A 72,089-nucleotide genomic window follows, 5' to 3' on the forward strand; every position below is an offset into this window, starting at 1 on the left:
GTACGGAAATCGATTTTGGCCATCATTAACGAAATCAAACATGCGTTTGTTCCGTCTGCAACGGACACCAATTATAGGAGGCCAATGACGTCATAGCTATATTCCACGATTCAATTAATTCAATTGGTTTGCGGATGTATTGAGCCACAAACATCTTAACAAAATCGGATATCAGTAGTGCAGCACTTGTTATATACACGTTTAAGTATTACGTTATTATATATCCAAATTTTATTATGAGGTCTCAATACATTTAAAAAAAAAAAACACCAAAAAATCAAAGATTCCATTGAAACTATCGGTTGATATGTTTTTATATTGTTAACGTAAACAAGCTAGTCTAAACATGTTACATTTCGATCCATAAAACAATGTAGTAAGTTAATTTTCTACTGGCATACTTTTTTGCTATCTATAAAATTTTCATTGTATTCTGATCTGCGGTACTAAAGGTGAGTCAAATACTGTCTCACATGGCATGAATGATGCTAACTGCTCGTAACACCCTTATGTTAACTGAAACGCATGTTCATTTGCTTGATTCATTGGAAGCTTAATTCACGGCAATAAATATCATATAGAATATTTCCAGTCAACGTCTTACTACTTGAGCCATTTTGTATTTAAAGTAGTTTCCTCCTCGTATTAATAACGAGCTGTATGTTATGAACATGTACCTACACAAATAAACAAATTAAAATGGCCGCCTGATTGTCGGTGTGCCTGAGTGTATGTAATGTATGGCTTATATATAGATGGACAGCTCCAGATTTTGACCCCCGTATTTAAAGGTATGTTAATACGTAAATTTATAGGTTATGGCCGAGGGGAGACAATGACAGATCAAATAGATCAGATATATGAATTCATGTTTCCACACTCAAAACCGCATATTTTATCAAGGAATGCCGTAGCTGTATGACCCAAATGCGACCCTGCAGGTAGGGCGTAAGAATTGTACCTGCTGTCCCCAATTGCATGATCGTAAGAGGCGACTAAATTTGGGACCTTATCTTTTCTCTCCTTTCTAAATAACTTTCTTCTTCCTAATGTATTCCTTGACAATGCCTCACTTTTGGCCATTTGGCTTTGGGTTCTGTCCCCTGGCCGAGACATACCAAAGTCTTTAAAAATGGTAGTTTCTACTCCTGCTTAACGCTCAGCAAATTAGGAGTGGGACGACTGGTTCGCCCGTTGTCAGTATAATGTGGCAACACGAACATATCGCAGCCTCCCAAAATACACACACATACACTACACGCATGCATCTTGCACACAGGGGAGGCCGTCCTTAAATGACCTTTGCTGTTAATTGGACGTTAAACAAAATCAAACAAACAAACAAAATGACCCAAATGCACAATTTAAAAACAAAAATCGATCTGACCTGCAATGGTTACTGCAGCTAGGTATTATTTTTTTACTTTATGTTTGGGGTCCATATGTACTAGATACCCCAGTTCGAAAAGTAATATGAGTAGCTATGTGTTCTAGTGGCATTTCCCTCTCTTTTGACGTTGTTTTAAAGGCAAAAGTTTTTAAGTTGACGTTTTCCTCATAAATCATCAAGGAAAGACCTGTATTAAAATATCTCAAGTTTATTTTTATCGTTTCAGTATATGAATTTATCGTCTCATCATCGGCTACTGCGAGAAGACCAAAGAGCGATCAAGGACAGACACGACCCGTTCTGAACAAACAGTACATGGAAGCCATTCCATCCAACATTCCGGAGAAAATAAACGCGTCATTCTGGAATCATCTGCGAGATTTAAGCAATGGCGATTGGACGCAAGGGCATATGAAAGTTGTACAAAAATTTGAACAACAGTTTATCAAGATTTCAAAAAGTGCAGGAAACAAGAAGTTTCCTCAATACTTGTTCCCGTCTATAGACAACACTCTAAGGTCAAAGAGAACAAGACAACCCGTGTTAGATAGAATGAGTATGCTATTTAACTTTCTGCTGCGCGAGCTCCACCGCTTCGGGTCCAGCAGGCACAACAGTGTTCCACGATCGAATGCCACCGATCGAACCTTTCTGAAGGATAAATGTGAACGGACCAAACGTGAATCGCCCTCTTACCCACGTAATAGCACTTCTTTAGAACACGCACAATTCGATACACAAGAGAATATATCCTATACTGATAAACAAAACAGTTCTGGGCAGAATGATGACAACGAACGAATAACAATTGCGCCATTGACTGAATCAATTCAAGCAAATGAAAGTACTTCAAAACCACCAAATGAAGTTACAACTAATCGCAAGAGGATAACAGTCCGGAGGTCACGTCGCCGTGCGTATAGGTCGAGAGTTATCGCTCCGAAAGTTAAAAAGAAGGTGGAATGTCTGACAGTTGTGGCATGCATCCATCCATACATATCGTATCTGGCGGGCACCATAATGTTTATCTTGGTAGTATACCTCATCATTGTGTTTGGTAAATGTGTGTGTGACGATTCCTTCTAGAGCTCATGTAAAGACTATGGATATGCAAAGACAACATTTACCTATGTACAAAGACGAATGTAGACGGGCAGTGAGTAAACTAGAGATACAAAACGTGTACCAACTATATATTCTTACAAAAAGTAAAGTAGTGCATTGTATATGTAGAGCAAGTTCTATAGAAGTCCAGATGCTTATTTGAAATACGTTCTTTACACTCTTGGGTATTGCAGATGCAATGTATCTATAAGTTATGCAAAAACAACTAAGGGTAACACCGACTGCGTGACATTATATATGATATTGAGATTAAAAGGGCCCATGTAAACAATAACGGGTCATGTATCTTCAGCTGACAAGTGCTTACTTGGCATGTCAAACACTATGGTAAGAAGTAGCGAAACCTCTAGGGTTAACCCAAACAGTCCAGTTTGCTACTGGCATGGTGTACTTGTCAATTTAGTTCACCTTGTACTGCGAATCACTTTGTTTTGGCGAGATATAGTTTCCTTGGTGTTTTTTTTTTTTTACCGAGAAGGCACATTCGCGATTTTAAATCTTCCGAGAATAACAATTCAATAAGAAAGTATTCGGTTATTAAACCTTAGGCATAGCTCGCATATAGTTAAAAAAATGAAAAATGAAATAATAACTCTTTGCACTGTTTTTTTTTAAAAAAAAATTAATTAATTAATTTATTCATTTATTTATTGATTTCTTAATGAACAAAAATATTTCTCATATTAACCGTTTTTACGTTGCTGATATTTGCAAGGATAAGGTTATTTTAAAGTGCTTAAACCAATAATGTTAATAGAGTGGCAACCCCGTTATTTTGTCATATTCGTTGAAAGACGAAAAGTTTATCGATCGTATTTTTTTAGGTAAATGCTCGATTTGCGTGTTATGGCACACAAATAAGTTAAACAGCAACATAAAATGTTCTTGTTTAAAAAATCCCGCTATTAGAAAAATACCAGCCATTGGAAAAAGATTGCTTTGGCATTTTCATTATAAATAAACTATTATTTGTTCATCTTCAGCAAGGCAAGGAAAGGTAAAAAGTTAGCGATTTATTTTTGCAGCGTTCTTAAAATTCGTCACAAGTCCTTTTTTCAGGGGCCAAAGTTTAATTTGGATTCAGACGCCCTTAGTAGATGGTACCAAATGCTGATTTGATTTAAATTATAATTCTTATTCTCAACCATCAAGCACACCTTCATCTACTGAAATTTTAAAAAAAAAACGATAAAAGAAAGACCATTTCACTGAATATCTCGGGTGAGTACGCGAAAGATTTAAATATTTAAACCTTGAATTATTATTCATTATTTATTTTTTAAAGCATTTGAATATTTCTCATACAACTAGGCGAAATTATCATATACGCAATTTTGTAGAAACAAACATCACTGTTCTTCAAACAATTTTTACAGACGTGTGTTTATTGTCGAAATCAATAATCATTTGTGAACTTCGGCGGATATATCTTACATGATATGATAACGATCTTTGAGCGAGAGTTGGAGGAGAACAGCTTAGGAAAAAAAAGCATTCTAACTTATTATTGTTTCTGCATATTCCGAACGTTTTATTTGTGAATATCGTAGATATTTTTGTACTTTGTCGCAAGGTCCTTAATCAGGAGACAACATACCCGGTAATGCATGTATACTGTTGCTGTCCTTGCTTAGCAAGACATCATAGGTTCCTTCTCTCCAAATGAACGTAAACCTGTAGCTTCATATGTTCGTGTAATTTATTTTGGTGATTGTGCTTCTCAATTTCTGTTAAGCCTGTGATATGTATGTTAAATGTAATTGTTTATGAATAGAACTCAGTCTTCAACTGATGGGTTGATTGGAAAATTTGATGTGTCACACAGATCACTGGTAAGACTGATAGAGTTGTTTACCAAGGTCAGTTGTTACCACGCTCTTCTCACCTAGCAGTCTGTGTTAAAACATCACCATGAATTAATTTCCTATCATTATTAGCAAAGTGCGTTCATATTGTTTTTGTTCGCCGGTGTTTGACAGTGTGGGCTAATTAGTCAGACTCGTATTGACTTTGATTGGGGGTAGGCCGGCATTTCTTAGCTGTAATTAGACGGGCAAAGACAATATATGCAATATAAGGTAAGTGAAATACGAACGATTTCTGTAAACGTGGCACAAGTTAGGTAATATGGTATGATGCACTTGTATATGTAATAGCATGCGGGTATGTGTGAATGGTTGGATATTGGATACTAGTGCATACCAATTGAAACTGTTTGCACTTGAAGAGCGTAACTGGGGTCGCTTTGGTTATGGGACCATAGTGGAATATGTCTATGGGTTAAGGGGGATAATTCCATGCAGTTAGGTTGTACAGTGTATACCACCTATGACAAAGTAGATAAAAGTGTGTTGTCAATAAATGTCTTTCATATAGTTCAAAATAGTTAACATATTATATGCAAATATTGCAACGATTGTGAATAGATACCATGGACGATTCTCTTTTTGTATGAACTGTAAAAATCTTATATAGATTATACAGTACATATCTGTATAGATTTGCTGTGCCCATTGATCAAAATCATCAAATTGTGATAATAAAATTTTGTAGAGTACTTTTCGTTTTCTTTTATATTTTGTTAACGCAAGTTTGTAAAAACATTGGATCATTACACATAAGTGTAACTAAAAGGTTTAGTGAATGTGGTTGGAAGTTTCAATGAGTTTGACCTTAATGACAATGAATATATTCTTTTATTTTCGTGTATGCAGGAATTCGCCTGAGTGAACTTTTGAATGTTTCTCACAATTTAAGCGAATGTGGTTCATTGTTCTTTTTACATTGATGGTGACCAACGTACTTTCCTTGAGTTGACAGGAGCCATCATTCCTTGAAAAAAATGCTATGCACGAGATGCATGAAGCTTCTCTGTTTAATTCCTATGTGGCTACTGTTCCGCGAATTTTTACGCCCAGTCAATTTTTCGCCTTCGCCAATGAAACAATTTTTTGGCAAATGTTAATTTCGCCTTTCACCTTTAATTACGATGCTAGTTATGCTGTTTACTTCTATTCGCTGTAATGATAGATTCGCCCTCATTACGAAGGGCGAAAAGGACGAAAATTGAATTGGAGCGAAAATTGCCCGGTATACAGGTTGCTTATACTTTTTTTTCTATTGTACTTCCCCATGGAGCATTCCTCATATTGTCTGACTACACTCTGAAAACCTCTCTAACTACAAGTCTAACAAACAAATATATACTCGTTATTGATATCAACGTATTGAAACAAAAGCATAGCTTAACACTTCTGACTCCAAAGTTGTAAGATGATGACAGTTAAGTGTGCTTTATGAAGATAAAATGTGTCTGCTTTCTGCCACAACCATAGGTACACCTAAAATATTACCATTGTATTCGACATTTCAAATCAATTAACTGGAGAGCACGTGGTATATAGATATACACAAGTCATCAAATACTGGTTTCATCATATACAGAAAATGATGACCCCGGCAACCATTCAAACTCAAAACGAGGTCGCTGAGTGGAACTCTTCTTTGCAATTATAACTCATGTAGAGGTACCCTTTAAGTAAGAAGCTTAATAAATTGTACCGTATTGACCTCAATGAAATAATAATCATGAAATCAATCTATATTTTATCAATAGCAAAGCCGGGGGATTTGTTTTTATCTTATACTAGTGACTACATTATTTGACATAAAAGGAACACACTTTAGAAAAATCATTAGCTCCCCGATACACTTTTATTATTGACATTGTATACGTAATGAATAAAAGAAATGACTGATACTAACAATACAGAATATCGATTTCTTTATAGAGAAAATAAATCCATAATGACTCATTTTGTTAAAAGCATGTATATATTTCATGCTGGCAATACTGGTCACAGGTCAGTGGTTTTTTCCTCGGGTACTCCCAAAACATGACACGTCTTTAAATGACCATAGCTGTCAAGTGGACGTAAAATACACACTAATCCAATCGTATTATATTTCAGGTTTTCAATTAAGTGTGTTGCATCACTAATCGATACTTATAAATCAATAAATTGTGTAAGTTTCATTTCTTTTCTTTAATTAATATGTTTACAAATATATATCACTATTAGGTCGAACATTGTATAAAATTTGATTACACTCTATTAAGTAATGAAGTCGCTAGATCGATGATGACAAAAAATCATCAACGAACCGAATACATTCGTACACAGAGGACGCTGTATCCCCCCGCACTATTGTAACGAGGGAACAATAGCAGAATAAACCTATATTTCTCCACGTGTTTATTTACTCATGTTACTACTACAAGTAATTAAAACGGGGGACTATATAACACACCCTAACGCATCACGGTATTAAACATACAATGAATAAAAAGGTGTGTTATACTTACCAATGACTCTGAAACAGTCGACAAAGAGACGTGGAAACTCTTCCGTCAGAATGCAGGTCGCATGCTGGTTGTAGGTCTATTGTGTGATGAAAGTAGATATGCTGCGATCCTTAGAGAATAGGATTCTATCGAAACAGTAAAAGTAACTACTATGAAATCATGTTTTTTTTGTGGAGCTTTTAATTTCGTTCACAAAGTAATAACAAGCTATTATCTGTAGAATTGGGTACTCGTAATACACGAATTTATATAAACCCAAGATATTTTGTATTTTCGAGAAACCCCGAAATCTGGGCCCCACGATTCCACAGTATTTCAAAGAACGTGCCACCTTTAATGTTCGGTGTGAATATTACAGATGAGTACACAGGAAACCATTTTTATATAACCCAGTGCTATAAACTTTAAACTGTAACCATGATCAGCCTGTTTCGACATATGTGATTTAGTATACCACAACAACATTTCATATATAAAATGTATATATTTATGATTACTTCAGCAAGATGTTACAAACTACTTTTAACGCAGATTTATTGCATTCCTGTATACATCAGCTATCTTTATATCTTTACGATCTGAAGTACGCTCCATTTCCCAAGGAGCATATCTTTGGTTGTATAAAAACGCTTCCTCCCGTACGGTTATCGGTCGATGTTACTTAATAACACAACAGCGCAAACGATTTGTATCACTGCCTCCCGCTATCACGGTTACCAGCCCATAATAAAAATTAAAAAAGTTATAACATATATATACAAAACAATACAGAGACAATATACAATATGATATACACACACATACACCCATACACACGCACACACACCGTGGAGAGTGAACACTAACCAGCAATCAGCTCAGATCTCCTTTTGTTTGCTTGTATTAAAAATTTGCCAAAATTTCGAATGTCGGATACATTCTCACAAGTAGTTGAATTAATTTATACATGCTTGTATGTCTTACATAATATTTCTTAAATAGTTTCAACCTTATATAAATATAGCAAGGATATTTTAAAATGAAATGGAACTCATCCTCGACATCATTCAGGTCACATACTGTAGACAATCTGTTTTGTCTTTCAGTTCTATTATATCTGCCACACTCAATATTTAACTTATGTGCAGACATTCGAATTTTACATATTTGTTTTAAATAATTTATATTTACAGGTTTTGATAAATAAAACTAATACTGGTGACCAAAATTACATGCATATTAATACAATGCTCCTTTAGGAGAAGATTTTTTTTTCCAAAACATTCTTGTCTGAATATGTCACAAAGACGTTCTTTTCTAATATGAAAAATGTTTTTTTTATTTAAACTGGAGGATTCCCACACATTTCCAAGACCATTTCTGTATAATTCTTGTTTTACACTCATTAACCAAATGTCATTATTACAAAGCATATCATCATAGCATGACCTTAGAATACAATTTCATACATTTCTCAGTTTTATCCAATATTTGAATATACGTAATTTTCCAACTATTTTCATGGGATATCTTCCAAGTTCATAATACACCATAACATTACTAGTTTTTTTATGTAATCCTTATTTTTGTTTGCAGAATCTCACATGCAATTTTTCGATATCTGGTGCGACATGGAAGCCCCATACTTCTGCTCCATAACTTAAAACACTATTCACATAAGTATCAAAAATAGACAATTGAGTTTCTATATCAAAATAATTTTCTTACAAACATTTAATTATGCAAACAATGCTTTTCTCCCCTCGTCAGCATCTTGCTTTTGAGTTTGTCTAAATTTTCCGTTAAAATTCAATAGTACACCAAGGTAATTGAATTGATCGACAACATCCAATTTATTCAAACCATATTTAATTTCCCCTTAATATCCCTCCATTTCTAAACACGACAATTTTTGTTTTCCCAGTATTTACGGTCAAATCTCATTTTTTGGTATAATTTGCAAGAAAGCGAGTCTAACATTGTTGGCAAACCCTCTGGTGTTTCAGATATAATCACCATATCATCTGCATACAAAAGTAAAAACATCCTGTCTTTCAATAGATGGACAATTATCTGATAAAAACCTCATTTCACAATCATTTACATATATAGCAAACAAAAAGAGTGATAATATTTCCCCTGAAATAATCCGTTTTCAATATCAAAAAGTTCAGAGAGTGTACCATTATATTTAACACAACATTTCATACTTTAGTATATATAGTAGTACTATAGTGATCTGGTCACTTTAAGAAGTTTACCTTCTACACCTTCTTTGATCATTTTATACCATAAATTCTGTCTGTTGATAAAATCAAACGCTTTTGTATAATCTATAAAACAACAACTGAGACATTTTTTCTAAACAAAACATAAAGCCGGACTGCATGATACAAGCATGCCATTGTTCATATAAAATGCATAACGCAATCACCACCAAACTAAATAAATTTGATTAGTTTATTTTTAACTCTTCCAATTTGTCGAGTTTTAGCTCAATTCAATTTGATGATGTCCCTGTACAATTATCCAAACTACCAACCTTGTCATTATGCAATGAGCTTGGGATTTTCCAAACTTGCTGTTTTTTAACAGCTCTGTAGAATAAAGTAGATCCTTTTATAAACCAGTATACTTGTAAATATCAACAATGAGTCTTCAATAAGCAATATATTTAGAGAACCTGATAATCGCATATGTACAAATACATATACTATATTTCCGTCAGTTTCAAAGTGTGTTGACAAATTCTTCTTCGAGTATGTTAGTCATTAAGACACATAATGCATTTTCATAACTAAACATTTGAATAGTTACTCTCGTACATCAGAAGCCCAACGTAAGATATATAACTTATCAAGTGAATTTTAGATTGTTTTTTCCGAGAAAATACAAATATTCTTACAATATTGTCTTTATTCAGACAAAAAGTGAAACGTACATCTATCATGTATCAATCTAAACAGATTGATTGGAAAAGTTATAAGTGTGTTTTACTGTCTTTTGCCAAATGCTAATTTCAAGCCAGATAAATATATATTACTTTAGGTTGCATATAAATACAATTATATCATCGTGTTTAGATCCCTAAGGAAAACAAGGTTGTAGTAGCACACAATTTGTTGTCGAATATTAGCATTTATTCAATGCCAAAGAATTATAATATAATTATGTTAGTAACTTCATAATTGTGATCATTGCCACAAACTTGAGCGGAAATTAAGAAAATTATCCGAACAAGTGCCCCAACCCTGGCCGGCAAATTGTAATGATCATCGTTTTCACATTGATATAATATATATCATAACTTGTACCAATATGTGACTAACAGAGTCTATCATATTTAGATATGGTAGATATGGATATTCTACCCGAGGGAGTAGAATTTGGGTCAGAACTGAGGCTTTGCCAATGTTCTGATATAAAAGTCTGTACCTTTGGGTACATTTCGCATTTGTGTTAATTTCGCCCCCCACAATAAATTACTATGTATATTATGCTTTCATCAAACTGGGCAAAAAAGGGATCGAAAAGGGCGAACAGAAAACAGCAACGACAATTTCTCGGTATATAATATACTCAGAGAATCAGAGAACGTAAAAACAGTTATTAAAACGACCTGACCACCAGAAAACGTGTTGTCAATACTATTTGTCAATGTCAGGTCACAAAATTACACATATCTCCATCTCAAGAATCGGAGTCGGTTTGTTCTTCATTGCTATTCTCCTCACCAACCTCTAACAAAGAGACGTCGAACTCATACGATGAACAACAGACAGCGGGCAATATATTAGTTGAAGTGAGAGGGTATGTCAAAGTGTCATTACTTTTGTATGGCTCTTTGATTTCACTTGCAGCAGCTGTTTCTGATACCCCAACAAAATGGCATCCTCGCTTTGCACTGGAACAATACAGAGGACATTGCTCATCGTGAATGAACAGTTCATTCATTATTTTGATGGTTTCTCCAAAGGGCATGTAACCACAAATAGAACCACCCATGCTAGCATGTACTGCGATGTTTAGATATTGTTGATAGCAGAGAGAACGACCGAAATAAAGAAGTCATGATCCACATTGCAATAGCATTGGTTAGTTTACAGACAATGGTCTATCGAATTTGTTCGTACAAACGTGGACAAACTCTATGAACAGTTCTAGTGACGCATAAAATCACAAATACAGCGATCAGAGTATGCGTTTGGTATGCAATTAGCAACTGATGTCCCCTGCACGATCACTGTCTATTTCAAACATGTAAGTATCAAACATCAAGGTCTATATATATAATACGTCATAGGCCTGCTGTATAGATGTGTATATATATAATACGTCATAGGCCTGCTGTATAAATGTGTATATCTTAAATACGTCATAGGCCTGCTGTATAGATGTGTATATCTAAAATACGTTATAAGCCTGCTGTATAGATGTGTATATAAACAACAACCAGCAAGGTCTATATCTATAATACGTCAAGGGCCTGCTGTATAGATGTGTATATCTATAATACGTCACAGGCCTGCTGTATAGATGTGTATATCTATAATACGTCATAGGTCTGCTGTATAGATGTGTATATCTAAAATACGTTATAGGCCTGCTGTATAGATGTGTATATAAACAACAAACAGCAATATCTATATCTATAATACGGTATAGGCCTGTTTAATAAATGTGTATATCTATAATACGTCATAGGCCTGCTGTATGGATGTGTATATCTATAATACGTCATAGGTCTGCTGTATAGATGTGTATATCTATAATACGTAATAGGCCTGCTGTATAGATGTGTATATAAACAACAAACAGCAATATCTATATCTATAATACGGTATAGGCCTGTTGAATAAATGTGTATATCTATAACACATTATAGGCCTGCTGTATAGATGTGTATATCTATAATACGTCATAGGCCTGCTGTATAGATGTGTATATCTAAAATACGTTATAGGCCTGCTGTATAGATGTGTATAAAACAACAAACAGCAATATCTATATCTATAATACGGTATAGGCCTGTTGAATAAATGTGTATATCTATAACACATTATAGGCCTGCTGTATAGATGTGTATATCTATAATACGTCATAGGCCTGCTGTATAGATGTGTATATCTAAAATACGTTATAGGCCTGCTGTATAGATGTGTATAAAAACAACAAACAGCAATATCTATATCTATAATACGGTATAGGCCTGTTTAATAAATGTGTATATCTATAATACGTCATAGGCCTGCTGTATAGATGTGTATATCTATAATACGTCATAGGCCTGCTGTATAGATGTGTATATCTAAAATACGTTATAGGCCTGCTGTATAGATGTGTATAAAAACAACAAACAGCAATATCTATATCTATAATACGGTATAGGCCTGTTTAATAAATGTGTATATCTATAATACGTCATAGGCCTGCTGTATAGATGTGTATATCTATAATACGTCATAGGCCTGCTGTATAGATGTGTATATCTAAAATACGTTATAGGCCTGCTGTATAGATGTGTATAAAAAAACAAACAGCAATATCTATATCTATAATACGGTATAGGCCTGTTGAATAAATGTGTATATCTATAACACATTATAGGCCTGCTGTATAGATGTGTATATCTATAATACGTCATAGGCCTGCTGTATAGATGTGTATATCTAAAATACGTTATAGGCCTGCTGTATAGATGTGTATATAAACAACAAACAGCAATATCTATATCTATAATACGGTATAGGCCTGTTGAAGAAATGTGTATATAAACATCAAACAACAATATATATATATATATGATACGTTATAGGCCTGCTGTACAGATTTGTATATAAACAACAAACAACAATATCTATATACATAATACGTTATAGGCCTGCTGTATATAAACAACAAACAACAAGATATATATCTGTTAGCTATAATACGTTATATGCTTGATGTGAAGGTATGCATATAAACATCAAACAACTCTCCCTACATATCCAATATGAAACCAATCGCTGTAGAATGTGTTTTTTCTTTAATATTGATCGGGATTTCCATGCCTTCGAAACAGCCAGGGTGGATTCCAGATGAAAAAGTTGAGAGAGAAGGGGAAGGACAGATATCCCAAATGTAGTTATAGAAGGTAATAGAGGTGGGGCCATCCGAACCCGCACAGGTTGTACAGATTTCTTTCAATTTTGTATAAAGGATCAAGGTAAATGTTCCAATATCAAACATAAAAAACAGTGTCTATATAGACTTCTTTGCTAATGAAGGTTTCTATTTAATACTGCATATACCAGCTGCGTTTGTTGTCTACTTACTGGTTCTTTGAACCTCTTTCATGCATATAACTATAGATATACCTGTACAATGTATGTACTGAATACTTGGTAAATTCGCCCTGTCAAATATTCGCTATTTGCCGATACATTCCATGTTCGTCTAACGTTCATTTCGCCATTTACGTGTATTTACTATAAATAGTATACTGTCACTAGTATTCGCTGCGGTAATAAATTCGCCATTTTGGGTGGAGGGCGAAAGTTAGACTTCGGCGAAAATTTCTCTGTACAGTAAGTGTCGTCACTCTACAGTGACAGGAGCTCGGTAGAATAATCAGCATCACTTAAACTAGAAGATGTGTTTGTGTCTTTGTACAATACATAATATGCTGTTTACGTAAGTATATGGTAAATGCGATATATGATAATTATCGATATCAGTGATTACAAGATGATACGTTTCTGCTTCACGAAAATGACGTGCAGCACGCGAGATAATGAAGTTTTCCTAGGAGATGTCGTGCACTCGAGTTATTAACTATTGGCTCTGACGAACGTAAAAGTCTATTCTTATCCATTGTCCCTCGGAGCTAAAGATGGTGAATGTTAAGATGAACAGAAAGTCGTGAATTTAATGTTTGGGTCAGAAGTGTGAACATATATGTGTAATATGATTCCGAAAGAAAATAGAACTACTTTTGAGTATGAACCACCGTGGGGAATATTTCTAGTCACCTTAAAAAATGTCTGTTTTTAAAAAACTAACTAATTTAGAAAGTAACTGATCATGGCAAGCATTGGAAATAAGCTCACAATTATTGATAATTCATATCAGCTACCATTTATGTAAGTCTAAGACTTTTAACAAAGATACAAGTCCAACCATTGAACATCAAAATTCATCAAAATCTCAGTATAGTCAAACCTGTTCGAAAGACCACTTGTATTGCAAGTATTTCCATGATGGATTATTTAACCTGCATTAAGACACCGGATGCAATAAAAGACCAGGTCAGGAGCCTCCAAACGGTTAAAATTGTCTCTTAGTATAGGTGAGATTGTAATTAAAGCTATACACATCTTCAAAATTAATGCTTATATGTTATCATATGACCAGTTCCATATCCTACTCCGTATCAGCCCGAGGGGCCGGGTGCCCGAGAGTTGAAATTGGTAGGGGGCTGAGACGGAGTAGGGTATAGAAATGGTCATATGGTAACCTCTTTATCACATAGTGCTCTATCACATCAACAGCAATAACACATGAATCTGGCAGAAAATTTGTATTTCATGAGCTTAACTACAATCACATTCTACCTTAAATAAAACATCATGAACAGAATAGCAAATACAGACAGATGTGCAGTGTGTACACTACCAGTATGACATATGATATCAATTATCCAACCGGAAGTAAAACGGATATGGCACGTGCCTGGCGGATATGGCGCGTGCCGGGCGGATGTGGCTTGGTTCGGGATATGGCCTATATGTACAGGTAGCAGTATCACACATTCCTATATCACGGACAAGTATTTCACAAGGCAGTTTACAACACTCGTAGAATCTTATAGACCGGAATAGATGTATACCTCGATTTTGGTATTAAAGAACATATACCTGTACTTATAAAACACCATTGCAAAACCTGTGTTCAGTCAAACCTGTATTAGGAGACCACCAATGGGAAGTCTGAAAAGTGATCTCTTTGCACAGGAAGTCCCTCAAAACAGGCTTAATTCACAAAGACATCATTACAATAGGGGAAGAATAAAGTGGCCTCTTAAAAAGGCGGTTTCTTAATAGAGGTGTATGGTTGCATCAGCAGGTTTTCCTATTTCCACACATTCACATGATACACGTAGTTGTATGTATCGCCATTATCATAGTTAGACATCAATTTTATAGTTATATAATAATAATAACAACAATAGTTCGAGTTTCTTACATACCGCCTTATCACAGCCAAGTTCGTAGGTCGTCTCAAAGCGGGTTCACAAATTATTATCCGTGGTTATAGGGCCTTTGCAACCAGCCAATACTTTTCTCAACTCCCTGGGGAGCTGCCATTTCGGTTCTAACAGCTACATGTAGCATTCAGCAATTCTAGCACTGTCAAATAACGTACTCGTTTACAGCTGAGTAGACTGGAACAAGCGGAGTAAAGTATCTTGCTCAAAGATACAACACAGTGCCGTGCCGTGACTCGAACCCGCAACCTTTCGGTCACGAGCCCGGCGACCTACCACTGGACTACCGTGCCTCCATATTGTAAGAGGTTACAAATATACAAATAACCTCCTAAAATGAAATGGACATAAATATTGAAATAAATTGTTTACATCATGAAGCTCATTTTCTAAGAAATATCATAGACAATTGCAGATATTATCATTCAAATTTATCAATTAAATGACGTTTCCACATTGCGGTTAGTGTAAGTTGAAAATAGATAATACCTTGAGATGTACGTACATTTCCATAATACCGTTTATGTACTTTATATACTGTGATAAATGACTTACACATTTCTTCTTCTTTGTACGAGTTAACCACGTGATATTAATGGTAAATAGGTATTAGGCAGGTAACCCGGGATCATATCACCTGCGAGGTTTTGATATTATCCTAGTCTATGTTGGTAAATATGAAATACAAACAGGTACTTAAATATGAGTCAAATCAACTTTCTGAAGATATTTATAACGAAGTTTGCATGTGACAAAACTTTCAGGTAAAAACAATATCAGAGATTTCTATTAACAAACAATATTCGTCAGGATTGAAAGACACTCTAAGCTAATCAGAGTTGCCCCCCTTAGCTCGGGAAAAGTCTATTTCACGCTTCAACGTTGGCCGGACTATACATATCGAAAATTAGAATGTGCATCTTTATACGAAAACCTAGATCATAAGGCTGTTTTTTATAATACCTTAATTTTACGACAATACTAATTGCAGCTTTTCTATATTGATATATTTTCATTTCTGTAAGAAGAAGATTCTTAAAGCTGACAGTGCAATTTAAAAAGCTTTCAATTGAGATTAAAAAAAAAAAATTCAAGCAGTCATGGAATTGAATTTTTTAATTATAGAACGTCACTTGTCGGAGTTCTTAAGAAAGCGCCTATTAATGAAATACTTGTTTAATCTTACTGATTTCGTACTTGTATTTTGATGAGTTTCTATTCGTTCCGAGATGTGTGGATTTAAATACGGTAAAAGTGTTCCACCTCTTATGAAACAAAAAAATCATTAATCAACAGCAGTAATATTTAAAAGGTCTAAGTTAGTTTTCTCTCAAACGTTTTTGTATAAGTTTAAAATACATTAAATACATTTTAACCTTTGACATGTGTTTCTTGTCAAACACATAAAAATTATAAAAATACAGAATATGTTCAATTTAGTAGTGCTTGTTCATTCATAATCTTTGGTAAAAGATATAAGAAATTTTATTTAAAGTCGCATGCTTATAAACAAGAAACATAAGCTCTTGTGTGCTATTTTTGCAACACACACATGTAGAAAACTATATAACATTATAATATCACATGAAACAGGGGTAGTCATAGATAGAGTTTTCATAAATAACTTAAAACCCTATCATAATGAAAGGAATGAGTATCATATCACAGGTTTCTAAGTGATCGAGAATCCCCTACCTACAAAGATTCCCAAGACATGACACTTTAGGTACATTATTGAGATTATAAAAGTGCTGATATATGAAACTATAATTCATACAAAACAAAGCAGTATGAAGTGCGATCACAGGTAAGTAATATCAAGAAGAAGATACTCTAGAATACATATTTTAAGGTGAGCACTTGCATATCACAAAAGTATTACTTAGGTTAAAATCATTATAGAGTGGAAAAATACACATAATGCTAATACAGCATAGAGTAAAAATCAACAGAAAAATTGGTACCGAATTCAATGTTATAGATTAGTTCCGTAAAATTATTGAGGGGGAAAAATGAAAGCTATTATTGTATAAAACAGCTATACAAGATGATAATGATATCAATGGTGTACATTAGTTGAGTGCTGTAAAATAATATTATGGAGATTTAGGAAATGCTGCAATAGTATAAAACAGGTATAAGTAAACAGAATTATGGAATAAGAGTAGCAAGACACAATTTAATGACTTATTGGCTAGCAGATACATTTATCTTCAACCATTACAATACGACATCTCCCTCCCCATCTATTTTTGCTAGTCGGGCATGTCTCAAGTTGTGTTTCGAACTGTTCACGAACTTTGCATATTTAAAACCTAAGTGTTAATTTACTGTTACAGAGGTAGATCACTATGGCCTGCAGCCCCAAGTTCGACTTGGACTTTGTCGATTCTACTAAAACAACCGCCAAACGAATTCAGACAAGTTTACTTTCATGATAATGAAATCATAAAATGAAATTGCAGTAACAAAATAGAATACGGATTTCTTTAAATGTCATTGTTGTATCGAATTTGGCTGAAGTACGGGTTATTTTATGTCAACAATATCAAAATATAACAGTGAAATGCATCACACCGTATTATTCGGAGAGAAAAAAAGGATAATTGGTTAAATTTGTAAAACTACTTTGTATGTATTAAAAAGGGTTAAAGCATTGTATATGTTGAGTGCCAAAAAGTAACGAATGAGATAAAAGTAAGATACAATATTATCGTTTGATATTGATACGAAACTAAGACAAACAGGTTAAGTATTAAATTATGAAATTCAATATTGTGGATAGACCAATGTGCTCCTCTGTGACTCTACATGTTAAAAAAAATACATATTTCTTTTCAAAGTAATCAAGTTCAAAGACTTCCAATGTTAAGTAATTCACACGTAGAAGCTATAGTATCTATCACACTATAGACAATAAACGCCGACTTTATTGACATAATAATGGAGAAGAACGTTAACATTTTTTGAATTTTTCTAACTTTCATCACCTGTTATCCGAGATTATTAGAAATAAGCTTTATATAAACTCTTAGTTCTTACTTGATTTTATTTCCCATTTTAGTTCCTTTTCATGCCATTAACTTATCTACAATGTATGCATGTATGATGCATGGAGAGGGGCGTTGCTTATGTTGTAATAAGTTGCGTCCAATTATTTTGTACTTTTGTATGGCAATAAAGTATTGTAACCATGGTAATTAATAAAATGCTGAACTTTTTGTAAATTGATAAGCGGAATAGACTTAAATAGCAAATAATAGAATACTTGTGCATGAGATTCATAGATAATCTGCCAATTCATTTTCCTTTTTTTTCTTTTACAATATAACCAAAATATGGAAAATGCTCCAAAGATGCATTAGAGTATAAGTTATGACTATTTCTGTATGTTATGAATTATGCTGCAACGTTAACGTTTTCAGACACCATTACCTACAAACCCAGGTCTACATGTATACATCTGACGTAAAGTGACTGGCCGTCTGGATCCTCGCGACATCGGTACCGCTGTCAGTATGCACTTCCCGGTATTAAAATCTTATCTAACGAATGTCTGAAAATTTGATTCCACGAGACTTCCCGTGACTTCCCGGTACCCGTTACGTAGAAGGGAGCTCAGTTTGAACCGTATATAAGGCCGGTACGCCAAGTCAATCTTATAGTTTTTTCTATCCTGACAAGTAAGTAAGAAGGTTCACTACTTTTGCAAACGCGACATTTCTTAATACGATGTACACTACTGTACATGTACATGTAGCTAGTTCGACTTGTAGTTGAGCAAGAAAATTCTAGTAATTAGTCTTTATTTACAAGATTTGTTTTGATTTATTTATTTGTTTATTTATTCGTTCATCTATATTTTTATTTCGGTAATTGGAAATGATTTTTATTACAAGTTATTTGTATAGAAATACAGGTGTAGCAACTGGTGTAGATTGCAGGTTTCAACTTCATATGTAGCTAAATTAATCTTAAAGTTAAGCAAGAACATTATAGCAATTTTAATTGATTGATTTATTTATTCGATTTGTTTTATCTAAAAAAAAAAATATCTATTCGTTTATTTGTATTTTTATTTTGGTAATTGAACATTATTTTTGTAACAAGCTACTTATAATCAAAAATAGAAACTGGAGTTGTTTTTAGATCATTTATTGATATCATCTTTCTACTTTTACCAGCTATAACCATGAATACTTTCATCGTCGCCGCCGTCCTCGTCGCCGTTCTGTCGGTAGCCTCTGCCTCCCTTTTCGACGATGATGATGGCTTCATCATTGGGGCAGGGGGTCACTTCGGTGGTGGTCACCTCGGTGGTGGTCACTTTGGCGGTCACATGCAAGGAGGATATCCCATCGTCAAGGGATCAGGTATGTAGAAACGTTATTATATATATTTTAGGATAATATTTCTAGGAAAAATGATTTTTTTTAGGGGTTTTCCACCACAACAACCACATATGGACATTTCTATTAATAACAGACACGAGTAATCCGTGCATTGGTATAACTGGGTGAAAAAAACGTACATGTTGCTAGGTTATTTCAGTCTATTGTTCAACGTGTATGGCACAATCTCTATTTACGATTTTGCCAACTGGAGTAGCTTCCCTTGAAGGTGTCGGAAATCCAGGAAGACTCGTATTATTGCATATAAGAATATTATTTAGAATTTAATTAAAGTTTTGAGAACATCTTTTGACCAAAAATTCCAACTAATTGTTTTATTTTCTGTGTTTCAGGTCTGCCCTGCAAGAAGCACTACGGTCACGGTGGTTACGTAAAGGGTGGTATGATCACAAAAGGCTACCCAACTGTTTACACTACCGGCGGTCAATACGGAGGTTCCCAGATGTACGGTGCCGGTCAGTATGGTGGTTCCCAGATGTACGGTGCCGGTCAGTACAGAGGATCCCAGATGTACGGTGCCGGTCAGTTCGGAGGATCACAATTGTACAGCGGTGGTCAGTACAACGCAGGAGCCGGACAATACAGTGGTGGACAGCAGACGTATGCCAGCGGTCAACAGTATTACCCTAGCCAAACTATCTACTGAATACGTAACAGGTGTGAAGACTTTCTTCCTTTCCAACTGCTTCTAGAATATAACATGTATACCAACTCGCTCAATTAGTCTTTTGATGCTGGTTTAGTCCAGACTTTTGAGCCTTTTTTCGAAAACATCGTTTATAACTTTTCTTTATTTCTTCACATGTCATATGCTCAATGCTGAAATAATCGACACTTTCCATGTATAATCGGTAACAACATATTAGGTCGGCTATCAAACCAGGGAATGCTATGCTTTGTCCGGATTTCTACCCCTTTTTAAATTAGATTTGTCCTGTAGGATCTCGTCTATTAACCCGACTTATAATTGTATGTTTAGCTCTGCAGGAACTTTTGTTCCTGTTCGATTGTAGATATCGTATCAATAAATTTATCAGTCAATTATTATGCTACATAAATAATTTGATAGGTATTTTTTGTTATACCTATGACGGATCCACTCTGCAGTGTTAGTTGACAAAGACTACACTTTCGTATGAATACAATTCCGCTCAAATTATGCCACATGATGGTCTGTTCTAATTTTGTCAAAACTAATCAAGGGAGGCAATCACTGTTTACTAACGTCTGTTTTTGTTTCTTTCCTACAGGAATGATTGAGTCCCAGAGATGAAGATGACGCGATGACTGGGGAGCTTGATACTTAGCCGTCGTTATTTGTTGTATTTATTCTGTTTAAGTTTTTGTAAATAAAACAACATCGAAACCTTATTCCATTGTTACTATTTTCAATTGTCCGTTGGCCAGTACGTGAACGAAAATGCTCTTTTGTCCGTTGGGGTTACAAAATGGAAACTGACTTTCTCCAATGACATACCAAGCCACGACATTTGGAAAAAGTTAACATGTAAACAATGATTGAACTGCTCTCAGCTGACATTGATATGTCACTCGGATCGCAGACACATCTGAGTATAAGCTACCAAAGTCGTTCACACAATTTCGCTTAAAGATCCATGCCTCACTGCACTGTGCTTTTTCCTATAGGCAGTTATCGCTTCTTGACTTCTTCTTCTTCTTCTCAAGATCTTTAAACCAACTTTCCTTCTAAATGGTTATAGGTATTACATGGTATTTTGCCAGGTTGTAGTTAATAGTTTGGAGATTTCATGACCAAATTTGCAAGTTAATCGAAAATTCAATATGGCTGCCATGACCTATAAAGGGATACTTTTTTACCTTTTTTTAAACAGCCATATCTTTTTAACTATAAATAGCACTGTATTTATACTATAATATATTGATAGAGTGTGGCCGGGGCTAAATTTGACTCATGTCATGTAAAAAGGAAAAAGGTCAAGCTTAAATTCTCGCCATGGGGTCAACAGTCAACTATTTTTAGAACTTTTTCATTTTTCACTTGTTTTGAAAAATTCTTTTCGTAGTCGATAGCAAATGGCCATCCGATCAATTTGAGATATTTATTGTTTCTGAAACATTTCCCGTTGACGTCAGATGAGGTGTGTTCATCATTGCCTTTGATCTTTTTGAAAATCGGACAATATTTTTACAAACTTCTTTTCTAATTCTGTCATTACAATATTAACCATAATTGGTACATGTATGTCTAGGGACCTTATAAAGTTGTTACTTTTTGGAGCAATTAAATTTCCAACATGGCTGCCTGGAGCTCTGAGTTGTTAACAGCTTTTACCAATATATTTCATTTACAATATCAAGCACAAAGTTGATCATTGGAAACGATATAAAGATATACAAGGGGAACATTTCTCTCTCATATTGTTTTAGCAAAAAATGTCAACTTCCAGTTTTCGGTATGGAGTCAAAGTTCAAATGTGCTGTTTTGGGTAAAATCATTTATGGATCGTCTTCCGTAATTCTGCCATTCCAATATTAACAAACATTTGTACATGCATTCCTCTAACGAACTTATGTTTATTTTTGGAGCAATTAAAATTCCAACATGGCCGCCACGAGCTCTGATTGGTTAACAGCCTATACCAATATATTTCGTTAACGATTTGAGGAACAAAGTTGTTCTTTAGATGAAGAAATTAGCGAGGGGAAACTTTATCGAAGATACATATCACTTCTTTTTTACTTGTAATAATTATGCGGATCAGAGAATTAAACTCTTATGCGAATTGAATGATTTCATTCCACTTAACTTGCAGCTATTACTATACGGTAATAATGAATTGTCATATCAAGAAAACATCCTATTAGACAAACAGACGCAGCAATTTATTCTAGATACTAACAGATTTAGAGTATATTTTCTTGCACTCCTTGTTTACCAACTAATCCGAATCCCTCTCTCTCTCTCTCTCTCTCTCTCTCTCTCTCTCTCTCTCTCTCTCTCTCTCTCGATATTTTGTAGTAATATATTGTAGGGAAAGGGCTTAATATAAGTTGTTAAAACTTGTGCCCAACTCCCATTGTATATAAATTACAATAAAATATGTTTAAAACAAAATATATTAAAAAGATTGAAGAACTGCCAATAAGATGAATTATGATTTTTAATATTGTGGATAGACCAATGTGCTCCTGTGACTCTACATGTTAAAAAAATACATATTTCTTTTCAAAATTATCAAGTTCAGAGACTTCCTATGTTAAGTAATTTACACGTAGAAGGTATCTATCACAATATAGACAATACACGCCTACTTTATGGACATATGGAGAAGAACGTTAAACTTTTTTGAATTTTTCTAACTTTCATTACCTATTATCCGTGATTATTAGAAATCAGCTTTGTATAAACTCTTAGTTCATACTTCTTCTTTTATTTCTTTTTTTTTCATTTTAGTTCCTTTTATGCCATTAACTTATATACAATGTATGTATGTATGATGAATGGAGAGGGGCGTTGCTTATGTTGTAATAAGTTGCGTCCAATTAGTTTGTACTTTTGTATGGCAATGAAATATTTTTTAAATACAACTGTAACCATGGTAATTAATGAAATGTTGAACATTTTGTTAATTGATAAGCGGAATAGACTAAAATAGCAAATAATAGATTACTTGTAAATGGGATTCATATAAAATCTGCCAATTCATTTTCGGGTTGGTTTTTTTTCTTTTACAATTTTACCAAAATATGGAAAATGCTCAAAAGATGCATTAGAGTAAGTTATGAATATTTCTGTATGTTATGAATTCTGATGCAACGTTGTGAGACACCATTACCTACAAACCCAGGTCTACATCTGACGTAACGTGACTGGCCGTCTGGATCCTCGCGACATCGGTACCGCTGTCAGTATGCACTTCCGTATTCAAATCCTATCTAGTTTTAGTTTAAATATATTTATTGTCAAAATTAGATAAGGGATTAGGCACAAGCTAGAACAACTTATCAACGCCTTCTCCCAATATACATTTTAAATGACATTACAATAATGACAATAAATATATACAATTGTTGTTACAATTTGAACTCATAATCTCTTGCTGGATTTAATCAAATTTTGCACAGATCTAAAAATGTTAGAGTTAAGGTCCACGGAAAATTGTGAATTGCCAGCCAAAAGAATTTCTAAATTTAACACAACATTCAAATTAATCAAATTGTGAACCAAAATACGTCTTTCGTTCATAAAAAGGTGACATTCCATAAAATAGTGAAAGGCATTCTCACAAGGATGACCACAATTACAAGATGCACTCTCAACAAGGTTAACTCTAAAAAGGTCATAATTAAGGGAACTGCACTGGTGTCGGGGCTTAGTTTGCAAAAAAATAAGTTTACGACTTCCGATTTTAAAGTAAATAGGTGGACTTGAATGAATATTAGATGTTAAACAGGATTTGAATTAATTAATAGAGAGTATGGATCGAACCGATTTTTCTAAGTTATTCTAATAGTGAAGAATAGAAGGTAGAAAAGAAGAGTTAGTAAGAGATAGTCTGAAAGGAGGAATCCTGTAGTTATTATTGTTACGTAAAGTCGGCAAAAGATTATTGGAGTAATCAGGAGTTAATTTATTATGCATCTTATACAATAGTTGAAGTTTCCTCCGTTTTCTGCGATTAGAAAAAGTTTCAAGACTAGTTTCGTAATATAAAGTATTAATAGAGGTCTATGAAGGAAGTCCTAATATAATGCGAGCAGCTTCACGTTGGGCTTTTTTCTAACTTTCCGATTCAAAAATAGTGCAACCGTCCCACAACTCACAAGCATATTCTAAAATAGGTAAAATAAAAGTCTTGTAAAATATCAAAAAAGCATCCCTCCTACCTAATAAGTGTTTCAGTTTCCGTAAGACATTATTTTTTTCATAACAGAAGTGTAAATTCCATTTACATGATCTCCCCACTTTGCATTCGAATTTAAAGTTACCCCTTAATGTTTATGATAATCTGTAAAGTTTAATACTTTCCCATTAAATTCTAAATCGAAGTCTTCTTCGATATCGATTGAATTCGAAATAAACAATACATCTGGGGGGTTTCAGGATTAAAATTAACCAACCAGGTTTTTGACCAAGTATTTAAGATCTCTAGGTCTATATTTACAGTTTCTTGAATTTCTGGACAAGATGAAGATGACTTAAGTAATGATGTATCGTCTGCACAAAGACGAGATGTTGATTCAAAAATATCTTCTATGTCATTAATAAATATAAGAAATAAAAGTAGGCCAAGAATAGAGCCTTGCGGAACCCCAGTCTCAATTAGACCTACAGAAGAATATAAACTGTTTAAAAATCCCTTTGGTGTCTCTGAGACAAATAATTTTCTTACCATATAAGCAATTCACCTGAAATTCCGTACGATTTTAACTTCACTACAAGACCTCTATGCCAATCCTAACCAAAAGCTTTGGATATGTCACAGAATACAACACACGTATGCTTATTCTCTTCAAGTGCAATACAAAGGTGATAAATATCAATGAGTTGACACTGTAGAATGACCATAAAACCAGACTGATATTTGTAAAACAAAGAAGTTTCTATACCGTAGTTGTACAAATGTTTAAAAACCACTCTTTCAAACTTTTCTCAACAGTGGACAGCAAGGAAATTGGTCTATAATTCGAAGGAGAATGTCTGTCACCCTTTTTAATCAATGGCATTATATTAGCTATGTTACATTTATTTGGATAAATTTCTGTTGATAAGGAATATTAAATATTATTTCGAGCGGAATACAAACAGTGTGAGCAGTATTTCTTAGCATATGGTGGCTGATTCCATCCCCTCCCGAGGCCTTGCCGAGCTTCAATATTTGTAGAACATCGCGTATTTCAGTTGAATGTAATCAAATTGAACTTATTTGTTTCTCAGTTTTTGGCGCAATAATCGGAACATCAATGTTACTGTCATCTACTCTAGTAATACTACAAAAATAGTTATTTAATAATTCAGCTTTATCTTCATCTCTAGTAACTATGTCATTCGTAATAGGATCAATTAAGGACGGTATAGGTTGTGAAGTATCAAACGTTTTAATTAACCTTTTAATTAATTTCCAATAAGACTTAGGATCAGAAGATGAGTACCCATCAATAACATCATTAACATTTTCATTAAACACGTGCATGCTTTTCCATATTATTAACTTTGTTTCGCTGTGATTTGAACTTATTGATATCTACCAAACGTTTGGTAGATAAATGTTCATAAAACGATCACATGCTAAATTAACCGAGTCACAATTATACAAAAATATCTATCCAATTATGATTAGATATAAGTTCATTACATTTTTCAAAATTTGCACTCTTGTACTGCCAAATCTTACGTTTATAGACTTGTTTAAAAAGACAAGGAAGATTCATGAAAGCAGTACAACCATCATGGTCACTATATAATGATCTATCAACAGAAATTACAGAAGAGTCAATACAAGAAATAGAGTCAGATAATAGTATAGGATCTAGTACGTCCAGTACGAGTAGGATCTTTTATAACATTAGTTATTCATATTTTGTTGTTGAGATATAATGACATTGAACTTAATCCGGGGCTCTTATGCAGTCTTGATATTGCTCACCTAAATGTTAGATCATTAAGAAATAAAATTGATACTAAAGAAGCTGAATTAAATAATAATGATATTATATGTCTAACAGAAACTCACATTTCTCCTGAAGTATCACCATAGATTCCTACTCGCATGACAGACTGGACCGAAGATCAGGCCTGGGTGGTGGAGTACTAATTTATCACAAGAACTCTATTTTTACTAAAAGACGAACACACTCAGAATATAATGATGTAGAATTAATTTGGGTTGAAGTATGTATTGAGTCTCGTAAATTCTTATTATGTTGTATTTATAGACCAGAAATGCCTGTAACTTATTGGGAAACACTAGACTTTGTATTTGAGAGAGCTATACATACTAATCTAAATATAGTCACAACAGGTGATACTAATGTAAACATGATTAACTTACAACCTTATAGTCATCTTGGTAGACTTATGACCAAATATAATCTTGTAAACTATGTTGATGAACCCACACGCATAACTCAAACATCCTCCACCTCATTAGATATTGTTTTCTCAAATAGTTTAAACTTAAATAAAAATGTATCTGTTTCTCCACCCATTTGTAGTGACCACTCTCTTATTCAATTCAGTATCTCATTTGATGTCTTTAAACAAAAACCTATTAGAAAAAATATTACTCTATCAGGAAGCAGATTATGAAAAAAAGAGTAGGAACATAAATATGATTGATTGGCTTGCACTCTCAGAATTTCAAGATAGTAATGAATTTAATAATACTCTTTGTAATGCTATTAATAAAAAAAATATCCGAATGTATTCCTGGTAGAAATGTTACAGTAAGGTATAGAGATAAAAAGTGGATGACAAATGAAATTAGATTTAAAATTAGACAAAGAAATAGGGCATATAGAAAAGCAAAGTTACGTAAATTACCATGTCATTGTGAAAACTACAGACGTATCAGGAATGAAGTCATTAATAAATTAAGAGAGGCCAAGAATAATTATATTGAAAATATGCCAAAATCATTGACTAATAAAAATGTTTCTCCAAGTAGTTGGTGGAAAATTGCAAAAACTGTTTTAAATGCAAATAATATTTTTTATCTCTATATCTTAAGTTGGCTGATATGTGCCATTTCGTTGTTTCGTCTTTTCGCCCCGAAAGGACGGCAATTAACAAATCTTAATTCTCGTTGTGTCGTATTTTCGCCCCGAAAAGACGACATTTAAAAGTTATCCTTAAATCTCGTTCGTTTTTTTTTTCGGGACGAAAAGACGAAACAACGAAATGGCACATATCAGCCACCGTAATATATACCACTTCTGAGAATCTTGAACCCATTCCTGATATTGAAATTAACTCTCCCCACTCTTTGGAAAACATGACAATAGCACATCAAGATGTCAATGACCAATTGTTTCTCCTAAATAGTAATAAACCAGCTGGACCCGATGGCATGGTACCTAAATTGATAAACAACTTGAACATTCTATTTCTCTTCCTTTAACATTGCTTTTCAACAAAACACTACAAACAGGAGTTTGGAATACTGCTAATACTAATGCCATTTATAAAGGAAAAGGTTTAATAAATGAAATTTCTAATTATAGACCAATTTCTATTAGTTCATATTTTTGTAATATTATAGAAAAAATCATATATAAGTACATGTTTAATTATCTTACTATACATGAACTTATTACTATGCATCATTCTGGATTTATGCCAAAGGACTCTACTATAAATCAGTATATCATACTATTGTACAATGTCTTGACCAGTATAAAGAATTAAGATTTGTTTTTTTGTGACATAAGCAAGGCGTTCGATAGAGTATGGCATGATGTACTGGTACATGAACTCCAATTATATGGCGTCAAAGGGAAATTACTTTGTTGGTTAAGAATTGTTTTAGATGACAGAAAACAAAGAGTGTTAACTGAGGGATATATATCTACATCCAGGCCTGTAAATGCAGGGGCACCACAGGGCTCGGTTCTCGGTCCACTTTTGTTTTTACTTTATATTAATGATATTGTTGACTGTGTTTCTCATGTAATTAAACTGTTTGCTGATGACACTTCTCTGTACGCTGTAACAGACGATGATCCAATCGAATTAGCACAAAACCTAACAAATGATCTCAGTAATATAAAACTCTGGGCTTTGCTAATAAATGCGATATTAAATTTAATCCAAATAAAACAGAATCTGTAGACAGACAGTCATTAACCACAATGTGTACATCATATATTAGACCTATACTAGAATATGCAGATGTTGTTTGGGATATTGTTAACAAAATCTAAAAAATATCTCTGAGAATCAACCCAGCTAGAGGCTGCAAGAATAATTACAGGACTGCGTACAAAGAATGAGGCTGGGTTCCTCTTGAAAGTAGGAGAAAACAACATAAAATGATGCTCATGTACAAGATTATGAGTAATGAAACTTCATATTATCTTAAAGAAATCACTAAGTCACATTTTCATGATCCCACACTAGCTAGGTATCCCATTAGATCAGTTAGAATATGTGATCCTCTTCTTTGTCGAACTGTTAACTTTTCTAAAAGACTTTTCCATCCATGTTTAATGAAATAAATAATATCGCTTCAGACCTTCAAAATATTCGTTCCGCCTATTAGTTCAAAAAGTGAATAACACCTATTCCAAATTCAAACAGTTTTTAGGAAATAGGGAAACTAATATTATTCTCTGTCAGTTGAGAAATGAGGCCAGTAACCTAAATAATGACCGTCAGAAAGATTGTACGTTTTTCAGAAAATATTCCATGAAACTCACAACCATTTATCATTATATGCCATGCGAAATGGTTGTGAGAGATGTGATGAAAATGAAAACAAACATATTCTCCTATCTATATCCAATTACATTTTAGTTTTATTAGATTCTGATATCACCATAGATTCCTACTCACATGACAGACTGGACCGAAGATCAGGCCCTTGTGGTGGAGTACTAATTTATCACAAGAACTCTATTTTTATTTATTAACACTTTATTTATTTACATTTTATTTATTTATCTATCTATATTTTTTTCTCTCAATGTAATTCTTCTGATTTCAAAAAATGGTATAGGAATATTAATATTAATATTTCCTATTAGTCTTCTTTGTTTATTTTCATATATTGTTAATGAGGTAATGAGGGGGGAGGGGGGGGGGGGGGGGNGGGGGGGGTTCAGAAGACATGTTGATTATTTATATTTAACCTGTGTTTAATATGCATAAATTAAACCATTTGGTGGGATTGAATTCTAAACTCATCAGTGGATGGCCTTGTGTGATACAATGGACTTTTTGGCCTGTATCTGTTGGGTGCGGTACTTTAATCCCATTAAATGTTTATACATGCAGCTCCATCAACAAATTATTTTTCTTTTCTCTTCATAATATGTATATATGTATATATATATTATAAAAAGAAAAATTCTTAATAACGAGTCTTTAGTACTTTCAACTCTTCTAGGAGATTCTTCAGACATATATATATAGTACATGTCTTTTCGGTATCAAAATAAAAGGTTAGAATTTAAACCATTAGATTCAATTATAATAAAAATGGGTATTAATAGTTGTTTCCCCTAATTTGATTATTAATTTGATAATACCAACTTGTTTATATGTGTTTGTATGTGTGCTAATGTCTATGCTTGTACCACTGTTAGTTACTATGTTTGGAGAGGGCTTAAATAGGATATGCCTGCTGCCCAATCCATTTGTCCTTTGACAAATTTTTTTATTGAAATTGATATTGAACATTAGTTAGTGACAAGGAGTTGTATGATGTCATAAAGAACGTGATTATTTGAAGCAGTGAAGAAGTCAATATTTAAGTCTCATTAGGAGAGATATCAAGAGCATTATTTATAGATGACCTTAAATTTTCCCAAAACGGTAGGATAGAGCGTTCTGGTCTATAAGCTGTTCCAATAATGTAAGTCGAGTGGGGTAGGCTAATTTTTGTCCATATTACTTCATCACCAGGTAATTCTGGCAATCTTATCTAACGAATGTCTGAAAATAAATGATTCCACGAGACTGGCCGTGACTTCCCGGTACACATTACGTAGAAGGGAGCTCACTTTGAACCCTATATAAGGCCGGTACGCCAAGTCAATCGTATAGTTTGTTCTATCCTGACAAGTAAGTAAGACATTTCCTAATACGATGTACACTACACATGTAGCTAGTTCGACTTATAGTTGTGCGAGAAAATTCTAGTAATATGTCTTTATTTACAAGATTTTTTATCTATTTATTTGTTTATTTATTCGTTTATTTATATTTAATTTTGGTAATTGAACATTATTTTTATAAAAAAGCTACTTATTTAAAAATAGCAACTGGTGTAGATTGTAGATTTCATCTTCATATGGAAATAGATAAACCAGAAATATAGTTAAACAAGAACATTATAGCAATATTAAATAATTAATAATTTATTCGATTTGTCTTATCTATTTATTTGTTTATTTATTCGTTTATTTATATATTTATTTTTGTAATTGAGCATTATTTTTGTAACAAGCTACTTATAATCAAAAATAGAAACTGGAGTTGATTTTAGATCATTTATTGATATCATCTTTCTACTTTTACCAGCTATAACCATGAATACTTTCATCGCCGCCGCCGTTCTCGTCGCCGTTCTGTCGGTAGCCTCTGCCTCCCTTTTCGACGATGATGATGGCTTCATCATTGGGGCAGGGGGTCACTTCGATGGTGGTCACCTCGGTGGTGGTCACTTTGGTGGTGGTCACTTTGGCGGTCACATGCAAGGAGGATATCCCATCGTCAAGGGATCAGGTATGTAGAAACGTTATTATATATATTTTAGGATAATATTTCTAGAACAAAAATGAATTTTTAGGGGGTTTTCCCCACAGCAACCACATATGGACATTTCTATTAATAATAGACACGAGTAATCTCTGCATTGGTATAACTGAGTGAGAAAAACGTACATGTTCTCAGCAGCAACATATCTTTTAGTAAAGAAACGTCAATCGTGACAAGTAGTGAATCATTGTAAACAGGTATCTAACTTTGAGATGTGTTTTGCATACGTTGTTTACAGTAATCAACATCTTATTTGCTGTGGTTGCTAGTATGACTTTTTATATTTAACTCGTGGTGTTTAAGTTAAGTTTTCGAATTCATTCAATTTCCATGTCTTGATTAATTTGCAAATAATTTCAATTAAAATGATTCGAAATCTTCGCGTGATATTGAAATAGACTAGTGAATATCGGTGCACATTACAAATTTTTTTCAAAGTTCCAGAAAAAAAAAGTCTACATGACTGCTGCTTAGTAAAAATAATCCAAAACGATTTCGTGGATCTGATTCTGGTGGGACAGCTAGAAGTCGGGTCAAAGTTCAATGTGAATGGCGCTTCTTTATTGATGGTTAAGACAGCCGGAGTAGGTTACCTTGAATGTGTTACAGCACACCTCCGTATTTTGTTTCAAATAATTCTTTTGACTAAAAATTCCAGCTAACCATTTTATTCTATGTGTTTCAGGTCTGCCCTGCAAGAAGCACTACGGTCACGGTGGTTACGTAAAGGGTGGTATGACTACAAAAGGCTACCCAACTGTTTACACTACCGGCGGTCAATCCGGAGGTTCCCAGATGTACTCTGGTGGTCAGTATGGTGGTTCCCAGATGTACGGTGCCGGGCAGTACGGCGGATCCCAGATGTACGGTGCCGGGCAGTACGGAGGATCCCAGATGTACGGGGCCGGTCAGTACGGAGGATCCCAGATGTACGGTGCCGGTCAGTACGGAGGATCACAATTGTACAGCGGTGGTCAGTACAACGCAGGAGCCGGACAATACAGTGGTGGACAGCAGACGTATGCCAGCGGTCAACAGTATTACCCTAGCCAAACTATCTACTAAATACGTAACAGGTGTGTAGACTTTCTTAATTCCCAACTTTTTCTAGAATGGAACATTTATACCAACTCGCTCAATTAGTCTTATGATGCTGGTTTAGTCCAGACTTTTGAGCCCTTTATCGAAAACATCGCTTTTTTTCTTCAATTCTACTCAATGCTGAAATAATCGACACTTTCCATGTATAATCGGTACAACAGATTAGGCCGGCTATCAAACCAGGGAATGTAATGTTTTGTCCGGATTTCTACCCCTTTTAAATTAGATTTCGTCTACAAACCCGATGCATTATTGTATGTTTAGCTCTGCAGGATCTTTTTACTTTTTTTCTTGTTCGATTGTAGATATCGTATCGATAAATTTATCAATCAATAAGTATGCTACATAAATAATTCAATAGGTATTTTTTGTTATACCTTTGACGGCTCCACCCTGCAGTGTTAGGAGTTGACAAAGACTACATTTTCGTATGAATACAATTCCACTCAAATTATGCCACATGAAGGTCTGTTCGAATTTTGTCAAAACTAATCAAGGGAGGCAATCACTGTTCACTAACGTCTGCTGTTGTTTCTTTCCTACAGGAATGGTTAAGTCCCAGCGGTGAAGATGACGCGATGACTGGGGAGCTTGATACTTAGCCGTCGTTATTTGTTGTATTTATTCTGTTTAAGTTTTTGTAAATAAAACAACATACAAACCTTATTCCATTGTTAGTATTCTTAATTGTCCGTTGAGCAGTATAGGTGAAAGCAAATCCTCTGTTGTCCGTTGGGGTTACAAAATGGAAACTGCCTTTCTCAACCACTGACATACCAAACCACGACATTTGGAAAAAGTTATCATGTAAACAATGATTAGACTGCTCTCAGCTGACATTGATATGTCACACGGATCGTAGACACATCTGAGTATAAGCTACCAAAGTCGTTCACACAATTTCGCTTAAATTTTCCTATATGCAGTTATCTACTTTTTATTTTCCTTAGGATATAACTGTATCAGGACACTTTCATAACAGGTGTAACTCAATCGGTTAGACCGATAACTAAGCAGCCTGTTAAACCTATAAAGTGATATGTTTTACCTTTTTTTTTTAAACAGACATATCATTTTAACTTTTAATGGTACGGTATTTATACTACATGTATAATGTATTGATAAAGTGTGGTTGAGGCTAAATTTGACCCATGCCATGTAATGAGGAAAACGGTCAAGTTTAAATTCTCGCCATGGGGTCAAAAATCAACCATTTTTAAAACTTTCATTTTTCACATGTTTTGAAACTTCTTTTTGTAGTCGATTGCAAATGGCCATCCGATCAATTTAAAATATTTATTGTTTCTGAAACATTTCCCGTTGACGTCATATGATGTGTTCATAATTGCCTTTGATCTTTATGAATTTTTTTTTACAAACTTCAACGATCTTCTTCTCCAATTCTGCCATCGCAGTATCAACCGTAATTGGTACATGTATTTCTAGGGTCCTTACGAACTTATGTTACTTTTTGGAGCAATACAATTTCCAACATGGCTGCCACGAGCTCTGCTTTGTTAACAGCATATATTGCATAAACAATACCAAGCACAAAGTTGATCTCTGGATACGATATAAGAATATACAAGGGAAACATTTCGCTCTCATATTGTTTTAGAAAAAAATTCAACTTCCGGTTTTTGGTATGGGGTTCAAATATTCTGGTTTGGGTAAAATCATTTATGGATCTTCCGTAATTCTGCCAGTGCAATATTAACCAAAATTAGTACATGCATTCCTCAGGCGAACTTATGTTAATTTTTTGAGCAATTAAAATTCTATGTTGGAATTTTACCCACGAGCTCTGATTGGTTTACAGCCTATACCAATATATATATTGTTAACGATTTGAGACACAAAGTTGAACTGAAGATATGATGAAGAAATTAGCGAGGGGAAACGTTTTCTTTCATATTATTTTACCAAAAATGTCAACTTCCGGTTTTTGTATGGGGGTGAGTGTTTTGATATGTAAAATTATGAGTATAGTCTTTATCGATCTTCTCAAATTCTACCAAGCCAATATTAACCAAAATGGTACAACTATTCTTCTGCGGCTCCTTATAGCCAGCACGAGCTCAGATTAGGTAATTATATCTAATGTTTTAGGATATATGGGTAAAAGTTTAATAAGAAAAGATAGTGCAATGTGCAGTCTCTTGTACAAAATGAGCTTACTGAAAGAAATCTGAAGACGAGTTATCTCCCTTTGAATTCTATATTAAGACTTATGTGAAAAGTCCGTCAAATTGTTATCAACAATTTCTAGTTATTTTCTTGTTTATTTCATCTTTATCATTCGCATAGTAGTCCCGTCCCGCAAGGTGGGGGTTTATTTTCATAAATGATCCAACACGTGCCGGGAAAACAGTTTCCAGTACTTATAGTTACAGTATTTGGCAGTGGAATGGGGAAATATATAAAAATGACGATTATGTTTCCATTGAATGGCAGCTTATATCAATTTAAAGCTCCAGTTATAAGAAATAAATTCGTATTCGAAACACGAGGCATACGATAATGAACAACTATACAACGAACTGAAGTTTTAGAATTTATCACATACTGTACCTGTTGAATCTTGTTTGTTATAGTACTAGTAATATCAAACAGAAAATGTGTGATAAATTAGTGCTGAAATTACTTGTGTAAATATTTGCTTTTTCATGAAACATTTTAATCTTACCATCTATTATTAAATTTATATTTCGAATTGTTCATATCTAACAACTCAAGTGCGACTTAAAGCAAAAAATTGGCTATATACATGTGGCATTATCCTTAATTGTAATTACTATATATCCTTTGTGACATTTTGGGACATTTGATATAAGACTCATGTGTTAAGTTTTTATATCCCTAAGTACGTGCTCTCTGTAAACTTACTTTCATAACTCATTATTATTGTCCATCACATTACGCCGCAGGATTAGTGTAATAGTATTAACTTGTGGACACTGACCATGGGTAATTAATCTAACAATAAGCGACACCTGTCACTTAAACCTCAGGTACCTTTATATAATTGTACGTACATGTATTTAACTGTGATATGTTGTATTGTAAAGCAGTAAGGTTATATAGACTCTGTACGGAACACATCGGGTATATTTTGGACACTCCAGAATATCCAGCCGTCAAGTCAAAAGTAAGCTCTTATTAAAATTTAAAGTTAAACTTTTATCAACTCTTACGTCATCATTTCGACAAGACAAAAACTACAAGCAATTTTCAGACCAGGAAATACAACGTTCTGTATTGTTCATGTGCAATACGGGATGTTGTATTTACCTACTAGCCGAAACTACTTTTTATGGGAATCCCCTTGTCATGGCGAACTGAAAAGTTCCCAGTATTTGCAAAAGATATCAAAGTTTATACAAATTTTGAATCTATCTCTACCAAATACGGAAAGTATATGATAAAAGCAAGACCAACACTTGTGTTTTTTAACGAATCAGAAAGCACTCATTTATTGCGCGGATGTATATATTCATTCGTGCGCTACGCGCACTCCAGAATATAACACAAGTGTGTGTTCTTGCATACTTATCTCTGAAATTAAGCATAATATGAAAAGGCAAAGCCTTAAGAGAGCGAGGCTTTTGTTGATCTCTGATATTTACTGATTAAGAATACAACTCTCAGAATGAGATAAGATAAACTTTATTTAAAGTGGGCTAGTCGAGGAATAACAACAAAACGCAAGCTCTAATGAGATTAAGACCGACTTAACAATAGGGGGACAGGGGCAAGTTTTCCGTATGTAGATTTTTTATATCGTTGATGAGTGGTAAAAATGTATTCACAATATAATTTTTGCATTAATGACGCCATTTTCTTTCAGTCAAAGCAGGGACGTATTGTATACTGTCCCTGGTCAAAACTAAAGTAGATATTTGTTCTTGTGCGTAACGTATATGATGGATCGGTGGCGCAGTGGATAGCGCGCTCGTCTTCACCAAGATGGCCGGATTCTATCCCGGACACCTGCCCGACCACGCGGGGTTTCTCCGGATACTCCAGCTTCCTCCCATATTTAGAATAAAACTCTCTGCATGCTTCCGTCAAAGTACAAAAAGAATGATGGAGATAAGCTGGGGAGAAAACTGTTTGGTAATTACTATAGAAAAAAGTGCATATTACATATTTGACGATTACATGTAGTCTAAGTAAATGTAAAGAGATGTTAGTAAAAAATGAAATTAAAAAAAGAAACATTGTTATACTTTGATATAACTGAAAGTGTCTTGATATGGATATGTAGTCTCAGTTACTGTTCCATCCTGAAACACCGGATTGAATTTCAAATTTCGTAACTGTCACCGAGGTTTGACAGGTAATGATGCCAAATAAAATTACAGTTTCTGTCTGTAGTTATAAATCGGCACGCGTTGTGAAAAAGTAATACGTTACACTTGGGTTGGTTGTCTTGATTTTTTTTGTAAATTTCGTCATAAATGCATTTTCCATTGCTTCTTTTATGAGTTGTGATGCATAAATAATATAAAGACTATATCCAGACTTTCAAAAATGTCAATTTTTTCGTTCATATTCTCAAAAAATGGAAATCAAAAGCAAATGTCTCACGGTAGAAAAAAGCACAGAACCGGGTTGATGACAAAAAAGATCGTCAGAAAATATCCGCATTTTTACTTTTTGTGCTTGTGGAAAAAACTGAAATAAAAAAAGTCTTGAAGCACCGACAAAGAGATAAAATGCAACGGACATCACTTCCAGAATTTTACGGTTATTTTTCATCCTTCTGGAAATAACCGATGAAGGCCGATGTATTGTGACGTCACAGTATGATAATCTCTGAACGAAGTTTCAGGCCTGTTAGTATCACATTTTATGTGATAGACTTTTTTCACTCAGAATGTATATCATTGTTTATCTAAATTAACAAGTAATAAAACATGGGTATTGTTTTCATTCTATGAAGATGTTAATGTATGGGTTGAAACACAATTGTCTTTGCTTCAAGGATACACTTCCGGTTTCCTCACTGGACATCTACTTCCGGACGAACAGAATTAAAGGCAAGGTGTAGAAAGGAGCTACGCTTTTATTAGATATCAGTAAGTAACGTTCTCTATTCAATTATCCAATAGGATAAACAACACAAAATACAGAAATATATTTCACTGCGACAGAGGCACTGCGACTGATGATGAATACTCCCCATATCACTGATTACCAATATATGTATATCAGATATAAAATTAATCTAATTGTAAATTCTAATTCCGCCAAAACTCACTCCCAATTTTTAATTATGTAAAAATTAACTTTCACGTCTACCTGCCGCTACCCGTGTCGCCTGAATGACACGTACACGTAACACGCGGTACAGGTAACACGCGATTGGGATTTGCACGTGCAAATCACAGATCATCACGCCACCTATTGGCACTGCATAAGATCGAGAAAATAATTTCACCCTAATTCCTACCCGTCAAACGGTTGAAATTATATATGAATTAACTTTTAAATGATAGCAGAAAAACATCAAATTTCAATAATCCAATGACACATCAGTCATTAGTTTTCCTCTGATCAAACGCCAGAAAAGACATCCGTTGTATAGATATAAATATTCATAGGTTAATATATATGAGAATATGTTCGTGTAAGAACCTTTAGGTACTGAACATATTTGGATATTTTTTCTTTCGAAATTGGTTAGTTGGAAACGAAAACGATGCAAATCATTCATACCGCTACCTACCGAAATCTACAACACGTACGTCAATACAATATTCACTAACAGTTGGTGCAATATCTTAAGAATGCCTGTCCCCCACTGTATCGTGGTTTTCCCACAAGTTTTCACAAGTTTTTATTTCACTCAGTCACACTTTAGTGTGGTACAAGAGGTCACATTTATACAAATACAACAATTTATTCTGTATAACTTATGATATAACAGGATTTACAGCATAATTAATATTTTCAATGTTGTTTCTAGAAATTTACCAACTTTTTTAAGGAGAACAGTGTTGCATATTTGAAACATTCCTTTCATTTTCACGGTCGTCGGATAATTATAGTAATACTTAGGTATATATTTTTGCCTCAGTTCCGTGATCTGACTGTTATTACAAATAAATAAATACTGGAATTCGTCGCCAACATCGATGTTACAGAGAGGAAATATTCTATTTTCCCTTAAGACACCTGTCCATTTTCCTGTTTCGATAGGGAGTTTCGAATTTAATGTTCTGAATTTAGACATTATTTCCCGATCTTTTTCCCCAAGCCGTTTCAAATATCCTTCTAAGCCAAAATCTTTCTTAAAAATAGAATAGATATTCCCTCTGGACGATATTGTGACGTCATGATTCCATTTTTGAATAAATTGATCCTGTAACTTTGATTTAAGTATATTTTCCAGTAGCGGCTTGCTAACAGTACATGTTTCTTGAAATATCCATACATAGTTCATTCCCGAGTTACCTAGTAATTCTTTAATATTTTGCAACCATTTGAACTTAATGACGTTATTTTCGTGTAACTTGTACATGATTTTGTATTTTTTTCCGGAGAGCTTATCATGACACGTGACTAGATTATACCAAAACATTATCATTTTACAATAAATTTCAATCTGGATAGGATATCTTCCTGTTACTCCGTACACCATGTAATTAGCAGTGCTCCTTCTAAGATTTAGCAGTCTCTTACAAAACTGTAAATGAATCTTTTCAATTGAAGTGTTATTTTCAAATCCCCAAACATCTGCACCATATATTAGAACTGGCAACACATTTGAGTCAAACAATTTTAACTGGAGATCAATTGGTAAAGGAATATTTCTAATTTTTCTGCGTACTGTAAATAATGCCTTTTGAGCCTGTTGAATTAGTCGTTCTTTTGCTTTGATAAAACTGCCATTGTAGTTAAAAACAAGTCCTAGGTACATAAAACTATCTTCTATATCAAGTTCAACTCCTCCAAATAAAAAAGTAAACTGTATTCTACATGTTCGTTTTGAAAATATCATAATTTGGGTTTTCTGGGTTTTAACTGAGAGCTTCCAGTTTGAACAATATAACTCAAAAACATCAAGCGCAGACTGTAGCCCTTCTGGCGTTTCTGACGGTATCGTCTGCATATGATATAATAAATAACTTCAGATATGTTCAAACGGTATCAGCACTTAGTGTATCTACTGTATATAACCAATTCACGTTGTTTTCTTGAAAAATCTTTTTAATCACTCAGGTACAAAGCAAACAAAATGGTGACAAATTTTCACCCTGTTTTAAACCGACATTGCAGTTGAACATGACGGACATTTCAGAGCCATTTTTCACACAGGATTTCGTATTTGAGTACAAACCATGAATTACATTGAATATTTTCCTTTTTATACCGCTCTTAAGTAGTTTTTTCCATAGCCCGGCTCTCCAAACAGAGTCGAAGGCTTTGCGAAACTCTATGAACGCACAATAAAGTTTTTTCCCAAGTGATTAGTATGATGTAGTTAAGAAATGAAGAATACAAATGTTATCTACTGTTGAGTATCCCTTCCTAAATCCCGCTTGTGCGCTTGTTATAATATCAAATTCATCAGACGATTTATTCAGGCGGCTATTTAAAATTGATGTGAAAACTTTACCTAGGCAAGATACAAGAGTTATCGCCCTGTAGTTGTCAAGGTCATTTGGATCACCTTTGTTTTTGAATATAGGCATTATTATACCTGTTGTCCAGGTATCTGCTACTACGCCTGTATCAAGTACAATATTAAAAAGTTTGTGATACACAGGCATACAAATATCTAAAGTCGTTTTCATGTATTCATTTACAATTCCATCTATACCGCATCCTTTGCTGTTTGCGAGTTTTTTAATCGCACCAGTAATCTCATCTACGCTAATATCGCCATTTAATTTATCGTCACATTCACATAGGTTAATCTCTATTTCGAGATCATCATCATGTTCATCTTTATGCGGTCAGCTATTGTAACATAACGTCAATAAACAATTTACCATGTCATCTATTTGCAAAAAAACCCACACTTTTCACAGAGACCATATGCTATATCATTGTTTTAATTGACATCATACATTTGCCATAAAGAATTTTTCAGAATTGCCAAATACCAACAATATAAACAATGTTTTATTGATGCTAGAAGTATCATTAATCAAACACGTCTGGATCCTCGCGACATCGGTAGGTCAGTATGCACTTCCCGGTATACAAATCTTATCCAACTAATGTCTGAAAAAAATGATTCCACGAGACTGGCCGTAACTTCCCGATACACATTACGTAGAAGGGAGCTCTTTTTGAACCTTATATAAGGCCGTTACGCCAAGTCAATCTTATAGTTTTTTCTATCCTGACAAGTAAGTACGAAGGTTCACTACTTTTGCAAACGCGACATTTCTTAATACGATATACACTACACATGTACATGTAGCTAGTTCGACTTTATTTAAGCGAGAAAATTCTAGAAATATGGCTTTATTTATAAGATTTTTTTAACTATTTATTTGTTTATTTATTCGTTTATATATATATATATATTGATTTTGGTAAATGAACATATTTTTTTCATATAAAAAGCTACTTATTCAAAAATGACAACTGGTGTAGATTGTAGATTTCATCTTCATATGTAGATAGATAAACCTTACAGTTAAGCAAGAACAATATAACAATGTTAATTAATTAATAATTTATTCGATTTGTTTTATCTATTTATTTGTTTATTTATTTGTTTATTTATATATTTATTTTTGTAATTGAACATTTTTTTTGTAACAAGCTACTTATAATCTAAAATAGAAACTGGAGTTGATTTTAGATCATTTATTGATATCATGTTTCTACTTTTACCAGCTATAACCATGAATACTTTCATCGTCGCCGCCGTCCTCGTTGCCGTTCTGTCGGTAGCCTCTGCCTCCCTTTTCGACGAGGATGATGGCTTCATCATTGGGGCAGGGGGTCACTTCGGTGGTGGTCACCTCGGTGGTGGTCACTTTGGTGGTGGTCACTTTGGCGGTCACATGCAAGGAGGATATCCTATCGTCAAGGGATCAGGTATGTAGAAACGTTATTATATATATGTTAGATACTATTTCTAGAACAAAAATGATTTTTTAGGGGTTTTTCCCCACAGCAACCACATATGGACATTGTTATTAATAATAGACACGAGTAATCCGCGTATAGGTTTTACTGAGAGAAAAAAGTTCAGTACATGTTCTCAGCAGCAACATATCTTTTAGTAGAAACGTGTATATGCTAACTCTTGGCTCTTTAGGTGAATAATGAAGAGAAACATTGTAAACGTGTATCTAATTATGAGATTTGTTCTAAATACATTGTTGTTTATAGTAATCAGTGTTTTATGTAGTGTATATAAGTCAAATTTTTCCATTAATACAATGGTATATGTTTATGTCTTCATTTATTTGCACATCATTTCAATTGAAATGATTCAAAACCTGCTCGTGATATTTCAATACACTATAGCATAGTCGTCTACCTTACAAAATTCCATCAAAGTATCAGGGACAAAAATGGTTTACACGACTTTGTTGCTAGGTTATTTCAGTCTGTTGTTCAACGTGTATGGCACAATCTCTATTTACGATTATGCCGGCTGGAGTAGCTTCCCATGAAGTTGTCCGAGACTCGTATTATTGTATATGAGAATATTATCCAGAATTTAATTTAAGTTTTGAAAACATCTTTTGACTAAAATTCCAACTAACTATTTTATTTTATGTGTTTCAGGTCTGCCCTGCAAGAAGCATTACGGTCACGGTGGTTACGTAAAGGGTGGGATGATCACAAAAGGCTACCCAACTGTTTACACTACCGGCGGTCAATACGGAGGTTCCCAGATGTACTCTGGTGGTCAGTATGGTGGTTCCCAGATGTACTCTGGTGGTCAGTATGGTGGTTCCCAGATGTACTCTGGTGGTCAGTATGAAGGTTCCCAGATGTACGGTGCCGGTCAGTACGGAGAATCCCAGATGCACAACGGTGGTCAGTACGCTGAATCCGAATTGTACGGCGGTGGTCAGTACAACGCCGGAGTCGGACAACACAGTGGTGGACAGCAGATGTATGCCAGCGGTCAACAGTATTACCCTAGCCAAACTGTCTACTAAATACGTAACAGGTGTGTAGACTTTCTCGTTCCAAAACTTCTTCTAGAATATAACATGTATACCAACTCGCTCAATTAGTCTTATGATGCTGGTTTAGTCCAGACTTTTGAGCCTTTTTTCCGAAAACATCGTTTATAACTTTTCTTCAATTCTACTCAATGCTGAAATTATCGATTCTTTCCATGTATAATCGGTACACCATATTAGGCCGGCTATCAAACCAGGGATTGTAATGTTTTGTCCGGATATCTACCATTTTTAAATTAGATTTGTCCTGCGGGATATCGTCTATTACATATCTTTGACGGGTCCACTCTGCAGTGTTAGTTTACAATTTCGTTCAAATTATGCCACATGAAGGTCTGTTCGAATTTTGTCAAAACTAATTAAGGGAGGCAATCACTGTTTACTAACGTCTGCTTTTGTTTCTTTCCTACAGGAATAGTTGAGTCCCAGCGGTGAAGATGACTCGATGACTGGGAAGCTTTAAAATTACCTGTGGTTATTCGTTGTATTTATTGTGTTTAAGTTTTTGTAAATAAAAAACATCAAAACCTTATTCCATTGTTAGTATTCTCAATTGTCCGTTAGGCAGTATAGGTGAAAGCAAATCCTCTGTTGTCCGTTGGGGTTACAAAATAGAATCTGACTTTCTCCACCACTGACATACCAAACCACGACATTTGGAAAAAGTTATCATATAAGCAATGATTAAACTGCTCTCAGCTGACATTGATACGTCACACGGATCGCAGACACATCTTAGTATAAACTAACAAACTCGTTCATACAATTTCGCTTAAAGATCCCTGTCCCACTGCACTGTGGACTTTTTCCTATGTGCAGTAACCTCCCCTTGCCTTCCGTTTGTATATAACTGTATCAGGACATTTTCATACCGGGGGTAACTCAATCGGTTAGACCGATAATTTAGCAGGCTGAAGTTCACGGTTCGATGCAGGTATAGCCCTTCAGAAATTGTTTTACACTCAGAACAGGTTTTTTTGGTTTTTTTTTTAATTTCATCTTTTGTATTTCTCATAGTAGTCCCGTCCCGCAAGGTGTAGTTTTATTTTCATAAATGATCCAACACGTGCCGGGAAAACCAGTTTTTAGTAATTAGTTACAGTTTTTGGCAGTGGAACGGGCATGTATCAAAATGACAATCACGATTCCATTGAATGGTAACTGATATCAATTTATAGCTCTAGTTATAAGAAATAAATTGATATTCGGAACACGACACATACAATATGAACAACTAAAACGAACTGAATTTTAGATTTTTTACTTTGAAATTCAGCATATTTAATATCAGTAAGTAATGATGAATTGACTATTAAAAGATAACAGAAAAACATCAAATTTCAGTAATCCAATGATACATGAGTCATTAATTTTCCTCTGATCAAACGCAAGAAAAGACTTCCGTTTTATAGATATAAATATTCATAAGTTAAGTTTATATATTAGTTTTGTTTAGTTCAAGCAAAACTAAAAGGTATTGCATCATTATATATGAAAATATGTTCGTGTAAGAAAACATATTTGGATATTTTTTCTTTCGAAATTAGTTAGTTGAAAACGAAAACGATGCAAATCATTCATACCGCTACCTACCGAAATCTACAACACGTACGTCAATACAATATCCACTAACAGTTGGTGCAATATCTTAAGAATGCCTGTCCCCCATTGTATCGTGGTTTTCCCACAAGTTTTCACAAGTTTTTATTTCACTCAGTCACACTTTAGTGTGGTACAAGAGGTCACATTTATACAAATACAACAATTTATTCTGTATAATTTATGATATAACAGGATTTACAGCATAATTATTATTTTCAATGTTGTTTCTAGAAATCTACCAACTTTTTTAAGGAGAACAGTGTTGCATATTTGAAACATTCCTTTCATTTTCACGGTCGTCGGATAATTATAGTAATATTTAGGTAAATATGTTTGCCTCGGTTCCGTGATCTGACTGTTATTACAAATAAATAAATAATGGAATTCGTCGCCAACATCGATGTTACAGAGAAGACATATTCTATTTTCCCTTAAGACACCTGTCCATCTTCCTGTTTCGATAGGGAATTTCGAATTTGATGTTCTGAATTTAGACATTATTTCCCGATCTTTATCCCAAAGCCGTTTCAAATATTCTTCTAAGGCAAAATCTTTCTTCAACATAGAATAGGTATTCCCTCTGGACGATATTGTGACGTCATGATTCCATTTTTGAATAAATTGATCCGGTAACTTAGATTTTAGTATATTTTTCAGTAGCGGCTTGCTAACAGTACATTTTTCTTGAAATATTCATACATAGTTCATTCCCGAGTAACCTAGTAACTCTTTAATATTTTGCAACCATTTAAACTTAATGACGTTATTTTCGTGTAACTTGTACACGATTTTGTAAATTTTGCCTGAAAGCTTATCATGACACGTGACTAGATTATACCAAAACATTATCATTTTACAATAAATTTCAATCTGGATAGGATATCTTCCTGTTACTCCGTACACCATGTAATTAGCAGTGCTCCTTCTAAGATTTAGCACTCTCCTACAAAACTGTAAATGAATCTTTTCAATTGAAGTGTTATTTTCAAATCTCCAAACCTCTGCACCATATATTAGAACTGGAAACACTATTGAGTCAAACAATTTTAACTGGAAATCAATTGGTAACTGGAGATCAATTGGTAAAGGAATATTGCTAATTTTTCAGCGTACTGCAAATAATGCCTTTTGAGCCTGTTGAATTAGTCGTTCTTTTGCTTTGATAAAACTGCCATTGTAGTTAAAAACAAGTCCTAGGTACATAAAACTGTCTTCTATATCAAGTTCAACTCCTCCAAATAAAAAAATAACTGTATTCCACATTTTCGTTCAGAAAATATCATAATTTGGGGTTTCTGAGTATTAACTGAGAGCTTCCTGTTTGAACAATATAACTCAAAAACATCAAGCGCAGACTGTAGCCCTTCTGGCGTTTCTGACATAAGGACGGTATCGTCTGCATATGATATAATAAATATAACTTCAGATATGTTCCAATGGTATCAGCACACTTAGTGTATCTACTGTATATAACCAATTCACGTTGTTTTCTTGAAAAAAATCTTTTTAATCACTCAGGTACAAAGCAAACAAAAATGGTGACAAATTTTCACCCTGTTTTAAACCGACATTGCAGTTGAACATGACGGACATTTCAGAGCCATTTTTCACACAGGATTTCGTATTTGAGTACAAACCATGAATTACATTGAATATTTTCCGTTTTATACCGCTCTTAAGTAGTTTTTTCCATAGCCCGGCTCTCCAAACAGAGTCGAAGGCTTTGCGAAAATCTATGAACGCACAATACAGTTTTTTCCCAAGTGATAAGTATGATGTAGTTAAGAAATGAAGAATACAAATGTTATCTACTGTTGAGTATCCCTTCCTAAATCCCGCTTGTGAGCTTGTTATATTATCAAATGCATCAGACAATTTATTCAGGCGGCTATTTAAAATTGATGTGAAAACTTTACCTAGGCAAGATACAACAGTTATCGCCCTGTAGTTGTCAAGGTCATTTGGATCACCTTTGTTTTTGTATATAGGCATTATTATACCTGTTGTCCAGGTATTTGGTACTACGCTTGTTTCAAGTACAATATTAAAAAGTTTTTGATACACAGGCATACAAATATATAAAGCAGTTTTCATGTATTTATTTACAATTCCATCTATACCGCATGCTTTGCTGTTTGCGAGTTTTTTAATCGCACCAGTAATCCCAATCAAGCTCCGCTATTGTTTCCCCACTCAGAACACTGTTGCTGATAATATTTTGTTGATGTCATCTTTCGTCTGTAAGGTATGGTTATCTTTACTGAAATAATTTATCAAAACTAAAGTCATGATACATATGTAGAAAAAAAAATCCAAAACTTTAGTTACCGTTTTTTTGAAGTGGTACGGAGAGCCTGGACGTCAATACCTTTGTTTTTGAATATAGGCATTATTATACCTGTTGTCCAGGTATCTGGTACTACGCTTGTATCAAGTACAATATTAAGAAGTTTTTGATACACAGGCATACAAATATATAAAGTAGTTTTCATGTATTTATTTACAATTCCATCTATACCGCATGCTTTGCTGTTTGCGAGTTTTTTAATCGCACCAGTAATCCCAATCAAGCCCCGCTATTGTTTCCCCACTCAGAACACTGTTGCTGATAATATTTTGTTGATGTTATCTTTTGTCTGTAAGGTATGGTTATCTTTACTGACATAAGTTATCAAAACTATAGTCATGATACATATGTAGAAAAAAATCCAAAACTTCAGTTACCGTTTTTTTTGAAGTGGTACGGAGAGCCTGGACGTGAACACTTTCGTTTTTGAATATAGGCATTATTATACCTGTTGTCCAGGTATCTGGTACTACGCTTGTATCAAGTACAATATTAAAAAGTTTTTGACACACAGGCATACAAATATATAAAGTAGTTTTCATGTATTTATTTACAATTCCATCTATACCGCATTCTTTGCTGTTTGCGAGTTTTTTAATCGCACCAGTAATCCCAATCAAGCCCCGTTATTGTTTCCCCACTCAGAACACTGTTGCTGATAATATTTTGTTGATGTCATCTTTTGTCTGTAAGGTATGGTTATCTTTACTGAAATAATTTATCAAAACTATAGTCATGATACATATGTAGAAAAAAATCCAAAACTTTAGTTACCGTTTTTTTGAAGTGGTACGGAGAGCCTGGACGTGAACACCTTTGTTTTTGAATATAGGCATTATTATACCTGTTGTCCAGGTATTTGGTACTACGCTTGTATCAAGTACAATATTAAAAAGTTTTTGATACACAGGCATACAAATATATAAAGTAGTTTTCATGTATTTATTTACAATTCTATCTATACCGCATGCTTTGCTGTTTGCGAGTTTTTTAATCGCACCAGTAATCCCAATCAAGCCCCGCTATTGTTTCCCCACTCAGAACACTGTTGCTGATAATATTTTGTTGATGTTATCTTTTGTCTGTAAGGTATGGTTATCTTTACTGAAATAAGTTATCAAAACTATAGTCATGATACATATGTAGAATAAAATCCAAAACTTTAGTTACCGTTTTTTTGAAGTGGTACGGAGAGCCTGGACGTGAACACATAGGGTAGGGAACTTTGCTTGATGACAGTCTAGAAAAATACCCAAAGTATTTGTTTGCTGTTGACGTCATAAAGAAATTATATTTACGCTATTGTAACCAAACGTCAATAAACAATTTACCCAGTCATCCATTCGCAAAATAAAATAAAATTGTGCATCCTCACTTTTCAAGGAGAACATATGCTATATCATTGTTTTAATTGACATCATACATTTGCCATACAGAATTCTTCAGAATTGCCAAATACCAACAATATAAACAATGTTTTATTGATGCTAGAAGTATCATTAATCAAACACGTCTGGATCCTCGCGACATCGGTAGGTCAGTATGCACTTCCCGGTATACAAATCTTATCCAACTAATGTCTGAAAAAGATGATTCCACGAGACCTCCCGTGACTTCCCGGTACCCGTTACGTAGAAGGGAGCTCTGTTTGAACCCTATATAAGGCCGTTACGCCAAGTCAATCTTATAGTTTCTTCTATCCTGACAAGTAAGTAAGAAGGTTCACTACTTTTGCAAACGCGACATTTCTTAATACGATGTACACTACACTACACATGTAGCTAGTTCGACTTATACTTAAGCGAGAAAATTTTTAGAAATATGTCTTTATTTATAAGATTTTTTTAACTATTTGTTTGTTTATTTATTCGTTTATATATATTTTGATTTGGGTGAATGAACATAATGTTTATATGAAAAGCTACTTATTTGAAAATAGCAACTGGTGGTGATTGTAGATTTCATCTTCATAAGTAGATAGATAAACCTTACAGTTAAGCAAGAACATTATTGCAATGTTAATTAATTAATAATTTATTCGATTTGTTTTATCTATTTATTTGTTTATTTATTTGTTTATTTATTTATATATTTATGTTTGTTATTGAACATTATTTTTGTAACAAGGTACTTATAACCTAAAATAGAAACTGGAGTTGTTTTTAGATCATTTATTGATATCATCTTTCTACTTTTACCAGCTATAACCATGAATACTTTCATCGCCGCCGCCGTCCTCGTCGCCGTTCTGTCGGTAGCCTCTGCCTCCCTTTTCGACGAGGATGATGGCTTCATCATTGGGGCAGGGGGTCACTTCGGTGGTGGTCACTTTGGTGGTGGTCACTTTGGCGGTCACATGCAAGGAGGATATCCCATCGTCAAGGGATCAGGTATGTAGAAACGTTATTATATATATGTTAGGATAATATTTCTAGAACAAAAATGAATTTTTAGGGTTTTTTCCCCACAACAACCACATATGGACATTTCTATCAATAATAGACAGGAGTAATCCATGTATAGGTATGACTGAGAGAGAAAAAAGGTCAGTACGTGTTCTCAGCAGCAACATATCTTTTAGTAGAAACGTGTATATGCTAACTCTTGGCTCTTTAGGGGAATAATGAAGAGAAACATTATAAACGTGTATATACTTACTCTTGGCTATTTAGGGGAATAATGAAGAGAAACATTATAAACGTGTATATGCTAACTCTTGGCTCTTTAGGGGAATAATGAAGAGAAACATTGTAAACTTGTATCTAATTATGAGATTTGTTCTAAATACATGTGCGTTGTTTATAGTAATCAGTGTTTTATTTGCTGTCATTGCTACATGAAATATGTAGTGTATATAAGTCAAATTTTCCCATTAATACAATGTAATATGTTCATGTCTTCATTTATTTGCACATCATTTCAATTGAAATGATTCAAAAACTGCTCGTGATATTTCAATACATGATAGTATATTCGTCTACATTATAAAATTCCATCAAAGTACCAGGAAAAAAAATGATTACACGACTTTGTTGCTAGGTTATTTCAGTCTGTTGTTCAACGTGTATGGCAAACATCTCTATTTACGATTATGCCGGCTGGAGTAGCTTCCCTTGAAGGTCTCCGAAATCCAGGGGACTCGTATTATTGTATATGAGAATATTATCTAGAATTTAATTTAAGTTTTGAGAACATCTTTTGACTAATTGTTTTATTTTATGTGTTTCAGGTCTGCCCTGCAAGAAGCACTACGGTCACGGTGGTTACGTAAAGGGTGGGATGATCACAAAAGGCTACCCAACTGTTTACACTACCGGCGGTCAATACGGAGGTTCCCAGATGTACTCTGGTGGTCAGTATGGAGATTCTCAGATGTATTCTGGTGGTCAGTACGGAGATTCCCAGATGTACGGTGCCGGTCAGTACGGAGGATCCCAGATGTACGATGCCGGTCAGTACGGAGGATCCCAGATGTACAACGGTGGTCAGTACGCTGAATCCCAATTGTACAGCGGTGGTCAGTACAACGCCGGAGTCGGACAACACAGTGGTGGACAGCAGATGTATGCCAGCGGTCAACAGTATTACCCTAGCCAAACTATCTACTAATTACGTAACAGGTGTGTAGACTTTCTTTATTCCCAACTTTTTCTAGAATGGAACATTTATATCAACTCGCTCAATTAGTCTTATGGTGCTGGTTTAGTCCAGACTTTTGAGACTTTATCCGAAAACATCGTTTTTTTTTTTTTTTTTGTAATTCTACTCAATGCTGAAATTATCGAAACTTTCCATGTATAATCGGTACAACAGATTAAGCCGGCTATCAAACCAGGGATTGTTATGTTTTGTCCGGATATCTACCATTTTTAAATTGGATTTGTCCTGCGGGATATCGTCTATTACATATCTTTGACGGGTCTACTCTGCAGTGTTAGTTGACAATTTCGTTCAAATTATGCCACATGAAGGTCTGTTCGAATTTTGTCAAAACTAATCAAGGGAGGCAATCACTGTTAACTAACGTCTGCTTTTGTTTCTTTCCTACAGGCATGGTTAAGTCCCAGAGGTGAAGATGACGCGATGACTGGGAAGCTTTAAAATTACCTGTGGTTATTTGTTGTATTTATTGTGTTTAAGTTTTTGTAAATAAAAAACATACAACCCTTATTCCATTGTTAGTATTCTCAATTGTCCGTTGGGTAGTATAGATGAAAGCAAATCCTCTGTTTTCCGTTGGGGTTACAAATTGGAAACTGACTTTCTCCACCACTGACATACCAAACCACGACATTTGGAAAAAGTTATCATGTAAGCAATGATTAAACTGCTCTCAGCTGACATGAATATGTCACACGGATCGTAGACACATCTGAGTATAAGCTAACAAACTCGTTCACACAATTTCGATTAAAGATCCCTGTCCCACTGCACTGTGCAGTAACCTCCCCTTGCTTTCCGTTTGGATATAACTGCATCAGGACACTTTCATACCGGGTGTAACTCAATCGGTTAGAGCGATTATTTATCAGACTGAAGTTCACGGTTCGAATCCAGGTATAGCCCTTCAGAAATTGTTTTACACTCAGAACAGTTGTTTTTTTTATTTTTTTATTTCATCTTTTGTATTTCTCATAGTAGTCCCGTCCCGCGAGGTGGGGGTTATTTTCATAAATGATCCAACACGTGCCGGGAAAACCAGTTTCCAGTAATTAGTTACAGTTTTTGGCAGTGGAACGAGCATGTATCAAAATGACATTCACGATTCCATTGAATGGTAACTGATATCAATTTATAGCTCTAGTTATAAGAAATAAATTCGTATTCGAAACACGAGGCATACGAAAATGAACAACAACAACGAACTGAAGTTTAAGAAAAAAAAATGAAATTAAGCATATTTAATATCAGTAAGTAATGATGAATTAATTATCAAATGATAACAGAAAAACATCAAATTTCAGTAATCCAATGACACATCAGTCATTAATTTTCCTCTGATCAAACGCAAGAAAAGACATCCGTTTTATAGATATAGATATTCATAAGTTAAGTTTTGTTTAGTTCAAACAAAACTAAAAGGTATTGCATCATTATATATGAAAATATGTTCGTGTAAGAACCTTTAGGTACTGAACATATTTGGATATTTCTCTTTCGAAATTGGTTAGTTAAAAACGAAAACGATGCAAATCATTCATACCGCTACCTACCGAAATCTACAACACGTACGTCAATACAATATCCACTAACAGTTGGTGCAATATCTTAAGAATGCCTGTCCCCCACTGTATCGTGGTTTTCCCACAAGTTTTCACAAGTTTTTATTTCACTCAGTAACACTTTAGTGTGGTACAAGAGGTCACATTTATACAAATACAACTATTTATTCTGTATAACTTATGATATAACAGGATTTACAGCATAATTAATATTTTCAATGTTGTTTCTAGAAATCTACCAACTTTTTTAAGGAGAACAGTGTTGCATATTTGAAACATTCCTTTCATTTTCACGGTCGTCGGATAATTATAGAAATACTTAGGTATATATTTTTGCCTCAGTTCCGTGATCTGACTGTTATTACAAATAAATAAATACTGGAATTCGTCGCCAACATCGATGTTACAGAGAAGACATATTCTATTTTCCCTTGGGACACCTGTCCATCTTCCTGTTTCGAAAGGGAGTTTCGAATTTGATGTTCTGAATTTAGACATTATTTCCCGATCTTTATCCCGAAGCCGTTTCAAATATTCTTCTAAGCCAAAATCTTTCTTAAAAGTTGAATAGGTATTTCCTCTGGACGAAAATGTGATGTCATGATTCCATTTTTGAATAAATTGATCCGGTAACTTAGATTTAAGTATATTTTTCAGTAGCGGCTTGCTTACAGTACATGTTTCTTGAAATATCCATACATTGTTATTCCAGAGTTACCTAGTAATTCTTTAATATTTCGCAAACATTTAAACTTAATGACGTTATTTTCGTGTAACTTGTACATGATTTTGTAAATTTTGCCTGAGAGCTTATCATTAGACGTGACTAGATTATACCAAAACATTATCATTTTACAATAAATTTCAATCTGGATAGGATATCTTCCTGTGACTCCGTACAGCATGTAATTAGCAGTGCTCCTTCTAAGATTTAGCAGTCTCTTACAAAACTGTAAATGAATCTTTTCAATTGAAGTGTTATTTACAAATCCCCAAACATCTGTACCATATATTAGAACTGGCAACAATATTGAGTCAAACAATTTTAACTGGAGATCAATTGGTAAAGGAATATTTCTAATTTTTCTGCGTACTGTAAATAATGCCCTTTAAGCCTGTTGAATTAGTCGTTCTTTTGCTTTGATAAAACTGCCATTGTAGTTAAACACAAGTCCTAGGTACGTACAACTATCTTCTATATCAAGCTCAACTCCTCCAAATAAAAATGTTAACTGTACTCTACATTTTCGTTTAGAAAATATCATAATTTGGGTTTTCTGGGTATTAACTGAGAGCTTCCAGTTTGAACAATATAACTCAAAAACATCAAGCGCAGACTGTAGCCCTTCTGGCGTTTCTGACGATATCGTCTGCATATGATATAATAAATAACTTCAGATATGTTCAAATGGTATCAGCACTTAGTGTATCTACTGTATATAAGCAATTCACGTTGTTTTCTTGAAAAAATCTTTTTAATCACTCAGGTAAGAAGCAAACAAAATGGTGACAAATTTTCACCCTGTTTTAAACCGACATTGCAGTTGAACATGACGGACATTTCAGAGCCATTTTTCACACAGGATTTCGTATTTGAGTACAAACCATGAATTACATTGAATATTTTCCCTTTTATACCGCTCTTAAGTAAAGTTTTTTCCCAAGTGATTAGTATGATGTAGTTAAGAAATGAAGAATACAAATGTTATCTACTGTTGAGTATCCCTTCCTAAATCCCGCTTGTGCGCTTGTTATAATATCAAATTCATCAGACAATTTATTCAGGCGGCTATTTAAAATTGATGTGAAAACTTTACCTAGGCAATATAGGCATTACTATACCTGTTGTCCAGGTATCTGGTACTACGCGTGTATCAAGTACAATATTAAAACATTTGTGATACACAGGCATACAAATATCTAAAGTCGTTTTCATGTATTCATTTACAATTCCATCTATACCGCATCCTTTGCTATTTGCGAGTTTTTTAATCGCACCAGTAATCCCAATCAAGCCCCGCTATTGTTTCCCCACTCAGGACACTGTTGCTGATAATATTTTGTTGATGTCATCTTTTGTCTGTAAGGTATGGCTATCTTTACTGAAATAATGTATCAAAACTATAGTCATGATACATATGTAGGAAAAAATCCAAAACTTTAGTTACCATTTTTTGAAGTGGTACGGGGAGCCTGGACGTGACCATATAGGGTAGGGAACTTTGCTTGATGACAGTCTAGAAAAATATCCAAAGTATTTGTTTGCTGCTGACGTCACAAAGAAATTATGTTTCGCTATTGTAACATAACGTCAATAAACAATTTACCCTGTCATCCGTTTGCAAAAAGACAATTTGTGCATCCTCACTTTTCACGGAGAACATATGCTATATCATTGTTATAATTGACATCATACATTTGCCATAAAGAATTCTTCAGAATTGCCAAATACCAACAATATAAACAATGTTTTATTGATGCTAGAAGTATCATTAATCAAACACGTCTGGATCCTCGCGACATCGGTAGGTCAGTATGCACTTCCCGGTATACAAATCTTATCCAACTAATGTCTGAAAAAAATGATTCCACGAGACTGGCCGTAACTTCCCGATACACATTACGTAGAAGGGAGCTCTTTTTGAACCCTATAAAAGGCCGTTACGCCAAGTCAATCGTATAGTTTTTTTCTATCCTGACAAGTAAGTACGAAGGTTCACTACTTTTGCAAACGCGACATTTCTTAATACGATGTACACTACACATGTACATGTAGCTAGTTCGACTTTATTTAAGCGAGAAAATTCTAGAAATATGTCTTTATTTATAAGATTTTTTTAACTATTTATTTATTTATTTATTCGTTTATGTATATATTTTGATTTTGGTAGATGAACATAATTTTTATATAAAAAGCTACTTATTCAAAAATTGGAACTGTCTGATGAATTTGATATTATAACAAGCGCACAAGCGGCTGTTTGGAGAGCCGGGCTATGGAAAAAACTACTTAAGAGCGGTATTAAAGGGAAAATATTCAATGTTATTCATGGTTTGTACTCAAATACGAAATCCTGTGTGAAAAATGGCTCTGAAATGTCCGTCATGTTCAACAGCAATGTCGGTTAAAAACAGGGTGAAAATCACCATTTTTGTTTGCTTTGTACCTGAGTGATTTAGAAGATTTTTTTTCAAGAAAACAACGTGAATTGCTTATATACAGTAGATACACTAAGTGCTGATACCATTGAAACATATCTGAAGTTATTTATTATATTATATGCAGACGATACGGTCCTTATGTCAGAAACGCCAGAAGGGCTACAGTCTGCGTTTGATGTTTTTGAGTTATATTGTTCAAACTGGAAGCTCTCAGTTAATACTCAGAAAACCCAAATTATGATATTTTCTAAACCAACATGTAGAATACAGTTTACTTTTTTATTTGGAGGAGTTGAACTTGATATAGAAGATAGTTTTATGTAACTAGGACTTGTGTTTAACTACAATGGCAGTTTTATCAAAGCAAAAGAACGACTAATTCAACAGGCTCAAAAGGCATTATTTGCAGTACGCAGAAAAATTAGAAATATTCCTTTACCAATTGATCTCCAGTTAAAATTGTTTGACTCAAATGTGTTGCCAGTTCTAATATATGGTGCAGATGTTTGGGGATTTGAAAATAACACTTCAATTGAAAAGATTCATTTACAGTTTTGTAAGAGACTGCTAAATCTTAGAAGGAGCACTGCTAATTACATGCTGTACGGAGTCACAGGAAGATATCCTATCCAGATTGAAATTTATTGTAAAATGATAATGCTTTGGTATAATCTAGTCACGTGTCATGATAAGCTCTCAGGCAAAATTTACAAAATCATGTACAAGTTACACGAAAATAACGTCATTAAGTGTAAATGGTTGCAAAATGTTAAAGAATTACAAGGTAACTCGGGAATGAAATATGTATGGATATTTCAAGAAACATGTACTGTTAGCAAGCCGCTACTGAAAAATGTACTTAAATCTAAGTTACCGGATCAATTTATTCAAAAATGGAATCACGACGTCACAATATCGTCCAGAGGGAATACCTATTCTATTTTGAAGAAAAAATTTGGCTTAGAAGAATATTTGAAACGGCTTCGGGATAAAGATCGGGAAATAATGTCTAAATTCAGAACATCAAATTCGAAACTCCCTATCGAAACAGGAAGATGGACAGGTGTCTTAAGGGAAAATAGAATATGTCTGCTCTGTAACATCGATGTTGGCGACGAATTCCAGTATTTATTTATTTGTAATAACAGTCAGATCAGGGAACTGAGGCATAAATATATACCTAAGTATTACTATAATTATCCGACGACCGTGAAAATGAAAGGAATGTTTCAAAAATGCAACACTGTTCTCCTTAAAAAAATTGGTAGATTTCTAGAAACAACATTGAAAATATTAATTATGCTGTTAATCCTGTTATATCATAAGTTATACAGATTAAATTTGTGTATTTGTATAAATGTGACCTCTTGTACTACACTAAAGTGTGACCGAGTGAAATAAAAACTTGTGAAAACTTGTGGGAAAACCACGATACAGTGGGGGACAGGCATTCTTAAAATATTGCATCAACTGTTAGTGGATATTGTATTGACGTACGTGTTGTAGATTTCGGTAGGTAGCGGTATGAATGATTTGCATCGTTTTCCTTTTCAACTAACCAATTTCGAAAGAAAAATATCCAAATATGTTCAGTACCTAAAGGTTCTTACACGAACATATTTTCATATATAATGATGCAATACCTTTTAGTTTTGTTTTAACTAAATAAAACTTATATATAAACTTAACTTATGAATATTTATATCTATAAAACGGATGTCTTTTCTTGCGTTTGATCAGAGGAAAATTAATGACTGATGTGTCATTGGATTATTGAAATTTTATGTTTTTCTGTTATCATTTAATAGTCAATTCATCATTACTTACTGATATTAAATATGCTTCATTTCAAAGAAAAAAATCTAAAAACTTCAGTTCGTTGTAGTTGTTCATTTTTGTATGTCTCGTGTTTCGAATATCAATTTATTTCTAATAACTAGAGCTATAAATTGATATCAGTTACCATTCAATGGAATCGTGATTGTCATTTTGATACATGCCCGTTCCACTGCCAAAAACTAATTACTGGAAACTGGTTTTCCCGGCACGTGTTGGATCATTTATGAAAATAAAACTACACCTTGCGGGACGGGACTACTATGAGAAATACAAAAGATGAAATCAAAAAAAAAAAGGGTGATTTTAGATCATTTATTGATATCATGTTTCTACTTTTACCAGCTATAACCATGAATACTTTCATCGCCGCCGCCGTCCTCGTTGCCGTTCTGTCGGTAGCCTCTGCCTCCGTTTTCGACGAGGATGATGGCTTCATCATTGGGGCAGGGGGTCACTTCGGTGGTGGTCACCTCGGTGGTGGTCACTTTGGTGGTGGTCACTTTGGCGGTCACATGCAAGGAGGATATCCTATCGTCAAGGGATCAGGTATGTAGAAACGTTATCATACATATGTTAGGATAATATTTCTAGAACAAAAATGATTTTTTAGTGTTTTTTCCCCACAGCAACCACATATGGACATTGTTATTAATAATAGACACGAGTAATCCACGTATAGGTTTTACTGAGAGAAAAAAGTTCAGTACATGTTCTCAGCAGCAACATATCTTTTAGTAGAAACGTGTATATGCTAACTCTTGGCTCTTTAGGGGAATAATGAAGAGAAACATTGTAAACGTTTATCTAATTATGAGATTTGTTCTAAATACATTGTTGTTTATAGTAATCAGTGTTTTATGTAGTGTATATAAGTCAAATTTTCCCATTAATACAATGGTATATGTTTATGTCTTCATTTATTTGCACATTATTTCAATTGAAATGATTCAAAACCTGCTCGTGATATTTCAATACGCTATAGCATATTCGTCTACCTTACAAAATTCCATCAAAGTACCAGAAAAAAAATGGTTAACACGACTTTGTTGCTAGGTTATTTCAGTCTGTTGTTCAATGTTTATGGCAAAAATCTCTATTTACGGTTATGCCAGCTGGAGTAGCTTCCCTTGAATGTTTCCGAGACTCATGAAATTGTATATGAGAATATTATCCAGAATTTAATTTAAGTTTTGAGAACATCTTTTGACTAAAGCTCCAACTAACTATTTTATTCTCTGTGTTTCAGGTCTGCCCTGCAAGAAGCACTACGGTCACGGTGGTTACGTAAAGGGTGGGATGATCACAAAAGGTTACCCAACTGTTTACACTACCGGCGGTCAATACGGAGGTTCCCAGATGTACTCTGGTGGTCAGTATGGAGATTCCCAGATGTACTCAGGTGGTCGGTATGAAGATTCCCAGATGTACTCTGGTGGTCAGTATGGTGGTTCCCAGATGTACTCTGGTGGTCAGTATGGTGGTTCCCAGATGTACGGTGCCGGTCAGTACGGAGGATCCCAGATGTACAACGGTGGTCAGTACGCTGAATCCGAATTGTACGGCGGTGGTCAGTACAACGTCGGAGTCGGACAACACAGTGGTGGACAGCAGATGTATGCCAGCGGTCAACAGTATTACCCTAGCCAAACTGTCTACTAAATACGTAACAGGTGTGTAGACTTTCTTCACTCCCAACTTTTTCTAGAATGGAACATTTATACCAACTCGCTCAATTAGTCTTATGATGCTGGTTTAGTCCAGACTTTTGAGCTTTTTTCCGAAAACATCGTTTATAACTTTTCTTCAATTCTACTCAATGCTGAAATTATCGAAACTTTCCATGTATAATCGGTACAACAGATTAAGCCGGCTATCAAACCAGGGATTGTTATGTTTTGTCCGGATATCTACCATTTTTAAATTGGATTTGTCCTGCGGGATATCGTCTATTAAATATCTTTGACGGGTCCACTCTGCAGTGTTAGTTGACAATTTCGTTCAAATAATGCCACATGAAGGTCTGTTCGAATTTTGACAAAACTAATCAAGGGAGGCTATCACTGTTTACTAACGTCTGCTTTTGTTTCTCTCCTACAGGAATGGTTGAGTCCCAGTGGTAAGGATGACGCGATGACTGGGAAGCTTTAAAATTACCTGTGGTTATTCGTTGTATTTATTGTGTTTAAGTTTTTGTAAATAAAAAACATCAAAACCTTATTCTATTGTTATTATTCTCAATTGTCCGTTGGGCAGTATAGGTGAAAGCAAATCCTCTGTTGTCCGTTGGGGTTACAAAATGGAAACTGACTTTCTCCACCACTGACATACCAAACCACGACATTTGGAAAAAGTTATCATGTAAGCAATGATTAAACTGCTCTCAGCTGACATTGATACGTCACACGGATCGCAGACACATCTTAGTATAAGCTAACAAACTCGTTCGCACAATTTCGCTTAAAGATCCCTGTCCAACTGCAATGTGCAGTAACCTCCCCTTGCCTTTCGTTTGGATATAACTGTATCAGGACACTTTCATACCGGGTGTAACTCAATCGGTCAGACCGATAATTTAGCAGCCTGAAGTTCACGGTTCTAATCCAGGTATAGCCCTTCAGAAACTGTTTTACACTCAGAACAGATATTTTTTTTTATTTTTTTTTCATCTTTTGTATTTCTCATAGTAGTCCCGTCCAGTGGAACGGGCATGTATCAAAATGACAATAACGATTCCATTGAATGGTAACTGATATCAATTTATAGCTCTAGTTATAAGAAATAAATTCGTATTCGAAACACGAGGCATACGAAAATGAACAACAACAACGAACTGAAGTTTAAGAAAAAAAAATTGAAATTAAGCATGTTTAATATCAGTAAGTAATGGGGAATTAACTATCAAATGATAACAGAAAAACATCAAATTTCAGTAATCCATTAATTTTACTCTGATCAAACGCAAGAAAAGACATCCGTTTTATAGATAAAAGTATTCATAAGTTAAGTTTATATATTAGTCTTGTTTAGTTCAAACAAAACTAAAAGGTATTGCATCATTATATATGAAAATATGTTCGTGAAAGAACCTTTAGGTACTTAACATATTTGGATATCTTTTCTCTCGAAATTGGTTAGTTGAAAAGGAAAACGATGCAAATCATTCATACCGCTACCTACCGAAATCTACAACACGTACGTCAATACAATATCCACTTACAGTTGGTGCAATATCTTAAGAATGCCTGTCCCCCACTGTATCGTGGTTTTTCCTATATACAGTAACCTCCCTTTAACTTCCGGTTAGATATGACTGTAGCACAGTTGGGCCAAGACAGTTCCGCTGACCAGTAGCTCAGTAAGTTACAACGATAGTATAGCAATCTGAAGACCAGAGTTGGAATCCCACTCTAGCCCGCTATTTTTTTCCCACCTAGAACCCTGTTGCTGATAATATTTTGTTATTTTATCTTTCATCTGTAAGGTATGAATTTCTTTACAGAAAAGATTTATCAAAACTATAGTCTTGTTAGAAAAAAAATCCAAAACTTAGAATAGCTACCGTTTTTAGAAGTGGTACGGGGATCCTTAATTATATATATAACAGGACGTGAACACATAGGCGAGGGAACTCTGCTTGATATTTGTTTGCTGTTGACGTCATAAAGAAATTATATTTACGCTATTGTAACCAAACGTCAATAAACAATTTACCCAGCCTTCCATTCGCAAAATAAAATAAAATTGTGCATCCTCACTTTTCACGGAAACCATATGCTATATCATTGTTTTAATTGACATCAGAATTTTTCAGAGTTGCCAAATATCATCAATATAAACAGTGTGTTATTGATGCTAGAAGGATCATTAATATCAAACCCGACTTGGTATATAGGTTTATGGTATGATCAATACTAAATGTTTGAAAATGTTTTTGCAATAACAGAAATTCAGTAGCGATTGTATTTCAGATGCTATTTGGTCATTTTAACAGCGATAATAACTACAATTTAAAACAAACAAAAAGATATTTTCGGAAGGTGTTTTCATTCTGTATTTTCTATCTAATTACAATTATTTGCTCTCTTAAAGAAAGCGAACACATGTAATTAGATGTAAAACATATCTAATTACGTGTATTAGATATGCGAAATACAAAATGAAAATACTTTCCGAAAGAATCTCTTTTTCTTTTTGATACATTTATAATCGCTGTTAAAATGTCTAAATAACATCTGAAATACATTCACTTCTAAATTTCTGAAAATGACTTTGCTTTAGTACACACATTATTTCTCTAGGAAATCAACATGATTCTGTTACATTCCATGTGTCATATTCTGGTAAGAAGTTGTCCAACATAGACGGCTAGGCATTGGCTAAAGTCTTATTTATTCTATGTATTGCCTACAGCCGATCTGACCACTTCCGTGTGTTTCACACCACCGAGTGTCCGCTAGTAGGATGTACCTGTCCGGCTATTAGTCTGCATGTCGCCGAGTGGAATGTCGGGTACTTACATAATTCATTCATGAATAATTCATCAATGGACATTTTCAATACTTTACACACATTCTGGGATCAGGTTTCTCTAGACTTAGTAACAGTTATATCTCGATACAATGCCACTTGTAGCACATTGTCCCCTCAGTATAACACCAACGAGATCTCAGTATCCCTCTTTTCACCTAATATTACATGAGATAGTCTCCTTCGATATATCGCCAAATTCCTACCTACTCGGAAGCAGTTAAACGATGAGATTTTTCCGGATTTCTTTAACATTTTCTGTGATTGTTGTCTTTTTTTAAGCCGTCTATAGGAGCTCACATTTCTTGAGTTTTTAGTATGCTCTGTCTATGCGATAGTCATGATACCCTGCCAAATACAAAATTGTCATGATGATTTAAATATCTATTTATTTTCTTACGTACGGGGATTAAAACTGCACTCGCATATGTTTACTGTATATGAATCAGTGTTGGGGGGGGGGGGGGGGGGGGGGGTTNGGCGTATCTTCCATGTGGGGAAAATGAAGCCCCCTAACGCGAATGAATACTTCATATCAGAAGAAATCGTTAACATTTGTACATTTAATTTAAAATAGAAATATAAATCAAAGGTAATTATACCTCAACCATTCATGTACCAAAGACCAAAGTATATCAAAATGTACATTGCAATTCTCTTTCGGTTTTTTCCAGCGTTTGTGTTTTACGTCCTGTAAACAATCGCCATTCCAGTAGTGGAGAGCTAGTAGCAGAATGGCAGACGCCATAACCACTTGGCCACCGCGGCCCATGTCTAATATACATAAATATAAGTAAAACTTGATTGAAGCCTGCTTGACTATTTTTTTTATAAAAATCACAGAAAGACCGATTCTCGAGGACTTTTGCTGCTATAGTCCTTCGGGAGAATGATTTTATTTTTACAAAAACATAGAACGCTAAGTGATATAGACAGTGTGGACAAACTATAGTCGAATTTTCGGTGCAGCTTGATCCTTTTTTTCAAAACATACAAACGACTGACAAAGACTTACTATACATTACGAAAAATATACACTGATATATTAAAAGAGAACAGCGCGTTTTTCTCCAAAAATTGGAAGTATTTTCACCATGGATGAACCCCGGGAATTCCTACGAAGAAGTGGACGAATCGTCCAAAAAATAAGCAAAGCTCGTGAAAACTCGTATCGTCCACGGTATAAATACAAGTTAAGAGAGTCAAAAAATTAAAACTGAATATGAGGTAGTATCAAAAAAGTGTTTAAAGTTGAGATAAACACGAATATATTTATTTTTTCTTAAATTCTCCAATATTTTTCGTACGAATTCAGCTCACAGGATTGCAAAAAAGCAGGCCGGCTGAAAGTAGGGCAAAAGCAAACTCGCTTATGATACCAAGAGCTTTTGGTAAAACATTTTTTTACGATTATGTAATAAATAACAAACCAGAGAGAGTTGTTCCGATGAGCGACCTTTTTTTCGAAAGTCACTGTACTCTAATTCGGAAAATCTTACATGGTATATGTATTTGAAAAAGCGGTAACATGTATTTGCATGAATGCGGGGTTTGAGAACTACTTGCTGATTATTGCACAAGCCTGTGGAAATCTTGATTTCATATGATGACTCCGTGTTTTTGTAGCTAGAGAGATAGTGAACTGTTGACCATATACATATATACAAATGTATATGTATGAATACATTGACAATTCAGCTGGTTTAGCCAGGAGGAGAACGGGCTAGCTGCAGGCTACATGTGTACAAGAACATCGCAGTTTAGATTTTGACGAGCAGAATAAGTCTACTGTAACCAATTTTGACTTAATACCATTATATTTCTCGCCTATTTGATTTTACGCGGGTAGGTTAAGTAAAACTTCAAAAAAAAAAGACTTTCAGAAGTAAAATCCGAAAATAAGTGTTAACGACACACACTTGAATACATTTTTTTCGTATGCATTCATGTCTGCCATAAGTGTCATGGAACTTTACGATATTGTATTCAATATTTGAAATATTCACAGTTACTACGTATTTCAAACAAAACAGCGAGCCAAAAATCTCTTGTATCCTACTACGTCCAAAGCAGTCCGAGTTATCTCCCTTACTGCTTGGAAAATGTATGTATTTTGGCGCATGTTTTACTGCGAGTGTATTTATCTTGAGTTGTCACGTAGATCGTCGTGCATTATACAACAAGTAATCAATCAATCAATATGTATTATACATATACGTGCATTGCCCTTATGATATGGGAACACAATTCTTTGTTTCTGTGTCCTGTCTCAACTGTACAATCCAAACGGAAGTTAAAGGGAGGTTACTGCATACAGGAAAAACCACAGTGCAGTGGGACAGGGAACGTCAATTAGTTTTCTTACTGTGACGTTGCAATATATCAGTCATTGTCTTAAGATATTGTGGAAGGATATTGACCATCTGTTCACGGGAGTTTCGTGTGTTGATAAAGAAAGAAAACAAAATATATTTTTTTCTTGATAACATGATATCTATCTATATTTCACTTACGGATTGAATGTGTTCGTATGTTTTGCTCGCGCTACCGACTCGTGAGAAATATCAAAATATTCATTCAACTTGTAAAATATAATTTTTATTCATCAAGAGTGCCATGCATAACTTTAATTTATTTGATTAGAAATGTTATATCACTTCCCTTATTACGGTTGCAATATACAAATACAAATTCATGTACAAAAATGCCTATAACTGGGAAACCATTGTTTGCGATTCGTCGAAACTGGCTGTCTGGTAGCTACCTTAGACCAGATAGAGTGGGAACTTTAAGCAGTCATTGGCTTTTGATCTTATAGACTGCGATACTGAAGCAAAAACTAGCTACATATATATATATACCACAGTAACCTGGTTTAAACACATTTTTCATTCATTTTGGTATTTGAGGATCTTTAAAAAAAACACTAAACCATGTTCAAAATGTAATATGGAGAACTGACGATCATGTTATTGATGTTTGGCCCATTGGTCTAACACTATGGGCTTTAAGTGTTTGCGTTTATCGCATGGATAGTAATCCGGAAACTATTTTTGGGGTGTCAAGTTTCCGTACACATCGTCTTAATATAGATTGAAAGCAATATGTTAACCGTGATAAATTTTTAAAATGCAAGTCGAGGTAAAACGTTTTTTTTCGCTTTTCTTTGTTAACAATTATAATTCACAGAAAACGAATGACCACTGCCACGTCATAGACAATCTCGACTGTACGGACTCCTTGTGTCTGAGTATCGACTTTTTGTAGCCTGAGTCCACGGTTTTACGCTTGGTCAGAAGATATACAAATGTAGATGAATTATGTTCTGTCGTTACATATGACGGGCTCGCCATTACACTACAACTTATATATATTCTGCGTCGATGGCATTAGCTGTTCATCAATCACCTGGTCAGTTATATACATCAAGGGTCCGGTCGTGACTAACTGTCAATGAGCCAACACCTGATGGCCCCTGGCCGTCAAACCCATGACCACTCACCGACCAGGCAAGGTGTCCGCACGTCTCTTCCGGGTTACGTACTAGTGACTATAGGGCCGGTGGTCGCCCTGACACCGAGCCGTTAGCACTAGATATATAAGTTCTGCACAAATAAGGCGTTTTAGAACCTGGTCCAGTGGTCATATAACAGTGAAAAATATAAAACAGTGTGTCTGGGACACACAATAATTCTGTCAATGTGTGTTAAAACAAATAAAAAAAATAAAAAAAAAACAACCTTTATAACCATTAAATGATCCTCAATCGTATTCCTTAGTTTCAAAAAAAACTTCCTCTAAAACCGGCGCTGAGAAACAAGCGTCCAACTATTGGAAATTGTCTTCTATTCCTTCAAAATTACGCCCTGTCTTCTTATTTTGTTTTTAAACAACTCTGAAACAAGTGTATACAATCGTTTCAAAAAGTATGCCTTATTATTTGAAAGTTGATCATTATTGAGGTGATTGGTATAAACCTACACGGAACTTGAAGTTGACCTAAAGTACAGTAAAGTAAAAGACGACGATGACTTTAAAAAACGTTTTTTTTGCATCAATTAAAGTGTAAAAACATTTAGTGTAAACAACAATTTCTTACACCTTTCATAAATGACATACGTAACGGAAGTTGTGCATATAACGTAATTAATTACTTACTTAGACAGTAATAAGATCTACAAACGACATATATATTAATATAGGAGTACATTGTGACAGGTAAATGGAAAGAAATACTTTATATACTTTACACTATGTAATAAAAGTACATACGTGTAAATAGATATACCGTATACCGGGAAATGAAGTTCGCACAATCAAGCTTTCGCCTTTCGCCCATGAAATCAATGTTTGCCTAATGTTAATGTCACATTTAGCTACTATCCTAATATGTTGTTTACTTCTATTCGCTGTAATGATAACTTCTCCCTCATTACGAAGGCCGGAAAAGGCGAAAATGAAACAGCAGTGAAAATCTCTCGATATAAAGTTAATGCATCGGTTCACCTAAATATGTGATCCCTTTCTCAAGTGTCAATTATCTCATACAAGTAACAAGGCTATACCACAATTGTATACCTACATTAAAAAATCGCACGTATAGCTATATTTTATGTAAGATATAAAAGAAAAATATCACAGTATCGACAAGGATAGACAGGACTCAAAATTGATATACATATGTACAAGATAACAACAAGAAATCCAAAACAGAAAAAAACCCGTTACGAACACCCACAAAACAGAGCCGAAAAAAGATCCTGTAGATAAGCAATTCCTGCACCCCATGTGGTATCCGTAATGATGTATGACGTCAAATCCAGAAAATAGTGTCAACAATAAACAATATACGGGAATGTGAACATGTCTACAATAGTGGCAACTTTTACATTTTTTATTTTGTTTTTGAAATCATGTAATGATGTTAATTTTCCGTGTGGATAGGAGGCTCTTCGGTAAAAAAAAAATTAGTTAGCCAAGTAGCCTGTTGAACATTGCTCAATAAGTGGTAATTAAGTCTTTCTTATCTGGTAGAACAGTTACCTGTTTATTTCCATAATCAAAAGGCCTAGACGACCAAATAGATGACTATGACAAAAAAATAGGGAGATGTCAAATAAAATCTCTTAGCAGCAATTGATGTATTGGTCTGACACACTGGTCATAACTGGTAACCCTCGATTGACCACTATGCTTGTTATATTATAGTCTAGTATAGTAGGACACCCTGCATCTGTGTGACAATCGGAAACAGCGAATCATAAACAACGCGTCCTAATGTCTTATAATTGAAAGTCCGTGCAAAGATGTATAGCTTTGGCTAGGTCAGTATCACCAGTGGTGTGAAGGTGACTGTCGTTGGTAAAATCTGTTCATGTGGAGAAGTCCCAAAAACTAATATATACCACACATTGAATACACAAATACAACAGGAACAGAGGATACACAAATCGATCTGAAAGCGGCGGTTAAAATACATGGGTGTTCCGGAATGTAAAACGTTCTTTAATCTCATTTGGTATCCAAATGACATACTAGAGAGATGGACAAAAGTAATGGCGTTTGGAAACTGAGGTAGACACGATTTTTTTTTAATGTGGTAGAATAGATATATAATCAACATATGTTTGTATATTATGGTGGAAAATATGACTTGAAAACTAACATTTGAAAATATTAACTCAGGCCGCAAGCCTGATTATTTCTTAAGTAACGACTAGAAGAAAAATAATACGTGATACTAAACCCGAGCCTTTATTCATGAAATCGTTCTTGTGCTAACACTCAGATTCAGGGCTCCAATCCTTACTTTTTGTTCCTCTGATGAAGCAATACGACCACTTATGGGCTGGTGGGAATTTTAGGTAAAACTTAAAGCTGAATACCATTTCCAGTGTTTATATACTTGACTTTTTGACCGTGTCATTTCACTCAAGCGTAGCATAAGAAAGTTGGTTTGAGCACAGAAACCATGCTTGAGCATGACAATGGTTTCACGAATACAGACCAAGGAATTAAACGGTATGATACTACCTAACCATATAATAAACTTTGATAGAAAATAAGTTCTTTTTCCCTTGGCAGCGACAAACATAGTTATATAAACAATAAGTCAGTGCATACTGGTCACTCTCATGCGATTATGCTATGTAATGTAGGTCATTACTATTACGGCCATTTACTGACCACACTAGGCACGCTTAGCTATGTCTCCTACTCGATATTAACTGACTACGCAAATGGTTTGCGACCGTTTACGACAAGGGGAATCATGTCGCCTGTCTACTTCTTTATCGATTGTACCATTAATGTCAACCACAGCCAACAAAGTGCCCCCTCCCGAACCACTGCCTGGTCCTCCAGGATAAATGGGTTTTGTTTGTGGTCGACAGCCCCACAATTCCTAGTTGTAAAGCTACAGAATTGTTCTCGTGGTCAGTGGTGACCGCCCTCAACAAACTTAGCAGTGTGTCAAATGTGTGGAAATTCTTTGGAAAATAATATATTTCTTCAAAGTGGACATATTTACTTCTGTATTTTCCATATTCTTCACCCTCCCCCCCCCCCCCCCCCCCCCTCCCAAAAAAACCGCAATGCCAAGATGAAAAATTGCCAAAAGGCTCTTTTTTATATTATGTAAAACATGAAACGTAACTATGAAAAATATTATTCAAAAATTCATATTTACATTCCAATAATGTTGATATTAATAAAAAAAAAAAAACAATATGCAATGTTGATGATTTATATCTAATATTTATACAAAGGACAAAGACACTGAAGTTGGAGCTCCCCCAGATTCACGAAATTATCTGAGGCCAATGGTATATCTCTTCAAAGTGGACATATTTACCTCTGTATTTTCTATATTCTTCACAAAAAATCCCAACTAAAACGCAATGCCCAGTAGAGTCAATCAACTTGTTAAAATACAATAATCAGAAGAAAAACAAAAAGAAATAAATCACATAGTTAAAATTTGGTGATCAACATAATCTTCATAATGTTTTAAATATCTTACGTAAATTGAATGAGTCAGATGAAGAAAGCACACGTTTTCTAGAATAAACTAAATATAATAATGCCTTTGAGTAGTAATGCACAATGATCATTATGTAGAAGTCATTGAGCTATTGAGCTATTACGTCACTTATATCGTTAAACACAAAGGGCAGAACCTCTTTCACATGCCGGCTCTCTTAAAAAAATGGTTTCAACTCAGATTCGAAGTGAATGAACTCTTTTGACTTTCTTTAAAAATAACAACTTGACTCAAGGTATGATACAGACATATATTGCATATTTATTAATAAATACAGGATTCGGCCGTCGGGCTGATATTCGAGTCTCGGATTGTTACTGGTTGTGATAGGAAAAAAATGGCATGTATTATTCTCTATGTACTTTAATTATAACTAAAACACATATACAATATCAATACTTCGCATTCGTGATGAAACAACTCACTGACATTCGCAAAGCTTGCGAATATTAGCAACTTTGCAATAGTAAGATATTTATACCTGAAGGCACAGATTGTAACCAACACAGACTCGCTGACGGAGCACCAGTTCGGGATGAAGACAATAGAATGGAGGAACAAACGGTTCTAATCAACAACTTCAGATCTAAGTCGTATGTGTTATCCCTGATAGATATGACTTAGAGTTCGTGGACATGCCTATCAGGAGGACCAATGATATAGATGTCGGAATATGCCTACTATGGAATATGGAATTCTGAATGAAGAAGAGATTTAGGTCAAGTAATTAAACTGTTAGCCTCTTACATGTCATTTGCTCTCGCCTTTCTGTAAATAATAGAAATAAGTATGACAGACCATGTTGAAATATACAACCATTTCGTTTTTATACATTAATTCAATTGTGACATACGGGGTAAATGGGTAAAATGCAAAATTATATACATAATGTATTATGATACAATTGTAGGCTTCAGTTTCGGCCAATCATTGATTTGCTCATCATTCAGCGAGAAATTAGACAGTGAATCAAAGACCTAGCGCAAGTCAATCAATATCGAAAATACGTTACAATTCATACTCTTCATAATAGAATCACCAGACTTTCCCTTCATTTATATAGTAATTATATTTGCATACCAATATAAGTTAAACTTTCTCAACAAAATTGTACACGGTTCATATTAAATCACGCAAGATTCTCATACAATATATACAGGGAAAGTAACACAAACACATGTCAAATCCATCCTACTTCAAAGGCACATTTATGAATTCAAAAATAATATTCTGGCTCAGAATAGAGCAGAAATCATATTGTATAATACATTCTTTTGCTTAGTCGAATTTAGTCCCATTTGGAACTATATAGTAAACATCTTATAAAGTATTAACATTGTCGATCGACACAATCAATTTCAATTATATATATTTTAGTCAATTACCTGAATATATCATTATTCCTAGGAAACCGAACAAAATTATAGCAACACGCTTGTTCGAACTGGAATTATATTAAACATATCTATTTATGCACAACATGAGTGATACTATACAAGATACGCAGCTTAAATGAAAAACAGGAAAGTAATAACCGATAAAAAAAAATACCTTTCTTTGCTTTAGAACAATACATACACACAATCAAACAAATCTCCTTAGAAGTACATCTCTTATATGTAATCTAGTTAACGTGACAGTTTTAATGTTTCTGTTACTTTGAGGGTAGTATGGGATTTGTTTTTCTTTTGAGCAATTTCTATAAAATATTGCTGCTTACAAAACAGATGCCTACATCTTAAAAAGAAGCATCACCACCAGTTTATATAACCCATGTGTCCCCCTGCCATGATATTTGAAATAAGTATACTGTATACAGTGACATTGTCGCTGCAGTTTAACTTTTGCCTTTTTCGCCCTCTTTTATGAGGGATTTTTTTTTTTTTATTACAGCGAACACTCAACAATCAATTTCAATACTAGGCAAAATATTGATTTATTGTGAAGGGCGAAAGTGTGATTAGGATTTTTTTTCAGTTATACAGTTTGCCTATTTCAGGTAAGGCATTTAGAATAAAAGGTAATACGATATTTTTACCATAAATAATCGATTACAAGCACCGTCATTCTATATTTTTAAACAAAATTAAACAGAAATCTACTGTTTGTAGTTTAATGAGTAATGTGTTCATTTGACCAAGCAAAAATCATGATGAAATATGACGCAGTTGACACATTGCACGGTACATCAGTTGAATTCTTGAAAATGCTCCAATGAAAAGTGTTGCTGTTATTTCCGCGTTTTCATTACACAAAATGATACTAAAAATATGCCATATGAATGCGTAATTGCCACATATTACGAACCGTTATATCCTGCATTACTCAACGTTTCTGCGTCATATTGACCGTTTTTACGTGGTCCCGCGACCAGTGATCATACCGCGTCATACCTGTACAGGTAGATGTAACCGTTACCCGGAAGTGTTGGACGGTTCACCACTGGTGTAAAAGCTACCCCGGATCTCTCACTAACAGTCAGTTCAACAGCTCATCCACACCTCGACAGGTAAGCTCTCCAACATTGCTGTATCATTGCTGTACATAACGCTAAAAATGAAATTAACACACACACACACATATATATATATATGAATAACATGAGTAAACAACTATTTGGACTTATACTATTTATCTTTATACTGATCATTTTAATGCTATGTTTATTTATATTTGATGCATGATTTACATATTATTTTACGTGTTCAACTTTTTAATATCTGTGACGGTAGTCTCCATTAGAATACTCCATTAGAATACTCCATTAGAATAAGATTGTTACTATTACCAAAGAGTTTGACGATGTCAGTGTTTCAAATGCGGACGTCTCCATCGCTTTGGATGTATTCGAACTGGATAATTAGTCATGTGAAAACAACCGTGAACTTTCCTTAGCTTTCCAAAGTTTCTGTCGTCTTTCTGATGTTGAATTAAGTGTTATATATATATCTTTTATTTTGCTCTGATCAAATATAGTGTTTTCTTCTCACCTGCATTGTAGCTTGTGGGCAATTTTGTGAATTATTTATATCAGATATAAATAATATCTTTGTAAAATTATAACACTGAGGTACATTTATTCTGAACATATTTAAATTAAAATATTAGGGTTTTAATGAAAAGGTAAGCAAAACTATAATCAGTAATATTTTCAACATTTGTAAAATTAAAATGAAAACATGCATATCTGAGATTTGAAATTATTACATTGAGAATGTAAACAAAATATAATCCTAAGATAATATCACACCCGTACAGGATAAAAAAAATAGTCGTATTTATCTACATCTACAAGTTATGCTTGCAAATTTAACGTCAAAGTGATGAAAATCGATGACGCGTAAACCTGTCAATAATCGAAAGAAAATTGGTATTTTTCATATATAACCAATACAACTGATTAGTGCGTTTATACTTTAAATAAGTAAATAGCAAGAAATCTTTTACTCATATGTGTTCATTCTTCATTCCCTCCATCGACTCTTTTCGCAAATTTTAGCCAAAAATGAATATCTTGCGAAAATAAAAATACAATATTATTTTAGACTATATTACCGGCCTATTACCACATCAATTTCAATCTTTGAGCTTAATTTCATTACTTGACATAATCTACGATAGATATTTATGGGAATCTATAAAAAGAGATATTCTTGAACAGTTTATATATGAATTTATGCACAGCCAATAATTGTAAGATTGCTATAGTTGTCTACTTCTATCATTTGGTCCATATAGAGTGAATGTCCTATTATATGTGAATATACCGAACTGAAACGTGTGAACACCTCTGTACATACCGTAAATAAATGTATTACATACGAGTATGCAAAAAGTAATATCGACTTTATATACACATTACTCATAAACCAATTCATAATTTGGTGACAAATATATATACAGATTTATAAATTGCAATGAATTCATACACAAAATATAGATTAGTGACAAATCTTTATGCAGGTTTTTAAATCTATATAGAATTTCTATTGTAGCCGCGAATTCATTTACAAATTTATAATTTGGTGTAAATCTATAAACATATTTATGATGAAGCGACGTATTCAAATATGGTTTTATAATTTAGCGACAAATCT

The 72,089-nt window shown here is 34.3% G+C and overlaps 6 protein-coding genes and 1 long non-coding RNA gene across 9 annotated transcripts in view; all 7 read left to right on the forward strand.

The window, feature by feature from the left end:
* The window catches only part of LOC110442678, a 25,420-nt gene extending 22,442 nt beyond the window's left edge, over positions 1 to 2,978 (forward strand). Inside the window, exon 2 of the mRNA XM_021486393.1 lies at positions 1,617 to 2,978. Within this exon, the coding sequence (XP_021342068.1) occupies positions 1,617 to 2,476 (860 nt within the window). The 3' untranslated portion in view covers positions 2,477 to 2,978. The remainder of the gene's footprint in view (positions 1 to 1,616) is intronic.
* A 16,277-nt stretch (positions 2,979 to 19,255) lies between these two features.
* On the forward strand, positions 19,256 to 20,891 carry LOC110442685 (glycine-rich cell wall structural protein-like). The gene is made up of 3 exons (XM_021486405.1): positions 19,256 to 19,481; positions 19,853 to 20,177; positions 20,771 to 20,891. Exons 1-2 carry the CDS (start codon positions 19,301 to 19,303, stop codon positions 20,164 to 20,166), a joined length of 495 nt encoding a protein of 164 aa, XP_021342080.1. The 5' UTR covers positions 19,256 to 19,300; the 3' UTR covers positions 20,167 to 20,177; positions 20,771 to 20,891.
* Positions 20,892 to 30,747: 9,856 nt separating this feature from the next.
* LOC110442683 (ctenidin-1-like) lies at positions 30,748 to 32,748 on the forward strand. The gene is made up of 3 exons (XM_021486401.1): positions 30,748 to 30,948; positions 31,667 to 32,057; positions 32,628 to 32,748. The coding sequence occupies exons 1-2, from the start codon at positions 30,753 to 30,755 to the stop codon at positions 32,044 to 32,046; spliced, it is 576 nt and encodes a 191-aa protein (XP_021342076.1). The 5' UTR covers positions 30,748 to 30,752; the 3' UTR covers positions 32,047 to 32,057; positions 32,628 to 32,748.
* An 8,158-nt stretch (positions 32,749 to 40,906) lies between these two features.
* On the forward strand, positions 40,907 to 42,783 carry LOC110442682 (holotricin-3-like). 2 transcript variants are annotated; one of them, XM_021486400.1, is made up of 4 exons: positions 40,907 to 41,145; positions 41,845 to 41,979; positions 42,046 to 42,235; positions 42,664 to 42,783. In XM_021486400.1, the coding sequence occupies exons 1-3, from the start codon at positions 40,923 to 40,925 to the stop codon at positions 42,222 to 42,224; spliced, it is 537 nt and encodes a 178-aa protein (XP_021342075.1). In that variant the 5' UTR covers positions 40,907 to 40,922; the 3' UTR covers positions 42,225 to 42,235; positions 42,664 to 42,783. The 2 variants fall into 2 exon arrangements, with proteins under 2 accessions (XP_021342075.1, XP_021342074.1); XM_021486399.1 differs by having other exon boundaries at positions 41,845 to 42,235.
* Positions 42,784 to 48,373: 5,590 nt separating this feature from the next.
* On the forward strand, positions 48,374 to 50,370 carry LOC110442684 (glycine-rich cell wall structural protein-like). Of its 2 annotated transcripts, XM_021486403.1 has the most exons (4): positions 48,374 to 48,590; positions 49,430 to 49,531; positions 49,598 to 49,820; positions 50,251 to 50,370. In XM_021486403.1, the coding sequence occupies exons 1-3, from the start codon at positions 48,410 to 48,412 to the stop codon at positions 49,807 to 49,809; spliced, it is 495 nt and encodes a 164-aa protein (XP_021342078.1). In that variant the 5' UTR covers positions 48,374 to 48,409; the 3' UTR covers positions 49,810 to 49,820; positions 50,251 to 50,370. The 2 variants fall into 2 exon arrangements, with proteins under 2 accessions (XP_021342078.1, XP_021342077.1); XM_021486402.1 differs by having other exon boundaries at positions 49,430 to 49,820.
* Positions 50,371 to 57,913: 7,543 nt separating this feature from the next.
* LOC110442686 lies at positions 57,914 to 58,640 on the forward strand. Its single transcript, XR_002462043.1, has 2 exons — positions 57,914 to 58,093; positions 58,521 to 58,640. It is a non-coding gene; the product is annotated as an uncharacterized LOC110442686 (long non-coding RNA).
* Positions 58,641 to 70,404: 11,764 nt separating this feature from the next.
* Positions 70,405 to 72,089, forward strand: part of LOC110442661 (ATP-dependent RNA helicase DED1-like) — a 6,928-nt gene continuing 5,243 nt past the window's right edge. The window contains exon 1 of the mRNA XM_021486368.1: positions 70,405 to 70,501. The gene's annotated coding sequence lies outside the window, so the exon portion shown is untranslated. The remainder of the gene's footprint in view (positions 70,502 to 72,089) is intronic.

The sequence above is a fragment of the Mizuhopecten yessoensis genome, unplaced genomic scaffold (genome assembly GCF_002113885.1).
Source record: "Mizuhopecten yessoensis strain PY_sf001 unplaced genomic scaffold, ASM211388v2 scaffold716289, whole genome shotgun sequence".
Classification (NCBI taxonomy): domain Eukaryota; kingdom Metazoa; phylum Mollusca; class Bivalvia; order Pectinida; family Pectinidae; genus Mizuhopecten; species Mizuhopecten yessoensis.

Excerpts from the sequence above, each read along its gene's own strand:
- LOC110442685 (XM_021486405.1), top strand. The coding sequence starts at position 19,301 with ATGAATACTTTCATCGTCGCCGCCGTCCTCGTCGCCGTTCTGTCGGTA. Across the intron at positions 19,482-19,852 it reads TCCCATCGTCAAGGGATCAG|GTCTGCCCTGCAAGAAGCAC; the intron begins GTATGTAGAAAC and ends TCTGTGTTTCAG.
- LOC110442683 (XM_021486401.1), top strand. The coding sequence starts at position 30,753 with ATGAATACTTTCATCGCCGCCGCCGTTCTCGTCGCCGTTCTGTCGGTA. Across the intron at positions 30,949-31,666 it reads TCCCATCGTCAAGGGATCAG|GTCTGCCCTGCAAGAAGCAC; the intron begins GTATGTAGAAAC and ends TATGTGTTTCAG.
- LOC110442682 (XM_021486399.1), top strand. The coding sequence starts at position 40,923 with ATGTTTCTACTTTTACCAGCTATAACCATGAATACTTTCATCGTCGCC. Across the intron at positions 41,146-41,844 it reads TCCTATCGTCAAGGGATCAG|GTCTGCCCTGCAAGAAGCAT; the intron begins GTATGTAGAAAC and ends TATGTGTTTCAG.
- LOC110442684 (XM_021486402.1), top strand. The coding sequence starts at position 48,410 with ATGAATACTTTCATCGCCGCCGCCGTCCTCGTCGCCGTTCTGTCGGTA. Across the intron at positions 48,591-49,429 it reads TCCCATCGTCAAGGGATCAG|GTCTGCCCTGCAAGAAGCAC; the intron begins GTATGTAGAAAC and ends TATGTGTTTCAG.